Source organism: Podarcis muralis, chromosome 9, assembly GCF_964188315.1.
Source record: "Podarcis muralis chromosome 9, rPodMur119.hap1.1, whole genome shotgun sequence".
NCBI classification, from domain to species: Eukaryota; Metazoa; Chordata; class Lepidosauria; order Squamata; family Lacertidae; genus Podarcis; species Podarcis muralis.
The window spans coordinates 35881992-35934877 of NC_135663.1; the positions used below are offsets into that span (position 1 = coordinate 35881992).

The 52886-nt window shown below is 43.4% G+C and overlaps 1 protein-coding gene across 3 annotated transcripts; it reads right to left on the reverse strand.

The window, feature by feature from the left end:
* Positions 1–594: 594 nt before the first annotated feature.
* Positions 595–52678, reverse strand: MGAT4D (MGAT4 family member D). 3 transcript variants are annotated; one of them, XM_028745062.2, is made up of 15 exons: positions 51974–52674; positions 34642–34803; positions 31317–31457; positions 28028–28161; positions 24146–24192; positions 22796–22909; positions 20655–20730; positions 16433–16547; positions 13948–14078; positions 11999–12106; positions 9766–9959; positions 8643–8721; positions 6843–6921; positions 5380–5492; positions 595–4419 (listed from the first exon to the last, which is right to left on the reverse strand). In XM_028745062.2, the coding sequence occupies exons 1-15, from the start codon at positions 52062–52064 to the stop codon at positions 4369–4371; spliced, it is 1635 nt and encodes a 544-aa protein (XP_028600895.2). In that variant the 5' UTR covers positions 52065–52674; the 3' UTR covers positions 595–4368. The 3 variants fall into 3 exon arrangements, 2 of the variants coding, with proteins under 2 accessions (XP_028600895.2, XP_077790179.1); XR_013394180.1 differs by lacking the exon at positions 6843–6921 and having other exon boundaries at positions 51974–52678; XM_077934053.1 differs by lacking the exons at positions 31317–31457; positions 34642–34803 and having other exon boundaries at positions 51974–52678.
* Between the last annotated feature and the right edge of the window lie 208 nt (positions 52679–52886).

Sequence of the window (52886 nt, forward strand, 5' to 3'; positions counted from 1 at the left end):
CCAATTTAAAATGCAGGCAGTTTATTCTTTTTCTCAGTTCAAATTGAAACTGGTTTGGGGGAAAAACACATCAAAACACAATATTTCATTTTAAAAAACAAACAAACACTACAAAGCAGATACGGATTGTGGCTAATGTTGTGTGTATACCACTTCCCAAACCAACAGTGAGAATATACTGGATGCAAAGTTAATGGGAAGGTACACACAGCCACTGCCCAGGGGAGCCGGTTTGCAAGAAAACACAACACCCTGTTGTACAATGAGGTCTCCAAGCTGTAGGAACCTCTGCCTAGGGACACCTGACTGGCACCACCTTTGTTATCAGATGAAAGAAGTTTTATTTTTCTGTAATTTTATTATAGGGGTATTTTTTTTTATGGATGGCTGCATTCACCCTTGGCCAACTCTCAGGGGACCAAATGCCAGCAGTGAAGGTGGGCCAAAGTCAGTGTGGTCATCTGACACTCTCATGTGTGTGTGTGCACACACACATACAGAGGACACACATAGGCAAGCACACAGCCTCCCTTCTTAACTGATCAGTGAAGAACAGCTAAGGGGGTAACTGCATTTTTCATTCCTACACTCTACTAATCAAATGATCCTTTGATGACCAGGGAGGGGAGAATTTGTATCCCAATCAAGGTGCCAGCCCCATTATTCTATCCACTTTTTCTTTTGTCACCACTGCCATAATCTGTTGACTTGGTGGTCGCAGGGGGTGGGAGGTTGTTCTGGGAGTTGGATCAGGCTCCTGAAATTTAATGGACAATTTTCCTGATTATTTTTGCTTTGTGTCTTGTTTAGTCTTGATTTGTGGCTATCTGATTTTAATATTTTATTAATCTCTTGTCGATTCAGTGTTAAGCGACTGTGTTTTTTTTTTTAAAAAAATAGGTTAGTTGCCTTGGAAAATCCTGCCCACCAATCCCACACAAAGGACCAGTTATGAGGTGATAACTATGCTAAGTTTTGCATATGTACTGTGTAAAAAGTTATTCCTGAGTAATATATTCAGAGTTGAATTAAACACATTGCAGACTATAAAGGCACTTGGTTGTGGTGTGTGTGTGTGTGTGGTTTTTTTTTTACAGAATTTCTTCAGTTTTTCATTTTATTTTAAAACTTTTCTGAGTCATGGACATATGATTCAGCATAGATGCAAGGCACAAGAGTGAATGATTTTGTCTTTTGCCATATCGTATGCAACCACAGTGAAAATACCAAAGTTCTAGTGAATCTGCATTTGAAATAAAAACATCAAGGTATTCAAACTTTTTTTTAAAAAAAGCTTCAAAGGGGGCAATCCTACACTGGAGTTATGTTGGCTGAGGAGCTTTAGGATTTGGCAAAAGAACCAGGGCACCAGTGCAATACCATGCGCATTGCTGGCATGACAACTACACTGGTGGAACACTTGGCCAGTAGAGCTGTTCTACCAGTAATGATCTTAATTATCATAGTAAATTTATTACCCACCCTAAGGCTGCAGGGTGGGTTACAGCAATTAAAACACAATGTTAAAGAAAATTTAGAACAACTTTCAGTCACAGAAAAAGGTTGAGACCAAATATACATATATACCGGGTGTCAAAAGCCAGGGTAAAAAAGCTTGTCATCAGTATTCACCAAAAATGCAAAATGAAGATACCAGGTACACCTCTGTGGCAAGGGTGTTCCACAGCTTAGGGGCTGCCACAGAGAATACCCTGTCTTGGGCTGCTGCCACCTACGTTTCTGAGGGTGGTAGAACAACCAAGAGGATCCCTTCTGCTGATGTTAACACTTGAGAGGGTATGCAGGAGAGGAGGAGGCCTTTTGGGTAGTTGGGGCCGGAGTTATTTAGAGCTTTAAAGACTAACATGAGCACCTTGAATTGGGCCCAAAAATGAACCTGCAACCAATGCAGCTATTTTAAAAACAGGGATTAGGTGAGATCTGTCTTTTCAGGTTTCAGTTTCAGTTTACTGGCCAAATGCAGCCCACCCACTGCCTTCAGATTCAGATGAAACAAAGAGAGAGAACTGGATGTCATCCGCATATTGATGACACTTCATTCCAATCACCTGATGACAGCTCCCAGAGGCTTCATATAAATGTGAATTGTCATAGGGTGCAAGATGGAACCCTGCAGAGCATGACAGGACAACCTCATGACACTGAACAGTAGTCTTCCATGACTTTCCGGAAATGGCCCTGGAGGTAGGAGTGGAACCACTGAAACACAGTGCCCCCAACCTCCATCTTCCTAAAAGGCTCCAGAAGAATACCATAATCAGCAGTATTGATAGCTGTCAAGAGATCAAGGAGAACAAGGAGGGTCACATTTGCCCCCCCCATCTCTTTCCTAACAAATATAATCAACTAGAGTGACCAAGGCAGTTTTGGTGCCATGACCAAGCCTGAAGCCAAACTGGAACGGATCCAAGTACAGTCATACCTCAAGTTACAGATGCTTCAGGTTGCACGTTTTCAGAGCATTTAAGACTCCATTGGTCTCCAAGGGTAGACCAACTCAGTGGGTCCCTCACCCTTGCAGAATAGCTGCATTCAGCCCAAAACTCACCATAGAATGGTCTGTCCATGACAAGAGACTCACAGTGGGCCCTCCAATCAGCAAAATATTACTAATCTGCTCTATGACAATGACAAGGCTGTGGGCATGTCCAGCCACATAGGTTGGGGCATTGATGTACTGAGACAGCTCCATGGTTGACATGGAGACAACAAAGCCCGAAGCCATCCCATATGAGGCAGCTTCGGCATGGATACTGAAATCCCCAAACGCTATGTTGAAGGGGTTCTCCAACACAGCACCCGAGGCTTCTGCTGCCAACTTGGTTAGGGAGGTTGTGAAGCAGCATGGTGGAGGGCACACTAGCAACATCCTGGTTCTGTATTTCTGGCCCAACACCACGAGCCATCCTGTGGATCGGTCTGCTGGTGAAGGTGATTGAATTCTTATGGACAATTAAAACTCCCATGTGCTGCCTCACCCTCTCTCATCTGGAACGGTGCTGCGCCAAGAACCCAGGCGGACACAGTTGGGCAAGCATAGGGCCTAGCCCATCATCCCAAGGTCTCAATTATACATGCCAAACCTGCTCCCTCATTCACAATCAAATTGCAGATCATCAAAGTTTTATTCCAGGAAGCCCTGGCATTGAGCAACACTAAACAGAGTTAAGATGTGGATGGGATATAGGAGAAGTGCACACTGATGGCAAATCCTATGCCCCACCCCCACCCCCCAAGCAAGGCCACACTCCAGCCCCTGATCGGGCACAGGAAATTTCCCTCCCACTGACTTGTGTGGAAAATATGTTGGAAAAAGCTGTCCCATGTTGACAGCAGCCACACCCCTATCGCCCTGATAGAACGTAAGATAGAACTCAGCAACCTATCACACCACACCAACATCAACATCAACAAGTAAATTGTTACTCTGATGATATAGCATGGGCCTACATTGCCTTAGGTTGTGCATGCACAGAGTTCAGGAGGGAAAAGCTTGGTGATGGGAAACAAGGGGAAAGGGTGTTTTGCATGGGAAAAGGAGCACTTTACATAGTAATCTAATAATTTACTCTCCCCCACCTGAGCCCATTGTGGGGTAAACAGTAGCTCCTTTCAGGCAATTCAAATTAGGAAAACAGCAGAGAGGAAAAATCTGAAAAGCCCTCTCCCAGGACTGCTGCTTCAATCTGTCTTTGAGTGCCTCCCTCCCCAGATGTGACTGCTGTTATGAAAAATAATAATGTTGGGAGATCTGATTATGAAACTTCCACATCACATACAGTCCATTTGGGAGGGCTTTAGTTATGAAGGAAACTGAGTTGCTTTGTGTCACTGCATCTCTTACCTCAAAGGGCTGCTGTGAAGATAAAGTTAAAGAATTCCAGTTCCGTTACCTGAGCAACTGGTTAGGGAAAAATGGGATCAGATAAATAAAAATTTTAAAAAAACCCCTGTTGTAATAGGACTTTAAAGGTATGTAGTATTGACAATATCATGCCCTATGGTTTTTTTTTTATAAAAAAAGTGTATTGCTAATCTACTGTACAATAAATTACTGTAACATGTGGTATTTACAGTGCAATCCTATGGGTTTTTATACCCTAGAATGTGTAGATAGGACTGCATCCTTATTTGTTTAAGCTATTGAAAGTATTTTTATTTACAAAGGGGCTGTTGGCAATATATTATCAGTTTTTTTAAAAAAAAAAGATTTAATGAGATTTAAAGTAACATTATCCCCTCTCCTACTACACTGTATTAGGAAGGAGATTACATTTTATAGTTGACAGTTTTGCTGCTGCCACTAGATGGCCTTGCTTCCATGTAGCATTCAAGATTTTCATATTTTCAAAGAAGTGTTTCTTTCTTATTCTTTTCCCAATGCATCTTTATGTATATCTACATAAAAAGAAATGAGAATTTATTTGTCAACATTTACGCAATACTGAAAACATTTTTCTTGGCTTGTTTGCTTATAATATCTTTACATAATTTGCAGTTATAAACACCAGAAGAATTAACAGTAAAGACAAAGCTTTGGAAGTGGTTTTTTTCTCTTCATAGCAGTTTTTTCATTTGCTAAATTCACCCCAATGGTTTTGATTGGTGCGGGGCGGGGGGGAGATGAACTATGTTCAGTTAGGAAGAGATGGCTGCATGGGCATAGCCAGGATTGGGGGGGGGCAGGCCTTTTGTTAGGGGGCGCAGAACCTCAGTTTGCTATGTATTTTTATTGATTTAGGGAGGTAAGCTGCCTCTCCATGCCCCCCCCCCTTGGCTACGCCCATGGATGGCTGCTGTGATGGCTTCAGACTCTTTCAGTTGCTGTCAATGGGCTGCCCGGTGCAGCTGCTTGCTGAATAGCTGGGTTTTCAAGGCCTTCAGCAGGTGGGGTGATGCAGCCTACCTGCAGGGTCCCAGCTGCTCCTCCCCTCTATGTACCCAGTGACAGGGACTTTAATTTCGTCTCTTCAATCCCTGCTCGATATGAGCAGTTCAAAGAAACCTATGCCACCTCCATGTTTGCACAGTTAATGGGTGCAATCCTGGGTTTCTTGGGGGAACTGAGGGTCTTTGGATCTCATGATCTCTAGGCTGCCTCTGACACAACACTGTCCCTAGAATGCCCCATTTCAGAGCCTACCAACTGTGGAAACACCACTGACAGTAAATTATAAGTGCTGAATTATCTGTAGTTGTACTGAGGGTTTGCAGGCACAGATGCCTCATCATCAAAGCTCCTCTCCCCTGGCAGAGGGGTATTTCTGCTCCATCTTAACCCCTTCCAATGAACAGATCTGAGGTTAGGAGTGCTCTGTTGATTATCTTTTGACTAGTTCTTTATTCCTACAAGCTTACCTCACTCAGTAACAACCACGTAGCAGAACTAGAATGGATAGATAAACGAAGAGCTTTTATATTTCCTAAGTTTGGGTTGACGATGCCATCTGCTATTCCATTTTTGAAGGTGCCTATATGTGAATGAAAACATTATTTTTGGTATATGCTGTAACAAACCTATTTTCCCATAATAATAAAAAATAAAAAAATAAAAATCTTATTTTATATTACATCAAATAAGGTACAAAGTTAAATAAATGAATATTGCATTTTTTAATGTCTTAATGAGACATCACTGAAGTGGGCACACGATCATATTAAAACAGAACCTTGGTACATATCTTTGTAATGTTAAAACTGTGCAATGAAAACCTGTGACTTTTGTTTTCAGTTCATGATCCTGCATGACAGTTTGTAAAAAGGTGTTATTTCCTTGCTCTAGGTTGTAGCCAATGATGGCTTTGCCTTTGTGGAAAGTGCTTTGGCGCATGCAATTTTCAACAATTGGGACATCCAAGTTTCAACAATCCCCTCAACCCAAATGGGCTCTTTGCATCCCTGCTCCTCAGCAAAGCTACTCTTGAGGGTGGAGGGACCTTCCAGAACAGAATGATATATGACACAGAACAGAAGGTTACAGGGGGGAGCAGGTATCAGAGAAAATCAAATGCCCCTAATTTATGGTGTCACAATCTCTTTCGACTAAGGCAAAGTCACGACTAGATGCAATTTTCAGTCCCCCAATGATAACCTTTTACAGGCTGGGATGAGGCCACACCCTTTCTTTGATAAGGCAATGTTCTTTACCATAGGTGCAGCCTACAGCCAGACATGCTAAGGACACTGATAGGAGAACAGACCATTAAGGTTAGAAGTCAGACTGAAGCCATGTGCATACTTGCACAGTAATGCACACTTGACATGACTTTGTCATGCAGACTAGAGTTGGCTATGCAATAAGTGAGCTGAAATTCTGTCTCTACCATGCAGTCACTAGGTGGCAGGGAAGCATTCACACATCAAGCCCCTCCAATGTTCCAACACTAAACACAATCTTGCTACCCCTTTCTTCTCTCTTGTGTTGTGTTGCTTTCTTGAGACATCCAACCTTTATATCCCCTGTCCCTCCCTCTCTCCCTCCCTCCCTTCTCTCCTTCCATATCTCCATGTCTTTCCCCCATTTCTTCTTCCTGTCTTCCTGCTCTGATGGGTTGTTTTTGTTGTCCACCCTTAGCCCTACCCCCCCCCAGCTGCTAATACCTCTTTCTTGAATGAAGTAATGTGGTTTTGGCTACATAAGCACAATCACATTCTAATCGGTATTAAAATAAATGATTTCGACTTTCTCATGCAACATTGTCATGAAAGGAGTACAACTTTTGGATCCCAACCGTTAATTATTGCAAAACTTTAAGCTGTGCTGCAGTTTAGAAGAATATAAAAACCAAGCTGAAACCATCTTAGAATATATATATTTTTACCTATTTGAAAATATCCATCCTGAGTTTTTACGATTTTAAAATTCCCTGAATTGCCTCCTGCAGCCTGTATGTCTATCTCCTGTAACAAATAAAAAGAAAGAAAACCTAACTAGTTTTCCAAGAGGAAAGCCAAGCCTTATTGTGCACATTTCCCTTTTGCAAATCTCCCCAGCCAATAGTGCTAACCATGTGATAACCCAGGATATCCAACGAATTAATTCCAGTTTTAAATTAGTTTGTAACAACTATGTATGCTGTTAACATATTTTAACTTTCCCTGGGCAAAGTTATTCACTATATACAGTCACATGCTCTTTTCAGTGTTTTCTTTCTCTCAGTTTTTACATGTTTAAGGACAATTTTCAAATAAGAGAAATCAGTGGAATTCCAATAATTAATCAAGGGATCCTTAGTTGCATAAAAGTTTTGGCTGACAGCTTACCTTCCCATATTCATTTATACTATACCAGTATGTTCACTATTGTTTCAAAGCACAATGTATTAAACCCAGAGATTTGCTTTTCTTCCAAGCTCTGGTGAGTACATTTCTGGCAACCGTCAGTAAACTGGCTATCAATTTGCAATATGTTGCATAAGCTGGGTTCTCAGTTGTGTACAACGCAACAGAACCACTGAACACTTCCTGGGCCAATTACCTCAGTTGACTACAACAGTATAGGCAACATGTGGTCTTCCAAACATTTCTGGGCCACCACTCCCATCATCCCTGAGCATTGGTCATGCTACTTGAGGATGACAGGAGTTAGGAATGTAGGAAGCAGCAATTGGTCCATGTAGCTCAATAGTGTCTACACTGACTGTAATTGCCTCTCCAGAATTTCAGGCAGGAGTATCTCCCAACCCTGCCTGGAGATGCCATCAGGGATTGAACCGGGAACCTTCTGCTTGCAAGGCAGGTGCTTTATCACTGAGCTACAGCTCTTCCCCAAGTTGGAGTCCAACAGCACCTGCAGGGTCACAGGTCCCCCATCCCTGGGTTACAACAAATACAGTGGTACCTTGGGTTACAGACGCTTCAGGTTACATATGCATCAGGTTACAGACTCCGCTAACCCAGAAATAGTACCTTGGGTTAAGAACTTTGCTTCAAGATGAGAACAGAAATCGTGCTCCGGTGGTGCGGCAGCAGCAGGAGGCCCCATTAGCTAAAGTGGTGCTTCAGGTTAAGAACAGTTTCAGGTTAAGAACGGACCTCCGGAACAAATTAAGTACTTAACCCGAGGTACCACTGTAAAGATTGCTAGTCAAAAGATCTGCAGGAGGAAATTTTACAAGGCAGGCCCAACTTCCGTTTCTCCCCCCCCCCTTTTTTTTTTTTAGCTGATCAAACAAACAAGGTGCTATCAGAGCAATATACCAATATATAGAAGATAATTTTTTAAAATATAAGTGCCTGCACCTTGTAAGACTGGTCCTCAAAGACTGCTCTCTGCTCCAATAACTGATTGTCTTTTTTAATTATTATTTTGCACTATGGCAGCAATGGTTTTCAGTCAAAGTTGACTTCTGCAGTGCTACCAAAGGCCATGGCAGTCAAACACATTCTGCCACCACATGCTGAAGTCAGATCAGAAGCAGTGCCTGGATGAGATAAAACGGGAGAGATGCTTATCTCTGAGCAGAATTTTGACAAAACTGTCCCGTATGAGGTTGAGATGGTAACATCCTGACAGGTTATGACTGCTGGCCAGGAATTTTAAGAAAAGAGCAAGACTTCTCCCTAATATTAATAATAAGATTTGAAATGCTTTATATTTATGTGAGAGCTGAGATACTTACAGCATTGGGTAAAACTTCTACAGTAGCATCAACTATTATATCTCCTGGATGTTCGACATTTCCGCTTTTAAAAAGGTACCTGCAAAACACATTGTTGGGGCAAATTTAATAATGCATTAAATATTTAACTTATAGTTATTTTATGCCAGGTCTTCCATTTAATGTTCTCTGGGAATATTTTACAGATGGAAGAAAGAGTATAAACAGACTGAGGGTGGAAGTTACATGGCAGATAACACTCTGCCAATGCATTGTATTCTTCTTTAAAATTACAAATAAGGTACAGAGAGCTGTAAATTCAATCGGAGGAGTGATGGGCTACAGTGCCTACTTCTTTCTCCATCAAAGATGTTCTTCTCAAATAGGGATGAGTCAATTTCAGGTTCTCAGACTTAAGTTCAGTTCTCCACATTTCCACATCAGCTTGTTTTTTAAATTTTTTTTTAATCCTCATGAAAGTGTATCAACATTGGAGTGCAAATTTCTCCTAACAGACACATTTCAATGCAATTTTTGCATAATATACACATTTTGCAAGCAACTCCAACTAATACAATGATTTTTTGAAAACAAAAAAAAAAAATCCTTCCAGTAGCACCTTAAAGACCAACTAAGTTAGTTCTTGGTATGAGCTTTCGTGTGCATGCACACTTCTTCAGATACACTGAAACAGAAGTTGTCAGATCCTTCTATATAGTGAGAAGGTGGGGAGGGGTATTACTCAGATTTTTTTGATTTTTTGTATACTCTTTTCTTTTTTATTATTATTTTTATTATTATTTATACCCCACCCATCTGGCTTTCACTATCTGGTTTTCACTAGTAAATGCATCATTCTGCACACTTTACGTACAATATGTATTTTTTTACTCATTATTTGGTTCGATAAATTAATTGCAAAATTCAGAAAAATGCAAATTTCAAAGGATGAGTGTGTCTTGGTTTGCATATTGTTTCAGGAAATGCAGAATAGGTAGATTAGACTGTAAATGCAAACTGAGCTGAATTTCTCCCCTACCCCAATGTCCAGCTTTTTCACCCATGGGAGAGATTAAAGAGCTTGGGGAGGGCAATTTGGATCAGAAACAAATTAGAGGAAATGTTCCTGCATCATAATACCTACCTTTCTATTTTTATTGGCTGCCAAAAGCTGAACAGAATATAATCTCCAGCCACAGGAGCAAAAGCCCAGAAAAAATCTATTCCTTTATAAGCTTTTTCTAGGGTAAAGTGCTGGAATACTTTTAGACTTGTAGTCACTTCTGCAACTGGGTTGACATGTGCTGTAAGTAATGGATTTTTGCCGAAATCTCTATCCTGTAAGACATAAATGTATATTTTTATATAAAGAGAGTGAAATACAAAATTATCAACAAAATGAACAGCAAAGACAAACCATAATCTTTATACTTTAAATGTGCTGTAAATTATAGTCATGGATGCATCACTGAACATTTTGCAAATAAAACTAGTAGCAATCATTGATGAGGTGTAAACTATAACTCTTTTCAAACAACCAGTGCAATAACAGGGTATTCATGTAGGAGAGGAGTAAGATCCAGGTATCAACATGCAGTGGTACCTCGGGTTAAGTACTTAATTCATTCCGGAGGTCCGTTCTTAACCTGAAACTGTTCTTAACCTGAAGCACCACTTTAGCTAATGGGGCCTCCTGCCACCGCTGTGCTGCCGCTGCACAATTTCTATTCTCATCCTGAAGCAAAGTTCTTAACCTGAGGTACTATTTATGGGTTAGCGGAGTCTGTAACCTGAAACGTATGTAACCCAAGATACCACTATACATGCATTTACTAGACTGTGATGGTGAACCTCAGGCGCAGAAAGAAAGCCACATGTCCTATTTCGTATGGGACAGTCCTTTATTTGAAAGGCTGTCTGGATAGTTTTCTATCTGAATGAACACCTGGTGCAAATCTGTTATAAAAATATAGAACCATAAGAAGACAGAGCAGAAGCCTTAGAGCTGCCCATCAACAGTTAGCAGACTGGGCAGGTGTACAAGCATGCAGCTCTGGATGGCTCTCGCAGTGGAACGGAATGTGCTACCACAGCCTAACTGAAAAAAGTTACGCTGAGTGTTGCAGAGCCAGCCCTACCATCTTGCAGAGTGAGATGGCTACCTCCGGCAGCTGATTTGGGGAGTATGAAAGAGCAGCTAATTCCAAGTTACTTAATTTATTGTTGTAATTTTGTTCCAAAAGAGGAGGTGCATGTGAGATTTTTTTGCCGCCGGTTCCAAAATAACATAGCCACTCTTGGCTATTATGCACCTTGACTTTGGACAAATGTGGTACTCCAACTCAGGAAGCAAAATGTTTTGGGCCAGCCCTGAGAATGAAACCTGCTGCTATTATCTCGCTCCCATTCCATGCATGTCATGCATATATAGATCATCTAAACAAATCTTTACATTTTATGCACCATTTTTGGAAAGAAACTTTGCCTGCGTGCAGACGAGCCCAAAATTTCAGCCACTTTGCAGGGTGGGATATAAAAACAAGAGGTATTCATTCATCTCTAAAGAAGAAACAGTGACCCATAAGTCTATGGCCGTTAGGGACGGGCAAACTGCACTCAGCTGCTTAGCCCTAAAATTAATTGAGCTTCTCAGATTGAACAATCAACCATTCAATTATATATATATTTTAAATTTCCAAACCACCTTTCATCTAGATGGATTCCCAGGCAGTGTACAACACCCTCTAGGGAGGGTGTTCCATGGTTGTGGTGCTACCACAGAAAAGTCAAAATCTTGAACACTTGAGTAGCAAAATTCCTCCCTACCCTCCCTACCAATTTCATCTACCCCACTTCCTCCGGAAAATAATTCTTACCTTGGGCAAGGCAGGACAATGGGTGGGAGAGACAGAAGGCTAGGGCAGCCAGTTCAGAGCAAACTCTCAAACTATAAAACACATGCAGCTATTGATTGTTGGGCCAGACCCATAATCCCCTGCTGAAAATGTCAGCTCTGTGTAGCTCTGAAAATACCCTGTAATTCCACCTCTTGGCTGCTGGGGGTCAAGGAGCTGGCAAGCCCCACATTCTTCAGCTGTAAGCTAAAGAGGGGTGAGGTAACATCCAAGCAGGTGTACTTGCATTCTTGAGCACTCCCACCATGAATAATCACCCAATCACTAACGGCAATTGGAGACTGTGATTTGTTTTGCTAGCAGACACCGTGCAGGGCAGGGGACTAGTCTTGGCATCTGTGCATTGCTTCCACAAAGTCTCTAGCACTTTATTTGCCTTCTCTTTGAACTTGGTGACAGTTGTAGTTCTACACTATTGACACCATGATGTTGAGAAAGAAGCAAATGACGAATAGAACTTACCTTCAATTTCTGTATTTTCCCAGCCAAAGAAGAATGAATTCCCACATGCTGAAAGAGAGATGGCCTATAACGGATGCGCAGATAAGTCTTTTGCCGTTCACAGTGTCTCTGAAAACGAAACCATTTCATGTAAAACAACAACAGAAGGAGGCAACCACATTCAGCTGCATTTCAGTTTCTCTAGATATTTATAACTTTCTATTGCAAATATATTCCTTCACAGGTGAACAAACCACCTATACTTTGTTATGCTTGTGGTGCTGAACTGACTGTGGACACTGCTTATTTTTTTTTTTGGAGGGGGGTGTTCTCACATTACCAACTCAGCAAGGTCATTGTCCCTCTGCTTGTGTTGCTTGCTGCATTTGCACAGTGTTCACACTTAAGAGGGGGACGGGGATGTCTTCACTCAACATGTAGATGAGACAAGGAACTGAAGCAAGTAGAGACTAGTGAGAGAGGGGCTCTAAAGAAATGTCACAGTGCTTAAAGCCTGTTTTACTGGAAGTGCTGCAACCCTAAGGAAGCAATCAGAGCTAAGACACAGTAGCCAGGGGTGGGATGGGATAAACATGAAAGAAATATCATACATACATCAATTTAAACTAACCACCCAATTTTTTGGTTGTAGGCTTCTACCGTATTTTTTGCTCTATAAGACTCACGTTTTCCCTCCTAAAAAGTAAGGGGAAATGTGTGTGCGTCTTATGGAGCAAATGCAGGCTGCGCAGCTATCACAGAAGCCAGAACAGCAAGAGGGATTGCTGCTTTCACTGCGCAGCGATCCCTCTTGCTGTTCTGGCTTCTGAGATTCAGAATATTTTTTTTTCTTGTTTTCCTCCTCCAAAAACTAGGTGTGTCTTGTGGTCTGGTGCGTCTTATAGAGCGAAAAATACGGTAGTTAATTTTTAAGGGTTTTTTTTTTGAAAAAGACTACACACAAACTCAATTCAAGTTTAGTATTTATGTGCCAACAATAAATAAGGGAAAGAGTAAGATTTTTAAAAAATATAGGATTAACTGTTTAATTACAGATCAACTCAACTGATCAACTTCAAAATTAGGTCCAATATTCCAGCAGATATGGTTTTAGTAGGATTCAGTGTGGCATAGTGCTTTAAGTGTTGGACTAAGACCTGGGAAACCAGAATTCAGATTCCCACTCAGCTATGAAGCTCTCTGGGCAATATTGGGCCAGTCACTACCTCTCAATCTAACCTGCTTCAGAGGGTTGTTGTGGGGATTAAATGAGGGGGGAAATAGAGTATTATACCTTGAGTTTAATGAAGGAAAAGCCTAGATCTACATGTAAGCAATAAATAAACAAACAAACCACATCTTATTAAAATATATAAAGCAATACCGGTCTTGAAAATGACAGAATAATATATAAACTCAGATGTTTAATTCTAATGGAATATCACATGCAAATACTTGTGCACAAATCTAGCTTGTAACAACTTACTGTGTTACTTATAAATTGGTTTTAAAATAAAATACCCATAACATATCTAAGGTGACTAACCATAATTGAAAACCAATTAAAAAACCACAATAATATCAACAGATAAAATGCAAATGATCAACCGCTTAAATTGGATTTATTAAATTATTTTGTACATAACAGAAATTTTGTATTTTAATTGTGTTCATCATTTCTGTTTCTGTCATGTTACAGTATATTACATTCAAACTTACATAATAATGGAATATGCATTTTTTCATAGTGAGGTGACATGACTGCACTGAAATTTATGGAATTTGGTTGAGTTAATTATTGTGAACTCATGCTGTCCATTTGCCCAATGGTTGTTTGGAAATTCCAGTTGTGTAAGCAATCAGCAACAATTTCCTTCTCTTTTTGTTCCAAAATGTAATTGTATTGTCAGTGTTTGCCCATCTGCCCCAACCTCATGCAACTTACTTTTGTTAATAATTGTAGTACTTACTGCATCTTTCTCTGGACTGCAAACTTTAACCCAAAGTAAGTGGTCTAGAAGCCAGTCAATTGGCTTATCTTTGTAGAACATTAACAAAAATTCAACTATCAGCGGCAAGTCTCTGCATCGGAATAATTTTCCTGAAAATGATGTTTTCAAAAAGGGAGAGGTAAATCACAACTTTCCATACTGCACAGTAAAGCACAAAAGAATGCATTTGTGCATGTTGTTTCCATGATTATATGCAGTTTTATGCACACTTTACACTACTGTATGCATTTTTTGTACATATCATTTGACCAGAGAACTGCACTGCAAAATTTAGACATGTGCAAATTTTGAAGGATGGTTTTGTTTCAGTTTGTATCGTGTATGAATTGGGTACGTTCGCCTTTAAATGCTAACTGAATTGAATTTATCACCCATCCCTAGGTGGTAGTACTTCATGGTCCATAATGACCTCTTCAGGAGGGGTGGCACCACCTACTTTCTCAAGGTAGTGAGCATCTTTCCCTCTCACAGCAAGGCATGTACCACTTGCTGGACCCATCCAGTCAATCCTTTTCTGCCAGATTTTAACAAGGCAGGCAAGGTTGAGAGGACAAACAATTGGTCTAATCCATGTAAACATTCTATCTACCTCCATGGGCTTCAAAAACTGCAAATGATCCTATAAATCTAACCAGGACCTGCAACAACTGGCCTCAAGTTCAGAGTGGATACAAGTAGGGATGGAAAGATCTGTTCAGTATCTCTCAGTATCTCATTTTTCTCTCAGTATCTAATTTTTCCCATCTTAAATTCTGTTCTTCATATATCTGCTGCAATCTGTGTGGTTTTTAAAGAATCCTCATGAAAATTCATCAGAATTCATCAGAATTTTGGTGCAAATCAGAATTTTGGTGCAAATTTCTTCTAATGTACACATCTTTGCATTAGCTGTGGCTAATGTACACATTTTTACAAGCACTTTCTCCTAACATAATGCATATTTGTATGTTATATTTTCTAATGTATGGAATTTTATGCACACTTCCACCTAATATATGCTTTTTTGTAAATGTTGGCTGGAGAACAGCATTGCAAAATTCAGATGAGTGCAAATTTTGAAGGTGGCTGTATTTCAGTTCTCATATTGTTTCATGAAGCGCAGCCAGATTTAGGGCACAATCCGGCCAAAGTCAAGCTCTTCTGAGTCCCATTGATTTCAATGCTTAGCATTCAAACAAAATCAAAGTGGGGCATGAAACCATTCAACTATGAATGAACAGCATACGCGGTTTAAAAACAATGCCCCTTACAAGCTGTAATACTGCCTTAACCAGATAGGATGAACCCTGAAGGAAGAACAAAACATGCAGAACTAGTTGATTTTGTTCCAACAGTTGCTTACGCAGTATTTTGCATTGTTTCTAAATGCAAGTTCTGGAGATTATATGTAATCTAAGTACCTGCTAATTTACTTGGGCCGTGTTTTGTTTTCTTTGTTTGATGAAGGTGATTTATTAATGGAAGAACTTAACAACCTGCACAGACCTACAGATACTCTATTTTGGTTCCGTTACAGGTTAATTCCACTCATTGTCCTTGGATCTGCCTCATAGGTTTATAAATCATTATGCTGTCATAATGTTGAGTTCAACATTTCCTTGTTCCAACCTGTCAACTATTTCCCATAAATTAATAAGAAAAGAAACTGCATCCAATGATTGTCCAAGGGGAGGAGAAGTTTGGTTAAATTCTCAAGTGAGGTTTTTGTTCCACCTATATTACTTTAGAAGTAGCTGAAGGGTTTTGTGAGCATCTTTTCCGGCACACCCCTCCTTCAGTTCAGCCTACTAACATGAATGAATAAAAAATTCATTCTTAATTCAGGAGCAAAGTTGTTGCTGATAATAGGCACACCCTTCTTCTCTTGCTTAGGCTGCTCCTTTGCAGTCTTGGATAATGTTGCGTTGTTGTTGTTGTTGTTGTTTAGTCGTTTAGTCGTGTCCGACTCTTCGTGACCCCATGGACCAGAGCAAGCCAGGCACTTCTGTCTTCCACTGCCTCCCGCAGTTTGGTCAAACTCATGCTGGTAGCTTCGAGAACACTGTCCAACTATCTTGTCCTCTGTCGTCCCCTTCTCCTTGTGCCCTCCATCTTTCCCAACATCAGGGTCTTTTCCAGGGAGTCTTCTCTTCTCACGAGGTGGCCAAAGTATTGGAGCCTCAGCTTCATGATCTGTCCTTCCAGTGAGCACTCAGGGCTGATTTCCTTCAGAATGGATAGATTTGATCTTCTTGCAGTCCATGGGACTCTCAAGAGTCTCCTCCAGCACCATAATTCAAAAGCATCAATTCTTCGGCAATCAGCCTTCTTTATGGTCCAGCTCTCACTTCCATATATCACTACTGGGAAAACCATACCTTTTACTATACGGACCTTTGTTGGCAAGGTGATGTCTCTACTTTTTAAGATGCTGTCTAGGTTTACTTTACTTTACTTTACTTACCAATAAACCCAAGCTGAGAAAATTCAAGAAACATCCACTCCTTTGAGTCCTGTAGCACAACAAACTCACTGATTGTTTGTATATATGATGGTTTGGCTATAATATCATCTTCTAGCTGAAAAAGAAATCAACTTTTTTCAATTGCAGCCATAGATCAAGAGACCCTTTACAGATACTGTAATTTTGTTGCTTCCAGAGAAATAAATGAAATAAGCAAAGGGAAAAGAAATGGCAACAAGGTATCAATATAAATATAAATCACTTCTGTACTCCATAGTAGATTAGCAGAAATGGAGGCATAGAAGAGGCATTGCTATATTCTAGGAAATGGGTTTGCAGGATGAACACAAAATTGGATAATCCTTTGGGTGGCAGGTAAACAGTGATTTTTTTTCTGGGGGGACGCAGGGGTATGCATACCCTTAAACAGTTTGTGAATCTAGGTTTGAGGGGCAGTATTTCAATATGAGTAGGAAAATGAGAGTACCCCTAAACATTATTTTTAGGGGGGGAAAGCACTGCATATAAGCATCACAGCGGTAGAGTGAGAAGGTGAAGATTCAGAATCACTAGTAGGCTGATTAAAAAGTAGCAAAGATTGCAAAAAACATGTTAACTACATATGAGCAGTGCTGTTTAATGACTTGAATTGAGAAGTTTAAATTTGGCGCAGTAGAAATAATATGTCTTCTGAGGAGATTCAAATGTGGAAACTGGATAATCGAAGCCAAAGGTTGTTTAAACATTAGCATTTTCCCTCATCAAACAGTAGGTACCGTAAATTGATATGCCTTATTGCATAGTTTTCTCACTGGAACTGCTTCTTTTTTACTTTAACAATTTGATATGTCTCTTCAATGAATAACCTGCTTGATATATATATATATATATATATATATATATATATATATATATATGCTTTCGTAGATTTTCACGGGTACAGGAATGCAGGTTTTGGTGTCCTCGGGTGTCTTCCCGTGTAAAAGTTGGGGTGTCTAGGCGACGTTTCGACGAGGTCTCACTCGTCATCTTCAGGCTGGTGCTTTCGGCTTCTTGTTACTGGAACAGAGCAGGATCTCAGTGTTTGAGTTCCTATAAATACTGTTGAGGAGGTGTGGCCTCTAATGTTCTGGGCAGAGAGGAAGTTCCCAGGCTAGTGTGCCTTTTCTTCTTTTGTTTCTTAATTACTTGAGGGATATCTTGAGTGATTTCTTGAGTTGTATCCTGAGTACCACTTAGGTGGGTCATTAGGTGTGGATTAGTTGCTAAAGCCTTTGTGTCTTGACCTCTTGAACTTTGTGAAGAGTTTTTCTGAGAAGATGGTTGTACTGCATTTTGTTGTGCTCTGGCTTGGCTTCGTGTATAGGGGCGAGCTGTGGTTTTGTGGTCTGTGCCAGCCAGATCTGTGTAGGGATTGCAGGGGGGTGCAGCATCCGGAGGTGCCACCATGGTTTGGCTACTGGATGGTATCTGTAATTCATCTGTGGAGAGGGTCTGGGTTTGGGTCTGGTGTGGTTGATTGGTGATGGCGTTCTGTGTGCCTCTGGCTCTGGTGTCAGTTTTTGTGGGGAGGGCTAATTTCCAGATGTCTGGCAAGCGGGATGTGTCGTCACGCTTGTTCATGTTGTGAGGGTGTTTCTCTATCTCTATGGCTTCCATGATTATTCTCTTGTGGTGATGTTCCATGTTAAAGAGCAATTTGGAATCTGCAAAATTAATTTCGTGTCCTGTTTCTTTCATGTGTTGGAAAAGAGAGGAAGTTTTTTCTTCTTTTTTGACGGCATTCTTGTGTTCTGCGATACATTCTGCGATCCCAATGACCTACTTGTGAGCTTCGATGTTGTATCTCTCTTCACACAAGTGCCCATTAATGAAGCCTTGACAGCCATTCAAAACAAATACAATCCCCCCGAATACATCTTGGACCTGACCAAGCACTGCCTAACCAACACGTACTTCATCCACAATGGACAAAGATACAAACAGATAGAAGGAGCACCTATGGGATCACCCCTCTCACCGGTCATCGCAAACCTGTACATGGAACACTTTGAAACCAATGCCTTAGACAAGTCAGAACACAAACCCAAACTTTGGCTCAGATATGTTGACGACACCTTTGTAATTTGGCCACACGGGAAGGAAAAACTGGATAGCTTCCTCACACATCTCAACAGCCTACACCCCAAAATACAATTCACTATGGAAATAGAAGCCAACAACCAACTTCCCTTCCTTGACGTCCTAATCTACAAAAAACCTGATGGCTCCCTAGGACACACTATCTACCGGAAAAAAACACACACCAACCACTACTTACATGCACAATCACACCACCACCCTGCACAAATAAACTCCGTAGCCAAGACTCTCATCTCCAGAACCAAACGCCTGGCTGACAAAAACCACTTGACAACTGAGTTACAGAATCTCTCAAATGTGTTAATTGCCAATGGATACCAGCAAAACAGGGTTACGAAGCTAATCCAAAAAGAAACACCCCCCAAAAACCAAGACACAGAAGAAAACAATGGCATGGCCCTCCTTCCTTATATCAAGGGCACTACAGATAAAATTAGCAAAATCCTCCATAAACACAATATCAAAACAGCCTTTTGCACCAACCAAAAAATAGCCAATATCCTCAGAAACCCCAAGGATAAAATCCAGTTGGAAAACCAAGGGGTCTATGAAATACCCTGCAAAGTCTGCCCAGCCACGTACATTGGACAAACTAACAGACGAATAAATGCACGTATCGCAGAACACAAGAATGCCGTCAAAAAAGAAGAAAAAACTTCCTCTCTTTTCCAACACATGAAAGAAACAGGACACGAAATTAATTTTGCAGATTCCAAATTGCTCTTTAACATGGAACATCACCACAAGAGAATAATCATGGAAGCCATAGAGATAGAGAAACACCCTCACAACATGAACAAGCGTGACGACACATCCCGCTTGCCAGACATCTGGAAATTAGCCCTCCCCACAAAAACTGACACCAGAGCCAGAGGCACACAGAACGCCATCACCAATCAACCACACCAGACCCAAACCCAGACCCTCTCCACAGATGAATTACAGATACCATCCAGTAGCCAAACCATGGTGGCACCTCCGGATGCTGCACCCCCCTGCAATCCCTACACAGATCTGGCTGGCACAGACCACAAAACCACAGCTCGCCCCTATACACGAAGCCAAGCCAGAGCACAACAAAATGCAGTACAACCATCTTCTCAGAAAAACTCTTCACAAAGTTCAAGAGGTCAAGACACAAAGGCTTTAGCAACTAATCCACACCTAATGACCCACCTAAGTGGTACTCAGGATACAACTCAAGAAATCACTCAAGATATCCCTCAAGTAATTAAGAAACAAAAGAAGAAAAGGCACACTAGCCTGGGAACTTCCTCTCTGCCCAGAACATTAGAGGCCACACCTCCTCAACAGTATTTATAGGAACTCAAACACTGAGATCCTGCTCTGTTCCAGTAACAAGAAGCCGAAAGCACCAGCCTGAAGATGACGAGTGAGACCTCGTCGAAACGTCGCCTAGACACCCCAACTTTTACACGGGAAGACACCCGAGGACACCAAAACCTGCATATATATATATATATATATATATACAGTACTCCCAATAAATGTTCCTGACTTTTTTTTCTGGCATGAGTTCTGATTCAAGCTGCTAAAAGCTGCTGTAGTTTTTAATGTTTTCATTTCATCTCCCTTGAGTGTTAATAAAAAGCACTTTCTAACAACTCCTGAAACAGAGCTTCTCAAAGATGCTTTCAGCTTTGGAAATGCCTAATTATCTCAGGATGAAGCGGACCTAAATGGACATAGAGAATAATTACAATTCACCCCAGGTGAAGAGGGATTTGGCAGCCTGTTCTTATGGCTCCTGTACAGCCATTATCTGTTCCCAGGCATGACTAAAAGTCTCTCAAGGGACCCTCGTGGACTTCAGAAATTGTGAACGATTGCACTGAAAATATTGACACAATTTTATCTAAACCTCCCTCAACCTTTTATTGATTTACAGAGACACTGGCCTTAAAAAAAGAAAAGAAATTTATAGCTTACATAAAGAAAAAAGGAAGCTGCAGATAAGAGGGTTTATTTCCTTAAACTGCCTTGAAAATGTTGCTAATGGTAGCACAACTACAAAGGACAGAAGAAAAACTAATTTAATCAGTGCAGCATGTGAACTTACCTGTAAATAGAATGTTCCCCTTGGTTGGGCATACATCATTAAGAAGCTATAATCCAAATTTTGTTTTGTTCTCCATCTAATCAGAGGAAACAAATTATGTTTTTTTTAAAGAGGAGCTTACTTTTATACTATACTTTCATTTTAGACAGACACAAGCAAACTCTTATCAGTATTTCAGTCTAGTTTTCTGGATGGTAGTGAGGATGGAAACTGCCTTGGTGACCCTGGCTAATAATCTACACTGGGAGAGTGACAACAGGGACTGTAACTTTATTGTTTCCCTGGGACATATCAGCAACTTTCAGTACATCAACCAGAATTTCTTCTCCACTATCTACATAGGCTGCAAGTTGGAAGCCCTGAGTTACTCTGACTCTGCTCCTACCTTACTGGGAAGTTTCGGAAGGTGGTGTTAGAAGACTTCTGTTTGTTTGTTTGTTTGTTTGTTTGTTTGTTTGTTTGTGTTTGTTTGTTTGTTTATAAGAAATCCAAACTAATTGCTTTACATTTTTAAACAAACAGAATAATAACCATAAGTAACTATCCTGTGCGGGGTTGTGCAGAAATTTATTGTTTCTACCATGATTTTAAACTTCTGCATGAAACTTTAGGAGAGATTGTCTGGAGGTTTGGAAAGAGTTGCCAACAATACACAAGTGACATCCAGCTCTTATTTCTCCTTTCCATTTCAAAAAGGTGTGAAAATGTCAGCTTAAAATATTTGCCTGAAATCAGCAACAGACTGAATAACAACAAATATTCAGTTTATTTGAGTAAACTTCAGACAAGAAGTTTATGGATATACAGTACTTCGCCTGGGTGGGGTCATTGTCCCCAGAAAGATACTACTGCGCTCCTGGATCTAGGCCTTATTGATCAGTTCTTCCCGGGACTAAAGGCAAAGGAAAAGGGACCCCTGACCATTAGGTCCAGTCGCGGACGACTCTGGGGTTGCGGCGCTCATCTCGCTTTATTGGCCGAGGGAGCCGGCGTACAGCTTCCGGGTCATATGGCCAGCATGACTAAGCCACTTCTGGTGAACCAGAGCAGCGCACGGAAATGCTGTTTACCTTCCCTCCAGAGCGGTACCTATTTATCTACTTGCACTTTGATGTGCTTTCAAACTGCTAGGTGGGCAGGAGCAGGGACCAAGCAACGGGAGCTCACCCCGTCATGGGGATTTGAACCGCCGACCTTCTGATCGGCAAGTCCTAGGCTCTGTGGTTTAACCCACAGCGCCACCCGTGTCCCTTCCCAGGTCTACCTCTTATTAAAAGTAGTAATGGCTCATAGGCATTTTAAATTTATTTATTTAAGTAATTGATATACCTCTTTTCAGACGGACCTCACAAGATTTTTGTGAGTAGCTGTTTATCTTTTTAATAATAAGGATAATATTACATCAAAATTTTAAAAATGCAAATTCTTTGCTTGGAAGAATATGTTCTCACTTCCCTCAGGGCAAGAAGCCTCTGTGGTTACAGTTGAGGGAGGCAGGGGCTACAATGGGGGCTGGATGTTGATAATTCCTCAAGCTTCTGTCTCCTCTACCCTCCCCCCCAGGGCAAGATGGTCCTGTGGGGGCAGCTGGGGGAGGGAGGGGTCACCATGGGAGCTGGATGCTGCCAACATTGACAGGTATTGGGGGGGGAGCACCTGAGTGTGTTCAGTGATGCTGAAAGAAGCACCCCTGCCACCACAGGTGGGGAGGCTGCACTGATTCCCCAGCAAGAGCGGTGAGGGTGTCCTTCCGTGAGTCTCCACTGGAAACGGATGCACCTGGGTGCCCTCAGGTTTACTTGGGAGTCAGTTGGCTACTGCCATTGGGCCCAAGACTAGGGCTGCTGGTGGGGCAGGGTGCTGTCCCCATGCTCCAGAGACCAAGCAGAGCTTAGAGGCCAAGCAGATCTCTGGGGCCTCCTCTAAGCTGCAGCTGTTGACTCTGCTCCACCCTGGGGTGAACTATTTACCTTATCTTTGCAGTTGTGGCATTTGTTGCCTTGTAGTTTCAAGATACTGAGAGCTGCTTTGGGAACAAAGCTTTAAAACCAAGATATTCACTTTGAAATAAATAAAACAACCCTCTTTTTAAAACGATTAATAACGTGCTGTCTGAAATCCTCACACGCTGCCTTTCATACCTTACTCTCTCACTTGAATCCCCTAATGATGCCTTGAGATTGGAGAGCTTGGGATAATAGGAAGCCGGGGGAGAGACAACCTCCAGGACTCCAGAAAGTGCCTCCTTTGGGAAGCTAAGAAAAGAAGAAAAGAAAAACAGTATTCTCTTCCAGTGAACTTCTGTTCAGAGGTACAAACTGCATACAGGATCAAGGGCTCATTCGTGTTTGTTTACACTTGTGGGACGACATTTGTACATTTTACTAACAAAAAACATTTATTTTTCCTGTGTATGTGTATTGCAGACTTGGGCAAAGTGATCTTCTGTTGCAATTGCTCTGTGGCTTGAGATATGCCACCGCTACATTCAGGGGTGGCCTGTCCTGTTTTGCCACCTGAGGTGAAATGGGCATTTGTGCCTCCTGCCCCTCTTTGACTCTCGCCTCTCAACTTGGTGGAAGATGGGGCACTCTTCAAAGCGTTGCTGCTTGGCTTCTCCGCCTGGGACCAGGGAAGACAAACAGCAGGGCCATATTCCAGAAGGCCTCCTTCTTGCTGGTGGAATCAATGTGACAGGCAGAGTGCCGCCTCTTGCACTTGCACCGCCTGAGGCAGACGCTGCAAGGAAACAGAGGGAGCCAACCCATTCCAGCAAGTCTGGAGGCAAGACCTCCCTCCCCAACCCACAGCACAGCACAGTACCCCTAGCATGAGAGCCCTATTAGCACAGGAAGCAAACATATAGTTTGCCAGACTCTAGGCAGCCATGGAGGAAGGGTTGTGACACCTCAAATACACATCTGCACATGAACGCTTCAGCCTCAGGAACCAACCAGTCTCTCCTTGGAAACCTATGGGACCAACTTCTAAAAGCCACATTTTCCATACCTTTGGCATCACAAAGGCACTCTTTACATTTTATTACATAAAAGTAGGATATTATTTTGAAAGCAGACAAAAAACAACAACAACAACCTAGAACAGGGTAGAAGAATTGCTACTCCAAATGTCTAGATACTAGTAAAGATTTCTGATTACTTCATAGAATGTAAGTAATTGAATTCAGTATTATATACACACAAGGGTGCTTTGGGCTGGCATAGTTAAATTATGTGGAAAGTAGTCTCAAATTCACTTATTTAAAGATTATAAATGCAAAGTAGTGTCATAGAGAAAGAGAGAACTAAAGGATTTAGCTAAACTTTGCAATACTATTATTTTTCTGTCTTCCTTAGTGCTGTAAATGTTAATATCTAGTTTTGTATATGCTACAGTAATCCATGTTACAACATTTATTGATGCAATATTTTTAATGGCATAATATTACTTATTTTTAGTAGCCATAAACAGACATATTATAAAAATCTTACCGGCTTCTGATGCTTTCTGCAATGCTGTTAACATATTTTAAATCCACCTAAAAATTTAAAAAAATAAATCAACATTTCTGCTATTTTCTGAAAACAGAAGTTGTGCTAATCATACAGGAAACCATACGTGCATTCGTTTTATTCTATTTTACGGTCACCATCGCTTAACAATGGATACAGCAGAATTAATTTTATTATATGGCTATTAAAAATTAAATAGAAAGAAGTTGATGCACACTTGTTTATATTATATAGAAGGATTAAGATGTATGTAGTTTTCCTCATAATTATATGCACAAGTATTGCTTTTAGAAAAATCTATCACTCTTACCTTGCAGCAATGAACTATACCCTCCTTATTTGTCCTCAATAATGGAAATGCAGCTGGGTTAATCACAAACTCTCACACACCCCAAACCTTTGGTGAGAAAATTCACCCAAGCAGTTTCCTTGCCTCAGGACATCCATTACAGAGAACTTCCAGCAGTTTATTCCAAGTGTTTCCAAACTGTTGCATTTATATGTGAAATTGTAGCAACCAAGTTACAGCACATTCCCACGACATAACTAGACAGGGTTTTTTTTTATGGTATTGCTCTAGGAGTTCTAAAGCTTGCTATGAACACATTCTATATCTCTGGTACATTTATAGATTAATACATGGTTAGGCAAACTAAGGCCTGGGGGCCAGATCCGGCCCAATCGCCTTCTAAATCCGGCCCGCAGATGGTCCAGGAATCAGCGTGTTTATACATGAATAGAATGTGTGCTTTTATTTAAAATGAATCTCTGGGTTATTTCTGGGGCATAGGAATTCGTTCATTTCTCCCCCAAAATATAGCCTGGCCCCCCACAAGGTCTGAGGGACAGTGGACTGGCCCCCTGCTGAAAAAGTTTGCTGACCCCTGTTAATGCCATCAGGAATACCCATAAAATATTCAAATATTAAAGTCATGATAATGCACAATTGTGAGAAATATTGAACTCTAGTATGCAGTATTTGATCTTTTAGAGCAATCACACAATATGTCCACAGTAAAAAGGTAAAGGACCCCTGGATGGTTAGGTCCAGTCAAAGGCAACTATGGGGTAGCGGCACTCATCTCGCTTTCAGGCCGAGGGAGCCGGCGTTTGTCCACAGATAGTTTTCTGGGTCATGTGGCCAGCATGACTAAACTGCTTCTGGCTCATGGAAGACCGTGATGTGTGCCAGAGCGCATGGAAATGCCGTTTACCTTCCCACCACAGCGGTACCTATTTATCTGCTTGCACTGGCGTGCTTTCGAACTGCTAGGTTGGCAGGAGCTGGGTCAGAGCAACAGGAGCTCACCCCATCGCGGGGATTCGAACCGCCAACCTTCCAAACAGCAAGCCCACAGTATATTGTGCTGTATATGCAGTAAGTCTACTTATGTAGTTTTGGAAAGATTACCACCATAGGTTTGCAACATTAATATATGTGAGAACGTGTCCTTTGTTTGCAGGTGCTGCCTAAGAAAACTATCATTTCGGCAGACTCGGCCTGGGCTTTATTATACACTGATTAAAGACTATCAGCATAATGTTGTTCCAGAAACCACAAGGTTTCTTCCCTCTTCAAGCTCCTACCTATTGCATTGCCCATTTAAAGCCATTGAGCTTTTGCTACTTTAGAACTCTGCATTCTAAACCAGAACTGAAGGTTTAGCAAGCCAGAACTCTAGCACTGAAACTTGCATTATTTGAGTGCTTTTTTGTTTTTTGCTATTTAAAAAAAAGGGATATCCGCAGGCCAGTTATTGCATAGTAGCTCACAGTAGATGACCCTCAGTATGAAGCATGGCAGGAAACAGCAATGCAATGGGAAATATGAGACGGGAGATAAATCTATTCTAAAAGAACTAAATGTAAGGATGAGAAACTGTGGCCCTCCATGGTTTGTGGCCTCCAGCTATCAGGCACTATGACCAATGGACGAGGATGAGGAGGACTGTGGTCTGTAATATCTGGAGAACCACAGATTCTACATCTTTGGTCTACCACAAATGACTTCTGATGTGACCTATCTAAACAACAGGTTTAGATGGTAAATGTGGAGCAGGCAGGATTTGAACTCTCTCACTCCAGAAAGCAGCACCCAAACCACACAGCTCCTTGAATACAGGCTCATGATGGGTCATTTAATATTGCCTAGACCATGACACATGCCTTTACCCATGCAGCATATCCAGAAATCCCTCCCAATGTGGAGCCTCATCTCAGTGCAACGGTCCAGATTCAGCAGACCCAAGTGTTGAAGTTTTTTAATGTTACATAAAATGGCGTATAATTGTAATGCTGTTGCATTTTAAGTTGCTGTGAAAAGCGTGTGAACACTTTGTGAAGGCTTGCATTGTTTCCATTGCAAAGATAGGGTGGACTAGGTTTTATGACTGAGTCATGGGTCTCTGGACAGAATTTTTGAATGTTTACTTATGTTGATGAACAGGGGCGCCGAGTACAGGGGGTGCAAGGGGCTTCAACGTCCCTCAATATTTTGAAGCAGGGGCCCCAGTCCCCCTCAGTATTGAGGGGGCTGACATCCCTCACTGCTAGGTGCCCTCTGCATGCCCCAGCCCCTGCCCCTCACTCGTCCCAGCCCCCTCCCAGCTCCCCGGTTCCCAGGCAGGGGCAGGGGCACGCAGAGGGCACCTAGCGGCAGTGGCGGATGTCAACCCCCTCAATACCTGGGGGGCTGGTGCCCTTCTTCAAAATATTAAGTACTTGCGCCCCCTATATCCAGCACCCCTGTTCTGAGAGAGTACAAGCGTCATAGGCACTTCCAACTAAATTTATCCTTGGTTCTTTATTGTTTCCCACTGCGAAGTGCTCCTTTGCGTCAACTTGCTCATCAACAGAATTTCATTCAGGGCTAGTGCAAGGCATTTCCCCACCTGAGCCAAGGTGGATGAGCTGTCACTGCTTCCCCATGCACTGATCTCCTATTGCTGCTTCTTTACTTATTTGCTGTCACAATAGCAGCAAGGGTGGTCCTTTGGCCTTCTTTGTAGTAAACAGAAACTTTAAACAAGTGTGTGTTCACAACAGCTTTATTAGGAGCACCTATGTGGCTTCTAGCTTCCTAAGGAACAGGTGCTGAGCCAGAGGTCATTACTGGTTGTTGTTGTTGGTGGTGGTGGTGGTGGTGGCAGGGCAGCAGCAGTTACCAGCCAAACATTGGTGGGTGGGTAGAGACCAGAAGTCTCAGAAGGCAGGCCAAAGGACCCTGGTCTACCACCATGCCACCTGAGACAAGGGACTCACGTTGACTAATGGGTGGATTCATCCTGATTGCTTCTAACACGCCCACAGATCTTCAAATGAAGAAGAGTGTTGCAGCCCCATGACTGGCTCCTGAATTAATCAAAGCAGTGGCTTTGTTTCCTCATTGGGTCAAGACCTAGCTGTTTTCTCTGGTCTTCATGGGTAATGCTCAATATAGTGATCTGCTTCCTGACTTTAGTTTGCCATTGCTTAGAATGATAGAATCTTGACATGCGGACTCCCATCCAATTTGAAACCATACCAGTCCCTGCTTAGCTTTCCAAATGTGCTAGCAGTTTTATTGCTGCTATTCATTGTAGTTCAATATATATCTGACAAATCATTTTAGATTGAATGTATCCACCCCTTGAGATCAGCTGGCAGAGTACAAGTTGAAAATAAATAAATAACATTCTCTAATGTAGCAAAGGGGTAGAAGGGATTCTGGACCGTGGATCCCAACATACATGGGCCAGGACTGATGAGAGTTGGTGCTCCACGACATCTGCAGGGCCACAGATTCCCCACCTCTGTATTATAGACAAACACAGACTGCTGCATTTTCTTTCCGTAAACACAAATCATTTCAAGCTAACTTACCTCTGCTACAAAGATAATTATCATACAATGCTTCTTCTGATCTTCAGACATTCCACTTAAAAGGGATTGCAGTGTGTCCATCAAATAGCTTTCCTTTTCTCTTCGCACTGTTGGAACACCTATTACCATGGCCACTAATGTCAAAAAAAGGGGACTTAGTTGTACAATTTTTTAAATCAGTACAACAAAAAATCATTTTCATTTTCATAATGACACAACTACATACTGTATATTACTAACGTGATTCTATTAGTGTCCTTAGGTGCAGAAATCAGCAGTGAGTTTAAACCAGTAAGAATAGAAATGCATATTCTACGTTGGCCATAATCCAACACTAAGTTAGATTTTATAACTGTGTGTTAGAGTGTGGTTTTAAGTTTTGAATCCAGGTCCTCCTTATTTTGGGAATGTTTTGCATTCTCCACTAGCTGTCCATTTTATTAAGCTAGTTCCCTTAATTATTGACTTCCCTTTAATACGGACAAATTAACCCCCTTGATAAGGAGGATCTGTCATATTTTATAGATAGCAGCAGTAACTCATATGCTGGCGGCAGAAGCGTCACAGCAAGAACATAAGGACAGCCTGGTATATCAGGCCAATGGCCCACCTAGTCCAGCTTCCAATTCTCACAGTGACCACCCAAATACCTGTGGGAAACCCACAAGCAGAAATTGAGCACAAGAGCACTGTGCCCTCCTGTGGTTCGCTGCAAGTGGTATTTAGAAGCATACAGCCTCTGACTAATGTTAGGAACATAGGAAGCTGCCTTATGCTGGGTCAGACCATTCACCCATCTAGCTCAGTATTTCTATACTGAGCGGCAGTGGCACTGCAGGGTTTCAGGCAGAAATCTCTCCCAGTCCAACCTGGGGATGCTGGGGATTGACCCTGGGTGCTTCTGCATGCAAGGCAGATGTTCTACCACTGGGATACAGCCCTTCACCTCCTACTCCACTAACATCTGGGCAGAATTTTAAAGCAGCTTTGTGCAGAGCTGTCAAGTTACAAGCCTTTTACAAAGAGTAGCACAGAGAAGACTCCCTGGAAAAGACCCTGATGTTGGGAAAGATTGAGGGCACAAGGAGAAGGGGACGACAGAGGACGAGATGGTTGGACAGTGTTCTTGAAGCTACCAGCATGAGTTTGACCAAACTGCCAGAGGCAGTGGAAGACAGGAGGGCCTGGTGTGCTCTGGTCCATGGAGTCACGAAGAGGAGGACACGGCTAAACAACAACAACAACAACAACAACAAGCACAGAGCAGTAGAACTACTGCGAGGGCAAAATGAGATAACAATGCACAAAAGGTACATGTGAGAGAGCCTTGAAGCCTGAGAAGACAGACCAAAAGAAGGGCCTATCTTCTGTATACTAAACAGAAGCAGCAAGAGAAAAATGCAATAGTCAAAAAGTTGCCTATTGTGCTTTCATCCTCCTGCCAAGGTTTTACAAAGCTTGGAAATTCCGCAACTACTCCCTGGACAAACCTTGGATAACTTTAAAAAAGTGGCACTTTTACATTGTCTCTCTTCTCATTCTCTCTCCACCCCAATCTCCAAGCAGTGTGATGGTCTAGGGGTCCAGGCACTTACCCAGGGTTCCTGTTTCCTTTAGAAATGAGGCCCAGCAGAGAATGTGGAGTTCTTTATGATTTGTAGTTTATTTACACGTATATACAACTATGATGGAAGGGTTCAAAGCATTACACTCCAAGAAGGTCCCATCTCTCCAAGGGCAGATTGTTGGTCTTTCAAATTTCAGCAACGCCCTGTGCAAGGCCAACATTTGGTGTGTGTGTGTGTCCCCCACCTCTCGCCTTCTGTTCTGCTCAAGTCACTACATCATAGTTGCGAAGCTCTGCAGCGCCCCCTAGGCACAGCTCCCAGAGCAACAGAACCAATCATGCTGCTCTAAATCCGCCACTGGTCTCTCCCACTACTGCAGCCTCCGATTCAAAACAGACAGCCCACACTGTGCTCTGCCCCCACTCTCCAGCTTGCTGTGTTTAACAGACTGCAACCTCTTTTTTCCTAAGCCACATCACCACCAGTCAAATCCTAAATTTAAAGCTGCTTTTTCTTTGCTCACCATCACTCTGTGGAAGGAGGGGCTCCACACCTTTGCTGTCTGGCACAGCCAATGCCTTCATTATGGTTTTCTTAATGGTGCTTCCCTTTCCCTTTGTCCTTTTTTCCTGAGCCCAGAAAACTGGCTTGGCCTGTATTTATTGACACTGGTAAAATTGACATCTGGCAGCCCATCTTAATTCTCCAATTAAACTCCAACACCCACTAGACTCGGGAATTTAAGGAAGGATCTGGCACCCAGGAATTTAGGAGCAATGAGGCGCCCGCAAACTCATAACAAATACGATTCTAGGAATATATTGCAAAAACTGTATACACCCTGACTTCCCTGGTGAAAGGGCATGATATAAACGTAATTATAACCACTGGTCTGGATCCAGCCTCATCCTTTCATGAACAGAAGCATTTCTTCTGTTTGCAGATGGACCAGTGGAGGCTCCTGCTAGAGCAGCCTTTCTCAACCTGTGGGTCCCCAGATGTTGTTGAACTACAACTCCCATCACCCCTAGCTAGCAAGGCCAGAGCTCAGGGATGATGGGAGTTGTAGTCCAACAACATCTGGGGACCCACAGGTTGAGAACCGCTGTGTTAGAGTAAGGGGAAAGGTGATACCCCTGTCTCCCTGCACACCCAGCATCACCTCTTATGAAGTTCAGGAGCAGCTACAGGAGGAAGGAGGATTTGGCAAAAATTGTGCGCGCCCCTTCTTCCACTTGGTGTATCATGTGTGCAGAGTTTTCTGCTCACTAGAAATCTGGATACAACCCACTATTTCCCACAAATGCTAGTCACTATGCAACAGCACAGCAAAGCAAATTATGTGATAGGCACACAGTTGGCTATGTGGCAGATCTAACACCACACTTAAAGCTCTGCAAGTTTGCATTAGCAGGGCAAAAAGTGTGTGTGTGTGTGTGTGTGTGTGTGTGTGTGTGTGTAGTTTTGCTGAGGGTTGCAGCCCAGCAGATCACTACAGTTTCATCCCCCCACCATTGAAAGCAGTAGTGGAGGAATATGCTATGGTGGGGCAGAGCCCCATTTGCCCATATGGACCAGCCTCCACTGGCAGAGGGAGGCAGATAGGCACACACACCATACCCTAACTCTTTCCAGAAGGCAGTTCTAATCTGGAGTTTAGGTTTGCTCTCTAAATACAAACAAATAAAAACAAACAAACAAACAAACAAACATATTCTCACCCCCAGTCCTTCCTTGTCCAATTACAACATTTGGATAAATAGCATCTTCATGCTCCTGGAGATGAGGCAGATAGTAATGGATATTTGAAAGATGTATAGGGAGCTTGTTGGCGAGACTCAACACGTTCAACTTCGTAGAGTCTTAAAGAGAAAGGAAAAAAGAGCTTTGGAACTCAACATCGAAACACTTAAATAACTGCCTAAAATGCCAGCATGCTCAGAGTACTGAGATAACATCATGGCTGATAGCATACCAATAGGTCCAAACTGCACGCTTTAAAAGCATGCAGCTTTATGGTGTAGCATTGTGGCATAAGGCCACTATTGTGAAGCAGGCCTCTCTCACCCAGCCCCTCCAATGTTAAGCTTAAGAATGTCATGCACCTTCTGCTCACATCTCATACATTGGCTATCGACTGGAGCTTACAATTGGGTCTCCCAGTCTACCTGCTTAGGAGAAGTCCTTTACAATTTATCGCTTTGCTGTTCTCTACATATACATATTACTCATACAGTGGTACCTCAGGTTACAGACGCTTCAGGTTACAGATGCTTCAGGTTACAGACTCCACTAACCCGGAAATATTACCTCAGGTTAAGAACTTTACTTCAGGATGAGAACAGAAATCGTGCAGCGGTGGCAGCAGGAGGCCTCATTAGCTAAAGTGGTACCTCAGGTTAAGAACAGTTTCAGGTTAAGAACGGACCTCCGGAATGAATTAAGTTCTTAACCCGAGGTACCACTGTACTGTGAAACAACTCATTTTGCAGTATCATAAAGATTTTACCAGGGACACAGAGTAAATATCATTGAACTCTGTGAGGTTTACTTCTGAGTGTACAGGCATAGGATTGCTTTGTAAATTATTTCATGAGTTAGATATGGCATTTATTTTTAAAGTCAGACCATGGGCGTAGCCAGGGGGGCAGGGGGCAGCTGCCCTCTTCTAAATCAAGCAAATCAATAAAAATACTTAACTGAGGTTCTGCCCCCCCCCCAACATGAAGCCTGCCCCCTAACATAAATCCTGGCTACATCCATGAGTCAGTGAGTGTTGCCTTTCACCCAGTCATTGCAAAACAGTGCACAAAACCAATATACAGTGCCTCTCCCTAGGTTCTTCTTGAGATAAAATCTGGTGTCAAAGCTTGACTAAAGGGGAAGCACATTAAGGAAACTTTGCACAATGTAAGGTATAGGTGGCAAGAAGGTTCCATGCTCCTGAGTACTCGTTCCTGCTTTTGCAGCTTAATTCAGACTTCTCTGTCCCAAAATCATTCTTATGTCATTTTGGCAATTCTCTGTGAGAGAGTCAGTGTGGTATAGTAGCTGAATGGGAGACCAGGGTTAAAATCTGCACTCAGCCATGAAGCTCACTGAGTGACTTTGGGGCAGTCACTGCCTCTCCTTAACTTAACCTATGCAACAATAACAAACAAACAGATAGTACTGCCTATAGTACTGCCTATAACAAACAAACAGATAGTACTGCCTATTAAACAAACAGATAGTACTGCCTATAGTACTGCCTATAACAAACAAACAGATAGTACTGCCTATTAAAGTTAGGAAAGGACTCACCAGCAAGAAATCTAGTAAAATTCCCTTATTGAGTTCTGGTGATAAATTGCTGGTTAAAACACAGGGCAGAATTGACCAACGGTATGCGTTGACCTAAGGCTGATATTTATTGCATGTGGGTTCGTTGTGACAACCCAGCTACTGGAGGTTGTGCCATTTTAAAGATAGAAAGCCTGGAACCAGGCCTGTGCAGAGCTTCTCTGAGACCTGGGGTGGGAGCCTTGTTAGAATGAGGTTATAAACTCAAACAAAAAAGCAGCCAGTCCCTGGCAGAGACCCCCCAGCCAGCTTAGCCCTCCAAGTCCTGGGGCAAGTGTACCTGACTGCTCCCGCCTCTGCATGGGTCTGCCTGGAACACTTAATATTTTTTAAGATACGGGTTAGGTCAGAAGAGGACTAATAGAGTCAGAAGTACTGCCAGAAACTCCCCTAATATAGCTGATGGCAAAGTTAGTAGGTACATCCCTTAGGGAGGGAGCTGGATCTTCCTTAGACTTCTGAATGGGGCAATAGTAGAGCTTCCAGAACCTCAACTAAGGGTGATGTATAATTTGGTTCTTTCTGTGTGGTTGAAATGGGAAAGTGAGACAGATTGGTAAGATACAGAGAAACATTGAGAGCTGATCTGATCTGGGGCAGTGGATCTGGCTATCTTCTGGAGACTCCACTCATTCTCAACCTGTATATTTGTAAATAAACTCCTAGTTTTAAAACGCCGTAAGTCTTTAGAAACTTCTTTCCAAAGTAAACTGGTAGGCGCTGCACTCTAGAATGTCTCGTGGCTCTGAAAAATTCAGGCAAGCATTACAGTATATACAACCTTTGTATAAACCCTTGTATAAAATTTTGTGAACGCAACAAATATTTTTTCAGACTTTGAGGGGGAAAAGACACTTTGCTGGGTGGGGTGGGGGTAGATCACCGCGTTCTATTTCCCAGTCATACCCAAATAATTTATAAGAGGCTATCATTTAATTGAAAATTAGAGAGCTGGTTTTGACCTATTAAGCTTTAAGCAGCTCAAGACTGCAGTACCTCAAAGACCACTTCTCTCCATAAGAACCTACCCTGACCCTGAGATCACCCTCTGAGGCCCTTCTTTGTGTGCCTCCTCCACAAGAGGTCCAGAGTGTGGCAACATGAGAACGGGGCCTTCTCTGCAGTGGCTCCCTGTTTGTGGAATGCTCTCCCCGGAGAGGTTCAGCTGGCGCCTTCATTATGCACGTTTGGACACCAGGCGAAAATGTTCTTCTTCAACCAGGTTAACATCCAACACCCTCTTAAATGTGCTATGGGAGGGGGCGAGGTGGGATTATTAGTTTGTTTTTATTATATATTTTGTGTTCTTTTAATCTTGTATTTGTATGTTATGAACCACCCTGAGTTCTATGGATGAAGGGTGGCATACAAATTTAATAAATAATATCTATCTTGTAGTTTCTTATAAAATACTGCATTTCGATGTGTCTCCTCCACAAACCAGCTTTGATCAGAAATGAGAAAAAGAATTATTGAGCTGTGTTTTCAGCTGGTGTGTACACAGCCTTATTCTCTGCTTTCTTGGATTCCCCTTATGCCTTCTGTTCCCCACCTGTGTCTCTTTCTGACTTCCCACTGCCCAGCATCGCATCACATGCTCCCATTAAAATCCACAGCCCTCCATTAAGATCCATGTTTCCTTTCTGAGAAAGTAATGACTGCACAAGTTGTTTAAAAAACTCCAAAAAACAATTCTACACAAACCTGTAAAATTTCCGGAAGCGCTGGCTAGCTCACCAATGAATTGCTTGATTTCATTTAGGACACTGTTCAGCTCTTGGGATCTTTTTTTGTTTTCCTTTTCAGCAAAGAAAAGTCTTTGGCGAAGTTCCAAAAGCTGTCTTTGGTTCAAATCTAAAACACTTCCTGTAATTGTAAAGGCAAATTATCTTCTTTGGAAGGAAGTAATTCATTTCCTTAAGTAAAAGAAGGGTTAAACACTTTCAGACTGATCATTCATTCACAGAAGGAAGAGTGGAAAATACACACCCTTTTTTTTAATCCTTTGTATATTTATGGATTTATACATAAATGCACTTATTATTTTAAGCAATGTGTAAACATAAACTAATCTTCACAAAGCTCACTCCTCCTCTCCAACCTCCCATAAATCTGGATTATTGACCATGCCTTTCCTCACCAACACATAGTCAGACTATAGATTAATGAGTCTATTGTGATTTATGCCTCCCACAAGTGCCTTACAATGAACCCGTTAAACACTGCTATTACAAAAGCCTGCTGATCATTGAACAACATGTAGCTGAATTCCATGCAGGTTTTGACCTGAAGAAACTTAACTGGTAGTGGAATTTCTAATTTACAGCAGAAGAATGAGGTCGAATTCAGAGCCTGCTTTTCAGTAGCGCTAACGGAACAGTATACACACATCCAAAACAGCCTGTCTTCCAGGGGTGGCTTTTAAATATTGTATAGCACTTATTGAATTAATGTATAATTAATGCACTGTATAAGTGTTTACTAATCGAAGCAAGTCCCTGATCTGCCCATGTCCCCATGGTTACCAGAGCCATCAAGTAAGTAGAAAATAGGGACAGGGCACTACTTTTAGGGTGCGCATTGTTGCTTCTTCAGCCCCAGTGACTGAACACCCTCAGTCAACAATATATTTTACATAGCTCTTTGGCAATAATGACACTTCCTGTTTCTTTCCCACATCTGACGCCCCCATGTCAACAAGAGGGATAAGAAGAAGCTGTTGCAGTTGCCAGAAGTGAGCAAGAGTCATAGCTGTCAACTTACAGATTTGAAAATAAGGGACCAGCAGCCTCGAAAATAAGAGATCAGCAGCCAAAATAAGGGATTTTCCAAGCACAGGTATGTTCAACTTCTGAGCCCCTCCAAGCCAAAGGCAGAAAGCCCAGCCAGCAGCCAAACGAAGCCTCAAGCGGTGGTTCCCACAGCGCAGCAACCCAGCAAAGCGGATGCAGCAAGGAAAACCACTGTCACCTCTCCGCTGGGAAGCGCTGAGCAAAGGCGAGTCCCCAGGCAACGCTGATGATTTGATAGGCACAAGGCATGCAAGCTCCACCCTCCCAGTCATTCTTAGACTCCTTATTGGGTGAGCAACGCAGCCAAGCAACACAGTTGGAGGCTGGCTGGCAGGGAGGGAGAGGAGCTGCTTCCTTTGAAACCCGGGAAATTTAATCAATAAGGGACAGCAGCGGGACACAGCCCTGGGATAAGGGACTTTCCCACCAAATAAGGGACGGTTGACAGCTATGGCAAGAGTTATTATCCAAATGAGAAAGGAACTCAGGAGAACTGGATTTTTTAAAGGAGGGTGTGGATATCCAACATAGCGTCTTGATCCAACTCAAACAGTGTCAACAAAAGTACTTCCTTCTACCGAGCTAGCATTGAACTATGTAAAACAGGTGAGCTACCCAGCTCAGCGGCACTTGATTTCTGCTTACGTAACCATTTTACAATCTTGTGTGCATTTACAATGAGTGATGGATCCACTTCCATTTATTACTGCTCATGTGTGCAAAGTTACTGTCTCCATCACCTTATATAATAAAAGCTTGTTCAGGACTATGCCTCCAGTTGTTTCCCTGTTCAGATGGAAATTTGACATATGCAAAGCGTACAGACGTCTGGCCTTTGATTTTATTATCAAATCTGAAGGTGGAGGCTGTACATAAAAATACTAGGCGAGGCCTTTGGGCAACAACATCATTATGTGAAGCTCCTGCAGCTGTGGGAATATTGTTGTTGTGTTAATAGTTCTTGTATATACCTGGAGAGAGAAAAATATGCACCTATGCTCTATATATAGATCTACTAATGGCTAACAGCAATTCTCTGTTGGAGGAATGCAATTTTAAGGAAGGATATAACCAGACATATTTCGAAAGAAACACCTTACAATGTTTTGGACAATCTTCCTGAGCATTTATGTCAAAAAGATGTTTTATTACACACACACACAAAATAATAAAACCACTCAGTGTAGAAAAAAATCACCCCTGCACACATGGAAGTATGAGAAGTGCTGCAGAACAGTTAGCATGGATAACCTTCTACAACTGTGTTCTACACAGTGCTTTTCTCCTCAGGAGCTGAGGAAGTCCCTATTCAAAACAAATCTCCCGGCCATGATGAAAAAATTGATGACAGTTTAAATGTGAGAGGTGTACAACTAGGCAGGGGCACCAGACAGCAGTTGAGAAAGGCCAGAACATCACAGTCGAAAATGCAAGTGTAAAAGACAGAGACAGAGTATTTATACACTAATACAGTACTAGAAGCCTCTGAGTCAAGATGGGTGAACTGGAGTGCTTGGCCTAAGAGGACAAGATTGATATAAGAGAAACCTGGTAGAATGGAGAGAGCGTGCAAGACTCTGCTTATAGATTTTAATGTTACCTATGTTCGTTGATTCCACTGAGGGGATCAGACCCTGTGTGAGCAGAATGCTGTCCAGTCTGGACACTGTACCATGGCGTCCGGATTGGAATGTATGGCTGGTGTCTCCCAGGTTTTGCTCACCCCAAATGTCATAGAGACCCCTGTTTTTTAGCATTTTTAGTAACTTGTAGGAGTCCTTAGTTGTTGAGGGTTTCCTTCGGAGGAAGGTTGCCCATGGGATTGTAGGGTGAATGTCTTTCAGGGATATACCTTTCATATTTAGGTTGAGGTCCCCTCTTAGGATTGCTTCCCCTTCAGAGAAGGAGAGGAACTTGTTTAGTGTCTTCTGGAAGAATTCTAGTTGTTTCGAGTTTGGGGCATATATGGAGTCGATTGACAGTTTAATTTTGCCATCTAGTGTCCCTTTAGCGAAAATGAATCTGCCTTTTTTGTCCTTTAGGACTGTTGTGGCAGTGAAGTTCAGGTCTCTACTGAGTATTATAGCTTGTGCAGCCCATTGTTGACGGAAGCGGGGGTCGCTCAGGAGTTTGCTCCCTTTGGGTGGGTTGTGTATTTCTTGTAAGAAGGTGATGTGTGGTTTCATGGTGTTTATGTATGAGGTGATGCGTTTTCTTTTTATGGGGTTTCCCAGCCCCTTCACATTTAATGTAATTGGTTTTAGACTAGCCATCTTGCTTATCTATTATGTAGGGTGATTCCTTGCCAACTCGTCCAGGTTGTCCTGTGTCTCTCACTTTGTGTTGTTTAATGAACCAATGGGGTTGAGCTGACCTAGCGCGTGGTCAGTGGGGGATTAGTGGAATTAGGATCAGATTTGGGTTAAAGAGTGGGGGATAGATTATAGAGAGTATCCTATATGTAGTCATATAGGTGTTTGTTAGGGGTATTTTGGGCCATCTGGCATTTAGCCGGTTGGTCCTAGGTCTCAGCTGGTGTGGATGGCCTTGTTCAGGGGCAGACCATCCTCCCTGTCATTTGCAATAGGGGGTGGTCAGTGAGATGGTGTTAAGCATCTTTGTGATGCCAATGTTGGGTATAGGGTTCATAAGCAGTGTTGCCAATGTTATTAGCAACATGTTGGAGTGGGGATGTGGGTGTTGGTATGCTCTGGTGCCACCATTGTGCTGATTGGGTGTCAGATTAGCCTGTTTGTGGGTTATTTTATCAAGGTTGGAGAAGTTGTTTTTCCTTAGTATGGAGGGGTGCTGAAAGTGCGGGTTATGGGTTGTTGGGTGGTGGGGGATATGATTTGAAGTCATCTGGACTGGCATTGGGGTGGGGATCTCTGTGGAGATGCAGGAATGAGGGGGTGTTGATGGTGTTGGCTATATTTATGTGTTGATTTGGTTGATCCTGGTCTGTTGTTTTGTGCTGCGTGTTCGGCGGGATGCTTCTGTGCATGGTGGTGGTTGGCTGTCCTGGTTTGCAGTGTTGTGTGGCTTCTGTTGCTTCTTTTTCCTCTTTACTGTCGTCCAATTGTTTGATGTTGTTGTTTCATTGTGGTGGTTATGACTGTCACTTGGTGGGTCTGTCGGTTGCCATTCCAGTGGAGGGTCAAGTTCGAGGTTCTTCAGTAGTTGCAGGGCTTCAGGTATGTTGGCAGTTGTGTGCTGTGTTGTGTTGTGTTGTGTTGGTTGTTACTATAAGGCAGAAGGGGAAGCCCCATCGGTACTTGATCCCTGCTTGTTGGAAACGCTGGGTGCATGGGCGTAGGTTTTCCTCCGATTTAGGGTGTCCTGAGATAACTCCTGTAAGGCCAATATGGGGTTGTCTCCATATCAAAGGCTTGTTGTTGAGTTTCTGAGGTTGTTCCATAACTCTTCCTTCTTTTTGTAGCGTGTGAAGCATACAATGATGTCTCGGGGGGGGGTGTTGGGTTTCGGCATAGGTTTTAGGGCTCTGTGAGCCCTCTCCAGGTCGTTTACCTCGAGTGTCAGGTTTGGGATTGTATTTTTCAGCCAGCATACAATTAGGTCTGCTGGGCTTTTCTCCTCCACTTTTTCAGGAAAGTTGTGGAAGCGGATGTTGCAGCGTCTACTACGGTCTTCAAGGTCTGCCTGTTTGATTTTCATGGCTGTATTTTCCATTTCTATTATTTCCAGGGGGCTTTCCAGTTTAGCCAATTTATTATTGACACGTGTGTTCTCCTCTCGGTACTTCTCTATTATTCTTTCTTGTATTTGGTTCTTGTTTTCTAGAGTTTCCACTTTGGAAGTCATGTCACTGAACGCTTTCAATAGTTCTGTTAGTCTCATTTTCACTTCCTTCAGTTCTTGTTTTGTTGCTGGGTCGTTGTCATCTTGGGGAGGGGTGTTGTGTTCTTGGTGCTGTTTGCCATCTCCCTGGTTGTTGTCATCGCAGTCTCGTTGGTGTTTTTGGTTTCAAATCTGCTTGGCATCCTCTTGGAGCCGGGCGTGTTGTGGTTAGGAGTTGTGGTGGTGGTTCCTGGGTGTTGCTGAGCTGTTAAGCTGAACAGGCATTGTTGACTGGTGGCTTTTACAGAGTGTCTGGATTAGGCAGTGATTAGTGTCCCGTCTGGGCTGTGCTTTAAGGGCTTCTCTGGGGTTCCCGCAGTCTCCTCAGCAGTGTTGCCAGGGTGAGGTGGGGCAGTCGAGCAGTCAGATGAATAAGCCAACAGACAGACGGTTCACGTAAATGGGTTGGTAGGCAGGGGTATGAGAGATTGGTGGGGTGGTGTCAGAGGGAGAGTGTATGTTTGGGGGGGTTATTTGTGGGTGCACCTGTGCGTACACATCTGTGCACAGGTACTCATGAAAGGAGTATTGGGGTCCAGTCGAGCATGGAGGGAGGGGTTAGAGGTTCGTAGTAAAGAATTAGGAATTTAAGGTTGGCAAGGATGTGTTCAGGAAGAGAACCCAACAAAGCAATGTAGAGGTTGAAGGTGAAAAAGGAGGGGAGGGAAAGGGGGAGAAGCAGGGGAGGGGAGGGATGGAAGTCAGAGTAAAGTAAAGAGGGGAGAAAGAAAAGGAGGGAGGGAGAGGAAGGAAGGAAGGAAATAAAGGGGGGGAAGAGACAAAGAAAGATGAAAATGCTTAGTTGCAGTGGTGGTTCTGGTTATAGTATGAGGTAAAAGACCCCTGGGGAGGGGGGATTGCTAATGAAAGTGTGTGGGGAGGTATGTGTATGTGGATTTTAGGGTTAGGAGGGTAAGAGGACTAGAAAAGCAGACTAAATCAAAGAGGGAAAGCAGGGGGGGAGGGGAGATGAGAGATTTGAAGATATCGAAGTTGTGATGCCTGGCAGTAGTATTTGTATATCAAATGCCAAAGGTAAAAATAATGTAGAAATGAAAATATATTTAGAGCCCTCTTAAGAGGGGCAAATATAATATAATAATGTGTGTGTGTGTGTGTGTGTGTGTGTGTGTTCGTGTATGTATGTGTTCTTTTAAAGAGAAGGAGGGGGGAAAGGGGGAAGGCGGAAAGGAAAAGAAAGGAAAAGAAAAAGGGAGGGGGAAGGGTACCAGTGGCAATAGCACTGATATGGGGGGGGGGATATTTTTATTTTATTTTATTTTAATTTTTAGAGGGGATGGTAATAGTTGCAGGACAATGGGGGGAAGGTAAGGCTCCCCCCTCAAAAACAGACAAACAAAGAAAATAAAGGGGGACTAAAAGGAAAAGAGGAATAATAATGATAGTAATAATAATAAAAAGGATTTTTTTAAAAAAGAAAGGTAATAATAATGATAAAAAATAGTAATTGGGAAAAATATTTCCCCCTTTTTTCAAAAAATATAAATGAGGGTAGAGAATGGGATAAAAATAAAACAAAATACAGAAAATAGGGAAAATATGTTAGAGAGGGGTAGATTGTCTGGTAAAAATAAAGTAAAAAATATTGGGAAGGAAGGAAAGGGGACAGCAGCAGCAGCAACAACAACAACAACAAGCCCCCCCCCCTTTTTGGGAGGGGATGGAAAATGTGTTTTAAAGTAATATATGGATGTATTTTTAAAATGGTAGTAATAATAATTTAGTGAAAGGGCTGAAGACTTGGGGAAGGGGGAAAGGGGAAAAGGGGGGTTTAAAAGGGGGTTAAAATATATGAAGGGGAAAGTTTTTTAAAAAAGAGTTAATGATAATAATATAATATAAAAAGTTGATATATCTGTTTAAAAAAAATAGTAAAAAACACAAGCACACAAAAAGGAAATAAAAAATTGAAAATTGAGAAAGGCAAGGTCTTTTCCCAGCGGGTTTCCCTCTGGGCTTCAACCTGCTTCTGGTGCACTAGCTGTCCGGATGAATGGCTGGGCGTCCCTCTCCTCCTTTTCCTCGGCTCGGCAGCAGCGACAGAGGTTTGCGCAGCCTTCCTCTTGCTTCCTCTGACTGCTTTTTAGTCAATCCTTTTCTAACTAAATATCCTGTAATGATACCATATTAGAAGACTGCCTTTCTAGATAATCACCTCTTCAACATGCAATTTCATTTTGTTTCCCCCCTCTCAAATCACCCTATTCAGTTTCACATAAGACTCTTAAGAGTAGCTCAAGATTACGTTTGTAGAAGATCTACTTTCACAAGGAGAAAAGCTGTAATAAAACAGGTATTGTGTTTTGTGAATGCCTCATGTAGCACTTGTCAATTATTACGGATTTATTTGGGAGACTCATGCATTAGTTTAGTTTCCACACTGGCTCACTGCCATTCTATGGGGACAGATTCACCACCTGGAACATCAACCTAAACTTGACGTGAGGGAGGCTAGATAAGAGACTGCTACCCAACGCTTTAGCTGTCTGTCTTGTTAGGCATTCTTGTGTACCACTTTTCAATACTACCCCAATTCTAAGCACATTTATGTGGAAGAAAAGCTAGTATGTTTGAGTCTTATCAGTCTGATTTGCTTGTACGTCTACTTGGGACACATTGCAAACTGTGGTTTGAGTGCTATGTACAGATGGGGATTATATTTATTAAGAAGTCAGGAAGGCAAGCAGGAACAAAAAGCAACACACAAAGAAAGAACATGCAATCTTTTTGTCTCATATTTGTTTAAAATGCCTATGTCAACTTGACCCAAAATGTCACACGCAAGCTAGCTGGCTAGTGTTCCACAGTTAAGTATTTGTATTTATATGTCCATTTGTTCTGCCTTCTATCTGCCTGGCACCCTCCTACTTTCCAACTGAATTTCTGCTAGTTGTGTATGACACAACTGCCTCTTGTTCATAATCTAAGGATTTGATGCCTCAATTTCTAAGAACTCCTACAATAATGGAACAGCTTTGCATTACTCTGGGACCAGAGAGACGCCACCATTCTGTCACTGGAACAGACACCTGTTGGGAAACTGCCAGGGAGATATTGTCCATCATGGCCCCAAGCCGGCTGCCTAACGTCCATCGATCTCCCGTAGCCAGGCAGATCCAGCAGTTAGCGACACAAAACCTCAGAAATAGATTGCCACATTCCAGGCTTGTGCACACTGTTCTTTATCAGCAGAAACCACAGCCAGAAAGCTTGCACCGCAGAAGAGAGCATAATTTACAGACTTTATTTAGCGTTGAACAGAACAAAGAGAAAACATGACCGTTCTGTGTCAGTGTCTCTGACCGACTGAAATCGAAAGGAAACAGCAAGCATAAACATCCTGTAACAGGAAATACGCAGACTCTGTGACTCACAAGCCTGCTCTCTCTTAAGGTGGAACGGAAATATCCTAACATCCTCCCCCTTTCCGTGTAACCTGTCGTACCTGTGGTTCACTCAATTGCAACCTTTGTACATAAACCTTATGTTGTTCTCTGTTAACAACCTTAGACAACAGATCAGCAGGAATTTCATTTCCTGCCATGTAGGACACCCGAATCAGTCCTTTCTGAATACACTCTCTTGCACGATGTAGCTTAATCTGCAAGTACTTGGTTCTTTGCTTGCAACTCTCAGAGTTCAGCAAAGCCAAACACGATCTATTGTCTTGATACACTTGTATAGGACATTTCACAGAAACCCCGATGTCCTTAAACAGTTGCATCAACCATTCACAATCCATGAGTGAAAATGACAGAGCATTGAGTTCTGCTTCACAGGAACTTAGGCTCACTGTTGTTTGCTTCTTGCACAACCAGTCAAACAAGCAGTGGTTGTACATGTAGCACACTCCAGAAGTGCTTGTACCATCTGTGGTGTCACTTCCAAAACTTGCATCTGCAAAGATTTCAAGACCTCCAGTCTTCTGACTGGTGAACCTCAGCCTGTAGTGCATAGTCCCTTTCAAATAGCGGGCTATGCGCTTCAGAGCTTTCCAATCCTGAACCGTAGGATTGTTGGCATGTCTGCTAAGCAGATTACAGCTTACAGCTATGTCAGGTCTTGAACATCTGGCAATGAAATTCAGCTTGCCTAGAACGCATCTGTATAGCGTTGTGTCAGAAAACGCTTCAGCAGTACTGTCTACCTGGTAACCTGTCACCATCGGTGTGTCTGCTGGGTTTGCATCAACCAAATTCAACCTGGTTAATACATCAGCAATTTTCTGTGTTTGGTGTACCAGAAAATTACCTGCTTGGTCCTTCTCCACCTGCAGAGAAAGATAGTTGGATACCTCACCAAGATCCTTCATGTCAAAGTGCTCCTTCAGTTGAGCTAGGGTGCTTTGATAGAAAGCCTGATTCTTCCAAAACATCAGAAGATCATCAACAAAACATAAACAATACAGTTTGTTTTGCCCCTCCTCCTTGACAAACACACATGGATCAGCTTTGCCCTGGTGAAAACCTAGAGAAAGCAACGTTTCAGTGAGTTTTGTGTTCCAACACCTAGCACTCTGCTTGAGACCATATAAGGATTTCCGCAGTTTACAGACCATTCCCTTCTGTATCTGCATCCCGTCAGGTGGAAGCATAAACAGCTCCTCGTTCAAAATCCCGTACAAAAAAGCTGTATTAATGTCGTGGTGGGAAACATGCAGTTTCTCCTCCGCAGCGATCTTGAGCATCAGCCGAATGCTCTCATATTTGACTGTGGGTGAGTAGGTCTCGTGGTAATCCTGTCCTGGTACCTGTGAAAAACCTCTGGCAACCAATCTGGCTTTGTGTCTGACTACCTTGCCATTCTGGTCTGTCTTGGCCTTGAAGACCCATTTGCTGCCAACCAGTCTCATACCTGGGACTACCGGTACCAGCTCCCAAGTTTGGTTCCTGTTCAAGGAATCAACTTCAGCCTTCATGGCATTAAGCCAAGGCTCAGCATCTTTAGAGGTTAACTCCTGAACCTCTTTGAAGCTTGAAGGTTCCCACACCTTCTCTGAGCTACTAAGAACAGCAGTTGCAGTCTTAGCAAACTCATCAGCAAATCTCTTTGGAGGTCTGCCTTTTGTCGCCCTTTCAGACCTACGTACTAGACGCAAGTCTTCTGGACTCATCTCCTCTTTCTTAGGAGAAAAATGACCAATGGTGAACAGTGGTTCTTCCAGTTCATTGTCAGACGCATCAGATGGTCTGACTGAGGCCTTTGCACTCTTGTAGTCTGCTGTGTCATCACTCTCACTGACATCAGCAGCAGCGCCGCCCAATGAACTGGAATCCGAACTCTGATCATCATCATCATCATCCTCATCCTCATCATCCTCAGCAGCTTCCTCAGCTTTAGCTGCTTGCTTGACATCACCTTCATCCTCCTCTGGGTAACTCTGGAAAATTCCCACATTTTCCCCCCACTTAGGATTGTACTCAACACTCCTTGTGAACTTAATGGATTTGGAGTTAGTCATCCATACCCTGTATGCACCTTTTTCGTACCCCATGAACAAACCATGTGCCCCACGCTTCCCAAGCTTGTTGGTTTGTGGGGTGCGTACCCACATGTCAGAACCAAAAATTCTCATGTGTTTGGTGTTGGGTTTCTTGCCAAACATCTTCTCATAGGGGGTACAACCAATGGGTGATGACAATCTGCGATTAACGGAGTAAACCAGATTCCCCAAAGCCTCCCCCCAAAACTTATCAGGGAGATTGGCATCATGCAACAAGGTTTTCATTCCTTGCAGCAATGTTTGATTTGCTCTCTCCGCAAGCCCATTCATCCATGGCGATCTGGGGGTTGACATGTCATGCTGGATTCCCTTCTCAGTCAGGAAAGCTTCAAACTGCTGAGAAGTGAATTCCCCACCTCGATCGGAAAACAGACAGGAAATACGTTTACCGTGCACATTCTCCAACCAAGCACAGAATGCTTTAAACTTCGGAAACGCTTGCGATTTCTGTTCGAGCAAAAACACATGAATGTACCTAGAAAAAGAATCAATTAGAACCATGAAGAACCTTGCTCCTCCCAAAGAGGGCGTAAGTGGCCCAACCAGGTCTGCGTGCACTAGCTGGTAGGGCTTGGAAGCCTGCCTGCTAGACTCTTTGCCTTTTGGAGCAACCTTCACCTTGTTCTCTGCACAAGATACACATTTCATGTGAAATTTACAGGGTTTGATGTTCAAACCCTCAACCACCTCTGGCATCTTGGCCAGTGCCTTCCAAGAGAGGTGACCAAACCTTCGATGCGCTTCATGAATGCAACCTGCATGAAGAACTTTGTTAGTTTGTGCAACACAACAAGAATCAGCATTAGATACAACAGCAGTGTCCTCATAAGTTATATGGAACAAACCATCCATAAACTTTGCATGCAAATAGTCCTCTTTGCCTTTACTGATGACACAGACGCTCCTTTTGAAGGAAATCTGAAAACCACGTCCAGTAAGCTGCGGGACGCTCAACAAATTGCTTGCAGCTCCAGGAACATACAGAACATTACTGATGGTTGTATGCAAACTTGCAAGTTTCACAGTCCCTTCTCCTGCAATTTGCAACGTCCTTCCATCAGCCAGGTGGATCTCACCTTCCTGAGGCTTGAAGGAGATAAACAGGTGGCGATCCTTCGAAATATGGCGGCTGGCACCTGAATCGATAATAAACCTGCCTTTGGCTGTTGGAGCAGTCTTTACAGCAAGCAAACCCTTGTTTTCCACTGACTTGGGCTTTTGCAGCTTGCCCCCCTGCTGCTCCTGGCCAGCAGACGTGCCTTTAGCCTTTGGTGAAGCTGTGCCAGCAGACATAGCCTTGTCTTCCACTGGCGCGGGCTCTTCACCCTCCCTTCGCCCCTGGCCATCTGCAGATGTCTGCGTCTGCGTCTGTTTACCTTTGCCTTTCCGGCCTCTGCAAAGGCGATGACCTTGGTTCTCACGAGAAACAGAGCTCTCAGCTGCCGACTCCTTGGCTCCCCCTGGAGGCTGGAATGCTGCCTGGGATGACATCACAGTCTGCTCCCCCTGCAGCTTGCAACCGGTGCCCTCAGCATCCCTGCATTCACTCGCATTCTGGGAAACAGCCAGGACCTCCGATGCAGTCAAACTCTGGGCTGGGACGACTGACTTGTGTGCTTTCATCAAAGCATACCACATTCCACGTGCAGTGGTGTTGCCAGCCAGCGTCTTAATTTCCTCAAGAGATACGGATAAGACTATTACGTCAATCGCCTTCGAATCATCGGCTTTCCATCTCTCTGTCAGAGGAACTGGGGGGGCCTCACTCACGGTATGCCACACCCTAAACTGACGCAGCAAACTCTCACACCATTTTGCCCAGGTTTCATAATTCTGCCCATGTAACTTAAGGCATTCAGCATTTGCCTCAGAAGCTTGGAAAAACTCCATTTCCAGCTTTCTGCTTTAGCCGTGAGTCGTTTTTAACTGCAGAGACTCCTTATCTTGGCAGCCATTAATCACAATGCCTTTTGGCTCGGCTCCCAGGCCAATTAAGCCTTGCCGGACATCAAAGGCTCTTGCCGGGGCCCACAGAAAAGCCTCTGCTTTCGCTTTTCACATACCTCTCAAACGCAGTCTGTTGCAGCTTTTACTCTCCTGTAGGTGCTGTGAATCTGGGCCCGAAACCTTGTTGTTGGGAAACTGCCAGGGAGATATTGTCCATCATGGCCCCAAGCCGGCTGTCGGACATCCATCGATCTCCCGTAGCCAGGCAGATCCAGCAGTTAGCGACACAAAACCTCAGAAATAGATTGCCACATTCCAGGCTTGTGCACACTGTTCTTTATCAGCAGAAACCACAGCCAGAAAGCTTGCACCGCAGAAGAGAGCATAATTTACAGACTTTATTTAGCGTTGAACAGAACAAAGAGAAAACATGACCGTTCTGTGTCAGTGTCTCTGACCGACTGAAATCGAAAGGAAACAGCAAGCATAAACATCCTGTAACAGGAAATACGCAGACTCTGTGACTCACAAGCCTGCTCTCTCTTAAGGTGGAACGGAAATATCCTAACATCACCATCCTCCAACACTGGAAGGAAAACCAGAAAAACAAAATAAAAATGGTGCTGCAAGCTCTGCCAATGACAATCAAGCAGTGACTATGCCCACATACAGAGCATACTGCCCACATACAGAGGTACCCAATGAACACACAATGAAAGCCACATACTGCTAGCACATGCACCCCTGCATTACCGCATAAATAACACACATGATAATGCTACAGTGCCTCTGCTCTACCAGTGCCATTGGCACAAGCAGCCAAGACCCCACTACTGCAAGTCCCAGGAATTCCTACAGGCAACCTCCCTTAGGCTCCTGATAACCACTGTTTTATAAGCCCAAGGCGAGGAGAGCCTATACAACATAATACACACATAGCTCCCTGGGCAGAGAGCCTGGAGAGATTGCATACAGAGCTCCTGAGATAAGGGTTCAAGACCCACCCTGGAAGAAAATACTCTTTTCAGAAGCAGTCAAGGGGAGTGGCCAGGGCATGCAAGTGCAGCCACAGACACACTGAGAGCAGCAGCCTTCAGTGCCCCACTTACAGGGCACAGGATTGGCAGGCAGGAGATATCCCTACTCAACCCTGTGAAGGAACAGCAAGGAGCATCCTGGGCCCTGCTTGTCATGGGATTAACACAGAACATGGTGTGGGATGGATCCTGTATTTGTGGGAGAGTGACCTGTGTAAGGACAGGGAAACACAGGGAAAGAATAATGAGCAATTGTCAGCATCTGGAACACACAGTCCTTGAACCTAGATGCACAATGGATGTTTGTGAGGCAGTGAGAGAGAAGGTGGATTGGTGCCACCTGGGTGCTCAGCCAGTGTTCCATGCCACAGTCTCCTTCCTGTGGAGGGAGACACTGTAGTGATTATTTATGTACTTCCTTTTTTATGGTTGTAGTGAAACACTGTTTGTAACAGCTCTTTAATTTGCTCCATGCTCCCAAGCTGTGATATGGCAAGGCAGAAGCACTCGCGAGTGTTTAGCCAGCAGTGGCAATGGGTACAATGGAGAGCCTGACTTTTGGCAGCAGAGAACTTACCTACATGAGCCTACATGAGCAAAGAGTGCTTCCCCTGTGTGATGAAGACAGAGCTCCCCACTTCTGGGTTGGAAAGAGTATTAAAGCAAAATAGTTTAGTCTAGACACAGATTCCCAGCTTTCACTGTTAAAACAACTTGCATTTGTAGAACCTAAGATACATGACAAAATGTACAGGCACTATTTTCCTCGTGTGAAAGTAAGTAGCCTGATGCCACCTTTCAGTGATTTAGTCCCCCCCCCCCAAAAAAAAAATTAAAAGTCTGCAGGTTGGTATGGAATTTTGCATTGGATGTTTGTGTCTTGATTCCCAAGGTGCGGTATCAATTAAGTTTATAGCGGAGAAATGTTAGCAATGTGCTCGATTTTCCACATGTGTTCCATGTGCAGGCAGTTTTGTGTCCTTTCTCCTTGTAAAGTTCACTGAGACTTAATCCCATGTATATATATTACTGAATGTCCTAGAGTCACAAGTACAGTACCACAAAATTAGTCAATTTAAATCTCAGGGGCAAGAAATATATCAACTTTCACTTTGCAGTTAAGCCAAGAATGTTAAAATCAAATAGAACTCTTTATCTCTCATTTACATAGAGTAGGACATAACATATTAGAACCTAACAATGATCTCATGAATCATGCTCACATGCTTGGTCACTACTGATAGTCTCCAAATTTATCTATTTAACTAAATTAAAAGCAGCATAACATAAGAAAACATGCATACAATGGCTTGGATCCTAAGATAAGTTAACTTTAGGAAGTTCATGGAAATAACATTTCCCACCTCTTCCCTCCCCAGTGGCCACCTATGCCTCTGAAAAGACTCTCCAGACAGTGGGGGTCCTCCTGAGCAATGTGGAATGGAGGCAGGGGAAGCTTCCTTCCATGAACTAAATTAACTTACTTATCATCGAATCCAAGCCATACTATATATATCATTTTCTTTCCTCCTTCCTTCCTTCCTTCCTTCCTTCCTTCCTTCCTTCCTTCCTTCCTTCCACACCCTCAACTTTCACCTGGTAGTGACCATTCCAGGAGGCTTCCTCAGTGGGAGAGATGGGAAACCTGGCTCATTCCATCAGCTCTGCTGAAGGACCAGCTCTATCAGGTATCTCCTGTCCCTGAACCATTTTCATTCCAGCTGATCATTATAAGAACTATTTAACTTTAAAAACTGGCCCCCAAGTTTGCTTTTCTGCCTCTTTCCTCCCCATCCTCTTTTCTGTTTGTGTTCTGTCTCCTAGATTGTAAGCCTGCAAACACCATCTTGTTTTAATTGATAACATGCAAGCTGCTCTGAGAGCCTTTTTGGCTGAAGAGTGGGGTACAAGTGCTTGTTGTTGGCATCTATCTGTCTCAAGGGACAATGGAGTGCGCATCTGGGGTGAAGTCAAACTGCTGTGTTAGCAGCACCAAAGTGACCTCCTTGGGGCACAAGCCTGGGCAGTGTGTATGGAGATCCTGAGCTGCCCAGATGACAAGACAGCAATATCAAAAGCAATTACCGGTACAATGTGAAAAACTGAAGTCTCTGAAAGTCTTTGGAAGTCCTTCAGTTGGTTAGTTTTGATGTTTTGAATTAGTCCATAAAGTTTTTCACATTGTAATTGTTTTTAGCCATCGTGTTGCTTTTGATATTGCTGACTCATATTTTGCAACACAGGGGTTTGTTTGTTTACCCATGGTCCAGAAGGAGGCATAAAAGGCACCATCCAACTGTCTGAGGGACTCAACCGCAGATTTGTGTAGGGCTTACTTCTTAGGCTTTTTTTCTTCTCCCAAAGATATCCCACAAGGCAGCAGAGGTTTAGGATCAGAGATGGGCTACCTTCCCAGAATGATGAGCCCCATCTACCCCTCACTTCCCTCTACTGCATGTGCAAAAACTGCCTCCTCCTACTTAACTATTGGTCTTGTGCTCTCAATCCTTTACAGTCTGTCTTCACATGCAGGAGAAGTCTTTAACTCACCAAGGGTTTGAGACCCATCAGCTACCCTCACCTGGTTTAGCCCACCAGTCAAAGCCATTTCCTGGTGTGCGGATACTGTTGCATGTTGACAGCTTCTAGGAGCCACAGGTGAGAACTGAGTGCAGGGTGGGGATCAAAGGTGGACAAAGTACCCCAGAAGGAGCATGACATGTCCCCCACCAGAGGTACTACCTCTTCCCTAACACCCCATACACCCCAAGGTACAAGTGCAATAACTAAATAATTCCACTGAAGTTCATCTGGTCCATGGGGTCACGAAGAGTCGGACACGACTAAACGACTAAACAAAAAAATTACTATTCTTTTACCACCAAGTGGCAGTGGCACAGATACGAGAAGTAAATATCCTCAAATCCCACAAGCACTCTAATTTTAAAATATTTCTATAGAAGAGCCAATTTGAGTGATTATTCTGGGCATCAACCATCACTGTGCATGTAGCCAATGCAATGTCTCAACAATTAGTAATTAGCAGGAAATTAGCAGGAAAAGCTATTTGGCACATCACTGTTCAGCCCCATTAGGGTGGCTTCAGTGGCATGCTACTCAATTTGTGTCTGCGATACATTCATTATTCTGGGCCACTACAACTTTCTGAATTTGGGTAAGGAGTAAAAAACACACCCACACATTCATAGCTGTCAACGTTTCCCTTTTTTTAAAAGGGAGATTCCCTTATTCCGAATAGGATTCCTCGCAAGAAAAGGGAAACGTTGACAGCTATGCACATTGCATCAAGTGTGATGAGTAACTGACACGCATTTAAACAGCATTCAACGAGCGGGTTGTCCGCACAGGGTCAATTCAGGACATCAAAACTCGCAAACCATGCAGCAAAGTTAGGCAGCTCTCCGTGCTAATCTGACTTCGTCCATACTGCAGAGAAAATCGCTGGGACCCCGCAGATGGCACAACCCACAAAAGGAGTTCAGGACCAGTAAGATGCAAACGCCGTTCAGGCGAGCGCCCGGAGCCCGGAGAGCAGCGCCCGGCCGATCAGAGCCAACCGGGACCTGGGCTGCTGCTGGCGACGAGCGCGCACAGCCGCCGCCCGCGCAGGTGGCGGTTAGCGGGAGTTGGGAGCCGTGGCCCGGAGGCTGCGGAGCGCGCGGTCCCGCGGGGAGCCTCCAGGTGCGCCTCCTCGGCCCCTTTCCCTGGGAGAAGCGAGGCGCAGCAGTGTCTCCTCCAAAGGGGGCCCTCTTCCCTCTTCTCTTTCCCGCCAACCAGCCAAGCCCTCCTGCCCCGGGCCGGGCCGGGGCGCGCGCCAGCAGCAGCCTTTCCTCCGCCCGCCTTTTCCCGCTTCTCACCTCCGCTCCCGCTCCGGGCGGCGTACCAGGCGAAGGAGAAGAGCGCGCTGAGGCACACAAACGTCAAGGCGCTGGTCAGACGGAGCCTCATTTCTCGGCCCCCCAGGCGAGGCTGCCCGAGGTCCTCGGCGGCGGTGGCGCCTCGAAGCGCTGCTCTGCCCGTCGCCTCACCGCCTTTGTTTGGCTTCGTGCAGCTGGGTCTCGCTCGCCCGCGGTGTTTTGCTTGACGCCCTGAGCCGGCGGAGGCTTTTTATGTGTGTGTGGTGTTTGTTTGCTCCCCTCACGCCTCGTTGCCCCTCTGGGAAGAGTTATTATCTGCCGAAAGGCTCCTAGCCAAGTTCACAGGTGCGAAGATCCGATTCCGCGCTTATCTCTCTCAGCCTTGGCTGCTGCTCCAGCAACGCGGGTCCAGCTCCTCCTCAGCTCTTTCTCGCGCCTTCAGGAACTTGTGGCTCAAGGCATCGACCATCTCTCTCTCACCCAAGAGCGACTGAAATGTTTCTGGCGCTTCCCCGGAGGGAATCGCTGGAGCCGCGAGCCCAATCAGGGAAGAGTCGCCGCCGCCGCCCCTCCCTCCCGCTTTAATGTATAAGTCAACAACCTGTGCAACCTGCTTCGCTTTCTCGGAAACATTTGAATTGCAGACCCTGTGGGCAAGTGGCCAAAGTGGAGAGGGATAGGTCTGGCGCCTGAATTTTAAAAGGCAGCAATACCCGCCCTCATTCTTAGGTGCAGTCGCGAGAACTTTGGCACATTTCTGTTCGAACGCGCAGAGTATTGTGACGTAGCAATTCCAGGGGTTCGCATGTTGACCCGGGCAACTGAAACTTGCCCCCAAAACTGCTCCAGCTCTAGCTATGGCACTTCTTTGGCCCAGTAAAGCATACCTTCTTGCGTCACTGTTATTTTTTTT

Bases quoted from the DNA above. Each gene is read 5' to 3' on its own strand.
- MGAT4D (XM_028745062.2), bottom strand. From the start codon at position 52,064: ATGAGGCTCCGTCTGACCAGCGCCTTGACGTTTGTGTGCCTCAGCGCG. The intron at 34,804-51,973 runs GTGAGAAGCGGG...TTACAATTACAG, and splicing joins CGCCCGGAGCGGGAGCGGAG to GAAGTGTTTTAGATTTGAAC. The intron at 22,910-24,145 runs GTAAGATTTTTA...TTCTTTTCTTAG, and splicing joins GCAGAAAGCATCAGAAGCCG to CTTCCCAAAGGAGGCACTTT.